The sequence below is a fragment of the Dinoponera quadriceps genome, unplaced genomic scaffold (genome assembly GCF_001313825.1).
Source record: "Dinoponera quadriceps isolate SergipeBrazil2010 unplaced genomic scaffold, ASM131382v1 scaffold1565, whole genome shotgun sequence".
Lineage (NCBI taxonomy): Eukaryota > Metazoa > Arthropoda > Insecta > Hymenoptera > Formicidae > Dinoponera > Dinoponera quadriceps.
In genome coordinates this window covers 1,065,924-1,137,593 of record NW_014556124.1, presented here as the reverse complement: position 1 = coordinate 1,137,593, position 71,670 = coordinate 1,065,924, and the positions used below count along the sequence as shown (strand labels likewise).

The 71,670-nt window shown below is 48.4% G+C and overlaps 3 protein-coding genes across 11 annotated transcripts in view; 1 reads left to right on the top strand and 2 right to left on the bottom strand.

Annotated features, from left to right (window-relative positions):
- The window catches only part of LOC106746697 (transcription factor glial cells missing), a 12,235-nt gene extending 5,434 nt beyond the window's left edge, over positions 1-6,801 (top strand). Inside the window, exons 2-6 of the mRNA XM_014623515.1 lie at positions 1,952-2,054; positions 2,228-2,458; positions 2,937-3,206; positions 3,847-3,937; positions 5,435-6,801. Coding sequence (XP_014479001.1) covers positions 1,952-2,054; positions 2,228-2,458; positions 2,937-3,206; positions 3,847-3,937; positions 5,435-6,801 — 2,062 coding nt within the window. The remainder of the gene's footprint in view (positions 1-1,951; positions 2,055-2,227; positions 2,459-2,936; positions 3,207-3,846; positions 3,938-5,434) is intronic.
- Positions 6,802-11,302: 4,501 nt separating this feature from the next.
- On the bottom strand, positions 11,303-39,635 carry LOC106746793 (RB1-inducible coiled-coil protein 1). 4 transcript variants are annotated; one of them, XM_014623812.1, is made up of 10 exons: positions 37,800-39,635; positions 32,443-32,651; positions 19,940-20,231; positions 18,043-18,991; positions 17,731-17,948; positions 16,811-17,444; positions 15,122-15,862; positions 14,697-14,999; positions 13,768-14,616; positions 11,303-13,638 (listed from the first exon to the last, which is right to left on the bottom strand). In XM_014623812.1, exons 1-10 carry the CDS (start codon positions 37,865-37,867, stop codon positions 13,534-13,536), a joined length of 4,368 nt encoding a protein of 1,455 aa, XP_014479298.1. In that variant the 5' UTR covers positions 37,868-39,635; the 3' UTR covers positions 11,303-13,533. The 4 variants fall into 4 exon arrangements, with proteins under 4 accessions (XP_014479298.1, XP_014479300.1, XP_014479301.1 ...); XM_014623814.1 differs by having other exon boundaries at positions 19,940-20,228; XM_014623815.1 differs by having other exon boundaries at positions 17,321-17,444; positions 37,800-39,634.
- Positions 39,636-51,635: 12,000 nt separating this feature from the next.
- LOC106746732 (junctophilin-1) overlaps positions 51,636-71,670 on the bottom strand; it is a 40,552-nt gene continuing 20,517 nt past the window's right edge. For 5 of the 6 annotated variants that reach the window (XM_014623642.1, XM_014623641.1, XM_014623639.1 and 2 more), the window contains exons 4-12: positions 68,086-68,381; positions 67,840-68,007; positions 66,030-67,082; positions 65,790-65,870; positions 64,944-65,152; positions 64,712-64,849; positions 63,886-64,156; positions 53,193-53,402; positions 51,636-52,357 (exon numbers count right to left, since the gene is read on the bottom strand). In XM_014623642.1, the coding sequence (XP_014479128.1) occupies positions 52,271-52,357; positions 53,193-53,402; positions 63,886-64,156; positions 64,712-64,849; positions 64,944-65,152; positions 65,790-65,870; positions 66,030-67,082; positions 67,840-68,007; positions 68,086-68,381 (2,513 nt within the window). In that variant the 3' untranslated portion in view covers positions 51,636-52,270. Of the gene's footprint in view, positions 52,358-53,192; positions 53,403-55,180; positions 56,051-63,885; positions 64,157-64,711; positions 64,850-64,943; positions 65,153-65,789; positions 65,871-66,029; positions 67,083-67,839; positions 68,008-68,085; positions 68,382-71,670 lie in introns of those variants that run through there. The other variant, XM_014623643.1, reaches the window with a different exon arrangement.

Sequence of the window (71,670 nt, the reverse complement as noted above, 5' to 3'; positions counted from 1 at the left end):
TCGTCCGAATGTCCCGTCGCCGACAAGCACGCGCTCTCAGTCGTGACAAGTAAATCCCGAGCGAGTGAATAAAGGGCCGAGTGTCTGCTTAAATTAGCGGAATCGAGAGAAAGGCCGTTGCCCACCGCGTACTGGCTCTTTCACCGCGCGAGGACGCGATCGGCTGATGATTTCCGCGCGACGTTTCGCGAATCGCGGTGATACCATTTTCACGAGACAACCGGGGGGATTCGCGATCTCGGGAGTCTTAATCCGCGCGAGAATTCGCTCAATCGCTCGGTAATCGCGAGACTCTTCTACCAATTGTGAGGGGGAGTCTGAAAATCCGCCCGCGATGTGATATACGAGGAAGGGTTTAGCTGCACGTTAATTCGGTTAATTCGTCGGCGAGAGATGTCTCTCGCATACCGTAGTGCCGTCACAGACCATAAGCGCGGACTTTAATGTCAACAGCGGAAAGGCAGAAGCCGGTCCGCGAGCTGACGCGAGGAGATACACTTATAGGAGGATTTATGCGCGAGTGTTTCTTGCGCCGACCGCAGCAGCGGGAAAACGTACGCGCGCGCGCGCGCGCTCCGCTCAGACATCAGTCGTATACTCGTTCTTATTAATACGGCGAGGCGTTGCTGGGATGAATTAATCGAACGCCGGCGCTTTCGCACGCTTCGCGTCTGTCATCCCTCGTGGAACGTTGCCGCGTAGCTTGACTTCGTATCCACGAGCGAGAGAAACCGACGTCGGAAAAATATCGCGCGAGTAAAAAATAAAGCAGGAGGGCTCATCTCCATCGAAAGAATTCATTCGAAGCGAAACAAGCCCGGGTCGAGATTTCGCCCCCGTGTCAAACTTTGAATTCTACGGCACAGTAAGAGCTAAGACAACAAATAGGTTCAATTTTTGTGATATAATTTATTCCTACACAGAAAAAGAAATTGTCTTGTATAAATCAATGATAGATATTTTCACATATAAGCAAGAATATTGTAATATTCTTAGAAGATGTTTACGTCTTAAATCACTACAAATCCAATCAAATCAAGATTAGAAATCTTCTAAAAAGATTATAATATTCTTGATTATATGTGAGAATATCTACCATTGATTTAAGACGAATTTTTTTCCCGTATATTTTGACCACGCGATGATGTTTTAAGATCGAGTAGATATTACCAAGTAAAAATTATTGGAGTAATTATTTACTTGAATCTAGAAGCTTCTTTCTGTGTAAAATCGAAGATTCAAGAGAGAAGTTAACAAGTGTGATGTCATCAAAGTGGGTTTTTACTTTGCGGACCATTTAAATAAATGCGAATTATCCATAGGAGCGTGAAAATAGCCTCGAAATTTCAGTTAGGGAAGAGACGCGGCAAATAAAATTCGCCCCCAGCAACCAGCTGTCGATGGAAGTGTAAACGCGCCGATTATTCGCGATTATAATAGATCCGTCCGTCGGGTGCGTCGCGCGCTTAGATTACCGCGCAAATAAGCGTGTGACGCGTCTCGCGGACGCGATGGACCGTCGACAAATCTCGCGAGTAGCTTTATCCCGGCTATCGAAGATCGATCTTCCGCGCCTCGATCGCAATATACGGAACATAAGGATTCCGGAAAGACGCTGAACGTGCTCGGCGTCAGGCCACCCACGGGCTCCCATAAGTATGGCGCGAGGTACAACCGGGCACGTACCATAAATCGGGATTTTATCTCACAGCTGCCGTGCTCGTGGCACGGCCGCAATTGCGTAACACTAAATTAGTCCTCGGATTCGATTCCAACGGGGACAACTCCGCGACTTCAGGGTCTCAAGGTCGGCCCTTCGGCGAAACGCTTCGACTCGCCCGTGTGCGAGCACGGACACACCGATTCGCGCTGATATAAGATTTGCATTGATTAAGGGTTCGGAGAAGTCACGAAGCTTACACCGAAGCGGTAAATCCACTCTCTTTTGCAGGAGTCGCGTGGGGTCGCCGACGATGTCAGCGACTGTCGCCGGCAACCAGCAACAGCAGCATCCTCATCAGGAGTGGGACATAAATGACTCGAACGTTCCGAGAGTAAGTTCCTTCCCGGTGCGCCTCGCGAATCGCGAGATGCGAGGTGTCTCGCGGGAAACGTCGATTTTCGGTTTTTCTTCGCTCCTTCCTCACGCGAGGCGAACGTTTCGCGAGGAATTCGATCGCGTCGCGTCCTTGCCAGCGCCGATCTCGAGGACAGGATTTTGCTTCAGGTAGTGGAATACGATCCCTGGTGCGAATGGGCGGACGGACACGTGAGGAGAGTCTACGGACCGGATTGCGAGGAAGCGAGAAAGCATGCCTCCGGTTGGGCGATGAGGAACACCAACAATCATAACGTGGCGATCCTCAAGAAGAGTTGCCTGGGCGTTCTGGTGTGCTCCCAGGAGTGCATACTACCCGGCGGTGGAAGGGTTCACCTCCGACCGGCGATCTGCGATAAGGTGAGCGAGGCGCATAACGGGACGATAAATATAAATCCCGACCCGATAATAAATGTAAATTGCGCTCGGCGCGATACTCGCGCGCCTGCCCGACATTCTTGCCGCCTGCAATCCGCGACGCGAAATTCCACGTGCGCGAATTGTCGCGTCCACCCGAGTAATGTCGATCAATCCACTCGCCTTAATTCGGGAATCGATAGCCACGCTCGAGTTTACATCTGAATGTCGCGAATACGCGGGATTGTGTGATATTCCTTTCTTAGATTATTATACGTAATCTAAGAACGACCAAAGGCTCTATCGGGCGCCGAAGAATCACTTTTCCTTAGCTCGAGGTAAATCGAATTTCAACCTCCCTCGGATATTTCTTTCCATTTAGACTATTCCACGTAATTAAACATCGATACGTCGGCGATGATGCACCGAACTCAGTGTTCTCGCACCTGAGACGACGTGTTTTGCCCGATTTTGCCCGCAGGCGAGGAAGAAGCAACAGGGTAAACCGTGTCCCAACAGGCAGTGCACCGGTCGCCTCGAGATACTGTCGTGTCGCGGACACTGCGGCTATCCCGTGACGCACTTCTGGCGGCACACAGAGCACGCGATCTTTTTCCAAGCCAAGGGCCAACACGATCATCCACGGCCGGAGGCCAAATCTACGTCGGAGGCGAGAAGGAGCGTGGGTGCCGGCAGAAGGGTCAGAGGACTGGCGGTCCTCTTGACGAGGGAGGCCGCCTTGGGCACTAAAGTAATTCAGAATTTCGCTCATGATAAATAATAACTTCACAATACTCGTGAGAGATTTTGCAAATATCAACCATAATAAACATCTTTAATCTCAAATATCAATCATAATAAAAATCTTTAAGTGTTTCGGCCGGTCGACTGAATAACAATCATCTCGCCTTCGGTCGCTTTTCAATTTGCAACACTCCTACGTACTTATCCTTCGCGAGAAAAGATGGAGTAGCAGGACGTGAATAAAAAGGTGGGATCACGAGTGACCCAAATATATGAATATGCATTCTGTTTGAAGGAAACAAGGAAAGAGCACATCATATGAAATCGTGCGAAGCAACAAGCAGGAATATATTTGTCAAAAATATTATTATAATATTATTAATTAACGTCTCTCTCTTGCTGAGATCATAAATGACCCCTATCTTTTCTTGCGAAGGTTATTGATATCGAAAATATCACAAGACGCATTTTATGATAAACTAAACAATAATAACAAGGTGTAAGGTAAAAAATTCACCGTAACGTAAAGATCCGGCAAATCTGATCTCGTTTCATCTTCGGCTTCACCTCCCGTTTCATTCTTCTGCAACAAATAAAGAAACACGAATTGAACGAACGAATTACAATAAACGAGCGTCTTGTTGTAGTTGATGTCACTGAGAGGAACTAAAAGACCGAGTACGGACGCACTTGAACAGCCGAGAGCAACGCAGCCACCACCGTTGATCTCCGACAAAGGTTAATTTACTTTACATTTTATAATACGTTCGTCAAAAATGCGCCATGTTCTATTTACGAGCACGCGAAACGAATTTGATACATATCGCTCTTCGCTATATCGCAAGATGGCGCCAGCGATCGGTCGCAAAGTCGATCGGAAAAAACATGAAATTTCTTGTCCTTTCCTCAGCACCTCATCGGTAGCTCACGCTAATCTCATCTTTAACCTAACCTTCCGAATTAAACCTTTATTATTAACCTGAATGTCTATTATCGATATATCACAAGAAAAGAAACATCGTCTCTCGTGTTTACTTGAAATCTGATACATCTCTCGACGTGTAATTGCCGTTAATGTGATATTGTAGTAGTTGCTTGACATGCCGTGCATTGTGATATTGTAGTGGTTATTTGATATTTACCAACATCTTTGGTGGGTCAAAAGACTGCGACTCGATGACCGAACCGTTCTAACTCGACAAACACGCGACGTTTCACGCGGCAAAAGAACACGATTAAGACGGAGCGAACGGACGTTCCGCCATTGAATTTTATACTGGAAAGCAGCTCACTGCTTGAGGCCGTGTGCAAAAAGAAAAGAGATAGGTAGCCTCTGCGCGCCATATCTTTCTCTATCTAATGAATCTGAATTGTGATTGGTCAAGAGATTTCTACCACCCTTATTACCAACCTCAGATTTAATGTATTAACAAATTTCATTATAACGCATAGAAATTACTATCCATGTCTTTATATCTGGAGATTGATCATGAGTTTTCTGTTCTCTAACGTAAATATGTGAAAAATGGAAATTTTCCAACTTGAAAGCATTTGAAATGCTCACTTTTCATGAGTTCACATTGGAGGATAAGATTCATAATCGCCTCTCTGTGTCGCTGAATGCAGCTTAATGTTTTTAGCACGAAAAAGATAGGAAGATTGATTTAATTCTCTCTCTCTCTCTCTCTTTTCTTCTATCTGAATGAGCCTCCCGATATAGCATTAATTAGTCTTTACTCGGCGAAACGAACGCTTTGAATTTCGGTAATGATGCATGTTTCTACCATCACGGTCTGAATTTAATTGACGATTAACTCAACGGAGCTGACCAATCGCATTGATCGGTTCAGCTAAAATTGACCAATATGATTGGCCAATTCCATTGAATCAATCGCCGATTGAATTTAAACCATGATAGTTGAAACAGGCGTGAGTGGGAAGAAAACGAAACTAAAGGCTTTTGCACGTAGCGAATTTTTCATCGTAACTATAAATCCGTACAAAAATTGGCCAATTACAGTTGATTATTCTCCTTGCCGTCGAAGAATAGTCGATTATGATCAGTGAATTTTCTTACGGATTTACAGTCACGACTAAAAATGTGTACGTGCAAAGGCCTTACCCCATGAAGACATCAACGTAGAATCGACGTGGAATCCACGTGAGGAAGCCGATCCCACGTCGATTCCACGGATGTCCTCGTGGGGTAACTCTTTTTCTCCATGCTGTTGTTAGGATACTCGTGCTCCTGCCCACCTTTCGAGTGCATGTGCTCGCTGCAGACGAACGTGCCGCCGTATCCGCAGTCCCATCATCACCAGACGACGGTGTACTCTCAACAACTGCCGCCTGCGGATGGACCCTACTGGCTGCAGGACGTACCGCCGCAGGAGAACGTCGCTTATTGCCTGCCGAATCAGATGCCGCAGGAAGCGTCTTACGGCGATTTTCCGCCCTTCGCCAGTGATCTCTTTCAGCCGGAGGAGATCTTCCAGCTGGATCAACCACTGAGGCCGGATTTCCCGGCGAATCCTCAAGACGTGGCTCGTTCGCCGCCGACCTTGCTCGACCTCGGCAGCGGCACCATCAAGTACGAGGTGAAGCAACCGAGTCAAGACCAGGCTTACTGGAATCAATTCCTGAGCGAGGACTCCAGCAGCAGCCACCTGAGCCTGCCTCCTCAGGACGAGAGGCTACAGTTCTCCGGCTTCGAGTCCGAGAAGGACTCCAACGGCCTGCCTTCCAGAAGGACGATGCATCATTACGTCCAGGAGAAGGATCAGAATCAGAGTCACCCTCTGAACGATGCGCTACATTACCAGAGCTACTTCCGGCCGCAGAACCAGAAGGGCTTCGTCGATGGCAACTCGAAGAACGAGCACGAGCAGCAGCCTTACTGGCCGCAGGATCAGCCGGACAATCGACTGCATTTCCCAAACTTCGAGGTGAAAGAGGAGGACCTTCTGCCGTCCCGCAGGGAGGTCGACTGTTACAACAGGATCGGCTGCCAGACTTCCTTGGCCGGTAGAACGGAGTACAATAATCTCTACCAGAGGCCGAAGAGCGAGGATACGCAGGACGCGGTGCGCAGCAGTCGCAGTCCCGAGGACAGGCCGTATCCTTTCGACGGCTATCACCATCAGATGTTCGAACACGGCAACGATAGCAAGAATCAACCGCACGACCGCGTCGTTCACCATCAGAACACCACCAGGATGAACCTGGACGACAGACTGCAGGCTTACGACAGCCACGAGGCCGCGGAGGCCGCGGACAGGCTCTTTCACGGCACGATGGAGACGACGGTTCAGTCGCAGAACAGTCCGGAGCCCTTCTTCTACCCGAACAACGAGCGCTGCCACTACACCTGCGAGATCCTGGACCGTCTGCCGCAGATGATGGGCAACGTTCCAGGGGCGAGCGCTCACGGGACGAACGTCAACAATTACGGGGAGCAGGTAGCCGCCGACCTGGACTTGCCGCCCTTTGTCGATTACACGCTAGTCGGGATGCTGTGCAGTTCCACGGACGAGGAGACAGCGTCGAGCCTGCTGCCGGCGGGATGCCCGCAGGACTCGCACAGCTACGTTCCTCATCATTAGAATACACTTCCACACCGTCGCTACACTCTACTCATTTGTATCATATCATATAAATAAATATAAGATAGTTGCACTCCGTCTCCGAGAGAGTCGACCGGTTCTCTCGTTCATTCTTGTCCGTTGTATCCACTCCTCTTAATCCGCCTGTCGGGACGCGCTACCTGCAAATAAAAGATTGCTTTAGATTTCTCATATAATGCCACGAATGTGTTTAAATTGCAAATAAATCTGTGTGCATTAAAAAACACGTTAGACACGACAATCAAATGATTATCTTTCTTGTTCACGAAAAATGGGAAAAGTTCAATGATCCGTAGTAAACTCCAAGCTTCAAAATATTTCTGGAACCATATTTCGCTGTCTTTACTTTCACTTAAATTACAGCCCATTGAATTTTGCCTATTATTTCATTCAACGGAAAGCGATCAACCATCTGTTGAGTTATATTACTTGAGAAATAGAAGAGTCTGAGACGCGCGTCAAGTTATACTACAACCTCAATTGCTCGGTGAATGCAGTGGCGACTTGTAGCGGACACTTTAGAATTAATAAAAATAACAGATGTAACAGTTGTAAAGTATTGTAAAAGTGACTTATGAAATACGTGGCGCCATCCATTGGTGTCGAGCGGAAACTTGTTTGCCAGTAGGGTTTGAATTTGGTTTGAGTCTCGGCTGAATACGGTGCGAATCCCGAATAATGACGTATTTTACTTCCGAAGTTCCCGCTACGAGCCGCCACCGACATGCTTCTCCAATTCCTTAAGTAGTATGACTCAACGAGTGATCAGCCGCGCGTGTCTCTTATATCGAAGCATAGGTAAAATTCAACGTCGTACATTGATTCGTTCATCTTGTTCGTAAGCAATTAAAGCTGAAATGACGGTTTTTGTTTTAATGTTAAATAACTTCGAGAAAAAAATTCGTATCGCAATCTGTTAATATGCAAATTAAAGCGAAAAATCTACATTTCTAAACCATGTATATTTTATTTATATATAATTTCTTCCACACGCGGTATAACACGAAAACTTCTTAAAATATTTTGCCAATTAACAGATATTAGTTTACGTTTATGTAATATTATAAAAATAAGAGCAATCTTTATATTTATATATTAATATATCTGAAAACTAAACTTCGAATTGTAAAACGCTTCTTGAATCTAACTTTTACAAAGCTTACAGTCTTTCAAATTTTGTCTATTTTTCATAATTGAGATGAGCAAATCTTTAACTTTAGTTTATAGCGTAAACTGTATCTAACATGACTACATTTAGAAATTATGAGATTTTTCTTATATTCCCCGGACATATTTTTCGATTGAGCGGAAATTTCAAGAATAGTTGGGATAAAAGAACACAGTCTCACTCCATGTAGCTGGAAAAAGGTCACATGGTTTATTTGTAATTGATTTATTCGTAACAGATACTCTCACGATCACAATTGTTATGTATATGTTATGCAATATTATTATTATATTATTTTATCATTATGTACATATGCATTACACTTTCTCGATTACACGTGTGCATTATCTTCCTTAACTGTATCTTTTTACGAGTTTCTTTTTTTTATTACTTACGAGTGCGTTCGCGTGCGCTCGTAATAGGACGCACGTACGGAACGGATGCGAAGCTCGTCCGCGCGATCGCAGGCTGGTCAGGATGAAGAACCTGAATGATAATGCGACATCGGGTGAGGGTGTCACCGGGATGATAAGAGAGCGCGCGCGCGCGCACTTATGGGATTTCAATTCTATTCCCTTCGGCGTCGTATCGATTTACTTGCGCGCGAAGGAGAGGATGGTTCTGGAGTCGGAAAACGCGATCAACTGTCGAGCTCATACGTGTAGATTCGCGTTATTTCGCGATTATCGCGCGACCCTTAAAGCGGGATCGCGAACACACGGTATCGTTGCTTCCTTGATCGACACGGCTGACCACGCGCCGTTCTCTCGATTATAAAACACAAGCATCGTCTAACTTGATCGCGCGACACGCATCGTTCGTGCCTTTCTTCTTTTCTTTTTCGTCTCTTTTAATCTAATTTATTTAATCTAATTCGATAGTAGAAATGAATCTCCGTCGAGTCGCTGATCGATTTAAAATCAATCGGGGGATACCGCGGACCATCTCGATCTCGACCACACGTTATCCGTATAATTCGCCTCCGAAGCCAATAGCGCCTACGTATTACAGACTAACTTTAATCGCAAAACACTGATCTTACGAATTTAGTTTATTCAAGAGAGATCTATATCGTAGCCGAATACAAATCGAAGCTCCAATTCTTCCCCTCTCTCTCTCTCTCTCTCTCTCTCTCTCTCTCTCTCTCTTTCTTTCTATCTATCTCTTCTTTTTACAAGCGTACGAGAAAAGCTCGCTAAGTTTTAAGGATCGCTACAAGGGTAAAAACGCGACGTTACAACTCACGTTAATCTAAAAAGTTCGTACTTGAAAAAAGTCGCCAATGCTGGTCCATTTTGTTGGAAAACTTCTCCACTCTCTCTCTTTTTTGTCTCTTTTAATTTACCTTACGTAATTAGCTCCTGCATGGGGTAAAGGTTTAACAACGGTACGAAATTACAGGACACTCACGCGCGATTGTCCTTAATCGTCCTTAATGCGGGGAGCGCCGTTCCAACGAGTATTTCCAGCCGAGAGCAAGATCGATATTGCCTCCCCTCCCTCCCCCCTCGATCGGGCACACGAGCGTTCTAGTGTGTGTTGTGTGTTTGTGTGTGTGTGTGTGTGTGTGTGTGTGAGTAATACACTTATACGATACACAGGCACATTGCTTTGATATTCAGGTTCTCACGATTCATCGAAACCAAAATAACGCTATTACACAGCGTGTCTATCGAAGTCGATTGATAATAACTCAGCGAAGCTTATTACAGCCCGACTAAACGATCTAATCGCAATTACGTACGCGCAAATCTTCCCTCGCCTCTCTCATCGACATATAACAAACATCTCGAGAGCAACAAGACAGTTTCGTTAAAGTATCATCTAGAGGACGAAAAATTGGAGTTGGTTAATCACGAGCTTGTTCGCTTCGTTTGCTTGCTTCAAAGCACCGGCCCCGCTTTCTTTGTCCAAGGTGGCGCGAAAGGATTACACGGTAGTTGCACGTGTTAGATAGGTAAGACTCTCTCGGGGTTCTCGGCGAGGGTGCAGCAGGCTGCAACGTCGAGTGACCGCCCGTCGACGTCGCAGTGGAAACCTCCCCCCGCCGGTTCTCCCGCGAGCCGGGTGCAAATTAATTATTATATCACGTTATCGCATGCGGACACATCTATATACAACACACGTAGTGTGACAAACCCCTCGACTATCTTCCTCTCTTTCTTCCGCTGCGGACTGCGTTGCGACACGAGTATCGGTTACACAGCTCGAGCGCAGCCTGAAGTTTACTCCGACCTCAGCCGACAATAGCTAAGACTCGACTTCCGCGAGTGAAACAATGAAGAGACGCGAATCGTACGCGTGGCGCACACGTTCCGCTCTCATCGTCGTCGTTTCGCGCCGGGGAGGGGGAGGGGGGGGGGGATCGATAAGAGGATCTCCTATTTGTGTCCGGACGTGCGCGATGAAGAGGGTCATTGGCTCTCGCGAACTTATAAACCTCGTCTAGAGAAGAGAGCGCGTTGGGGGTGCGCGACATTGAGTGAAGTTTATCGAGGGGGAAGAAAAGGAAAAGAAAACAGAGAGACATTGCCGCTTCGAAGCAACACGATATCCGGGAGGGAGGGGGGGNGAGGGAGGGGGGGGGGATTTTCCGGCGCGTCGAGTTGTCCCCTTCCGGGCGATCAACAACATGCTATCAAGCTACAACGGGAAGTTCGGCCTGGCAGGAAAAGCGCGGGTGCGCGCGTGAACTGAGCACGGAAGTCGGAGATCGATTCTACGACGATGACTCGGACTTGCGAGACCGAGTTGCGATCTCGCGTCATCGCGGTGGCAGTAAAACGCGTTGCTCGTATTGTCGTCGTTTTTCATCTGGGACGCGGCCGGTCGTGTCACCTCGGCGTAGAGAGGAGCTCGCGCTCGCCTCGCTGCGCGATTTCGCGCACTGAGAAAAGGATTTGGCACTAAGTATGAAAATTTAGCTAAGTATATTTGCCGGCGAATATTTGACCGCTGCAACAAAATAATTTTGTCCCGTAAATAATACACTGTGTATAATATAATATACTGAGGAAAAGTACTTGGAAATTTATTCGTGGGGGATATAAGGTTTATTTCGTTACGGCAAATATTCATCAAATTTTTTCACACTTCTTAACAGATCCTTTTTTTTTTCCAGTGTGCGAACGGGCGAACGACGAATTCGCCGGCGACGGTGAGGGAAGAAACGGTGCTTCCGCGGGAGAAAGAAAATCATCTCGTCCGTCTGTCCGTCCGTCCGTCGGTCTTCGGGGATGCGTAATCGAGAATCCATCGTCCTGCGCGCGTGCGTGCATGCATGCATGCGTTCAAGTCGAAGACAAAAGGGGGTAATTATTATATGCGGCTATCTATTATCGCGAATACGCTCACAGGCGGACGCGTCGCGATTACACCTCGAGAGAGGCTCGAGGCAGCTTAACAGCCTACCGAACGATTTATCTTACGTATCAGCATCATATTTCGCGAACCTGTCTGTTATCGAGGTTCAAGGTTTCTGCACCAATTCGAAATCGTCGGGCGGCCGAACGACGCCTCGCCGCCCTTCGTGCCTCCGCAGGATCAGACTCCCGCTTTTTATTTCTTTCCATTTTCTCTCTCTCTCTCGGGATGCAAGAAAGAAGATACCGCGCGCACCTCCCGGTGGAACACGAAGAAGGGCGCGAGCCGTCGCGCGACACCGCTGGGAATTAAGTTTAATTAACGATTAAGTAGAAGTGAAAACGTCGAAGCTAACGATCACAGCTATTGTACTGTACTATGAGTGTTTAACGTGTCGCGAGAAACAATAGGTAGATAGTGATGCTTAGTGATAGCCACACGTCAATGCTGCAACTGAAGGAGCTCACGACAGAGCGACGCTCCACATGCCGCCCGCATTGCGTACGCGCCGTTGTGCACACCGGCGGCATGAGCATGTACCGGTCAAACGATAGAAAAGGGTATAATATATACATACATATATATATATTTTATATATATGTATATATGTATATATATATATATGTATGTATATATATATATTTGTATATATATATATATATGTATGTGTTTAGGTGTACACGTATATTTATAAAATTCGTTCTACGCGCGGAGGTACGCCTCACGTCGATTCTCCCACTGGGCATCGCTTAAACTAACGCTCGAAAGTCGCGTAAAAGAAGTAAAGGAAAGATTGAAGAGGTGTACACTCCGCAACCTACGTTCCTTCCATATCTCGGAACGACACACACATACACATCGACTTACGCTTACGCGCCTATCTCTCGAGCTCGTTACTACGAAGAGACAGCGGTCGAAAGGAGAAATAAAGAAACGAAAGTGTTCGTCCGCTGGGAAACTAAAAAGAAACAAGAAAGAAAGGAGCGAGGGGGCGATTCGCGACGAAGATTATTAACACGCGAGGCATCATCGAGAGAATCGCGTCGGGAGTAATCGCGCGATCTCTTCGTATAAATAGAGAATCTAATGTCTACTAGGTATGCCTTGCTGCAAAATTGCACAACACCGTTGTGAGACAGTTTCTTTCTCCTTCTTTTTTCCCCCTCCACTTAAAAAAATCTTAGCCCCGTCTTAGGACCTATGAGATTTTCGTACGCAGATATTGCACGCTTCGTGCAACGGTATGTATGTGTATATACACGCACAGAGAGATGCGCGTGTATATTATTATTCAATTGCGATTGTATATGTATGCATATCACATACAAATCGCACATACCCCGGAGGCTTCAGTAAAACGCTTACATTTACCAGGTCAACGATTGCTAATGATTTGTATTTCTAATAAATGTGTTACGCTCTTCTCGAAACTCACCCGGTGGTTCTACGCAATATGTCGATTTTGTAAAACTTACAACTACACTCTTGTGTCTCATATAAGTGCAAAGGTAATCGTCGGGATGCGGGGAGAAGAAAATGTATGTTGCGTCTCAAAGGACACGTGGTCTTCGTCTCTCCGCATCGCGTGCCTACAAGTGTTGAAATGAAACCCAGACATACGCATACATTCTCTCTCTCTCTCTCTCTCTCTCACTCTCTCTCTTTTTTTTTTTTTCATACGCAGCACACATACAATAGTCAACTTGTCGAATCATCGGATGAGAGGAATCGTCTACGACGATTCCTCACGTTCCTTCTGTTTTCATATCTCACGTTTGTGGAAAACAAAAAAAGGGAAAGTCGAAGAGTACAAATGTCGTTACGCTTCACAGCTAACCACAGCATTCGGCAAATATGTTTCACACTCGTTTAAAAATTACTTATATCACAATGAAACGCCGGCGCATCCTTCCGTCTCATTTCCATATTACCCAACTTGCGCATACCTCTTTTCCGTCGAGCGTCATCCTAAAATTCATCGACATCAAGGATGCGTCTAGAGGCTCTGGCAGGTTTTGGCCTAGATCCGAGGTTTCCGGATGGTCGCGGAGACGTAATTTCGGGATTTGCATTCCAGGTCGCCGGTCCGCTGGACGGCCCTCCGACGCAAACCCTCGATCACAGCGCTTGTACTAGGCAAGAATCAAGGGATTCTCGACGCTTATAGTCGGAACGTAAAATTACGGTAGCTGACTCTTCGCCAACGAGCCCGTGTCGTCGGCCACCGGCTTCACGCGCACTCGGTAGAACTTCGTGCCGAGCGGAACGTGATACCGATTCTCCCTCTGAAAATAGAAGAGATCGACGGGAAAATGCATTAGTTTCGCGTTCATACCGCGATATCTCATTGTTACCGTATCGCGAGTGCGACTCGACGCTCGTGACACGGCACCGTCGCGGCTCACCAGCCTCACCTTCCTCGCGTGACAGTACTCCTTATCGATCACCTCGGCGAGGACGCACTTCCGTGAGCCGTTCGAATTCATCCTCACGTCCAACGTGTCCACATAGTCCGAATGGAGGAAATAAAGGGTCGAGGATTCCTGGTACACCGCGTAGTTGCCGTGCGCGGGATCCCAGAACACGAGCACGACGTCGCCCGGATTGCAACTGGTGACGGTGACGACACCGAGCTGGGCGATCTTCGCCATGCCCTCCTCGATCTTCTTGCGCATCTGCGACGAGTGGAAGCACGATTTCGAAGATGACCGTCTGCTCGGCTCCGGGCTGGTGGCCGCGTCTCGGCTCGAGCCCGAACTCGATTCCGAGACGACCGCGACCGACGCGTTCATCTCCTTATCGCGGCTCTCCGACGGCAAGGCTTCGACGCCGAAGATCCTCTTGGTGCGCTCCTTCACCAGCTCGATCTCCAGACGCACCTTGTCCGTCATCAACGACTCCATCTTCGCCTCCGCCGCCATTTTACTCTGATGTATCGTCACCAATTCCGCGGACAGCCTCTTGTTGTCGTTCTCGAGGATCTCGAGACGCCTGGATAGCCGCACGAGTTCGTCGTCGTCGGCCTCCAATCGCACCTTCTTCGACTCCGAGACCTCGACTTCGTACTTATCGCTCTCCGCGCCCTTGAGCACTTCCTCCAGCTCGCTTTGGCTGCTGTCCAATCGCTCGTAGTTGTAATCCTTGTGTACCACCGCGGGCTCCGAGTAGGCGACGCTGTCGCTCTGTTCGAGCATCGCTCGCATCTTCTTCTCCGCGGCAATTTTGTTCTCCAGCCACACTTTGTCCGCCTCGAGATTCTCCACCTACGGCAGGAACGAAAGTTAGAACGCACGACAGCCGACTGGAGACGCAGGTCACGCTTTAAACGCACGGACACCGTTACCTTCTCGTTCATCAACGTTTGCCGCTGCACGCTCTCCGACTTGGTCAGTCGTCGTATCGTGTTCTTATAACGCTGACATTCCTCGGCTAACGCGGCCTCTCTCCTCCTGCACATCTTCAGCTCTCTGTCCTTCTCCTCGACCATTTGGGTCGCCACTCTCAACTCGTTGTCCAACTTCGTCATGCAGTCCGCCCTCTCCTTCTCGATGGCGGTGCGAAGCGCCGCGGCGTTCTCCAGTTTCATGTCTTCCTTCGCCTGCGCCAAGATCGCCTCGTGATTCGCCAGCTCGATTACATCCGTCCGCTGAAACAGATCCCCGGAGTTAACCTTCCCGGTGTCTCCCCTCAATGTTTGATACACCACGCTGCCAAGCGGCAACAGTGGCTGTTTCCTGGAGGAAGATCTGACAAAAAGCGGCCGCTTACCTCGATCTTCTCCAGGCTGCAATCGCTGGGACTCCTTTCCATGGTGGAGGCGGCCATGAGCTTGAAGCGACCTCGGAGCGTTTCCAACTCCGTCTTGTACTCCAACTGGAACTTGTCGGTCGCCTCCTTCACCATTCTCTCCTGGTCGCTGTGAGCGGTGGCCAGATCCTCCTCGAGTTCCTCGATTCGCTTCTGACACTGCGTCAAGGAATTCGTCAACGAGGCGATCTCGAGGAATCTATCGTCGGTCACCTTCTTCACGGCCTCCTCCTTCTCGATGCGCGCCTGCTCCAGCTCGTTCTCGAGCCGCTGGTGCAGACGGGTCTGCAGGTTCCCCAGCTCGATCTGCTCGTCCTCCAGCTTCTGACGCATCGTGGCCGCCAGTCGCTCGTGCTCCGCCAATTCCGTCTCCTTCTCCATGAGATTGCGCTTGATCGTGTCGATCTCCTCCTCGCGATTCTGCATCACCTTCTTGATCTCCGCCAGCTCGAGCTCGTGATCGACCATCAGCTCCTGCTCGCGCTCCTGCAGACGCCGGTCGCATTCCCGCGAGTACAAGGACAATGCCACCCGGACCCGCTCCGTCATCTCGGCGAGGTTGCTCTTGTCCTCGTCGGACTGTTCGCGCAGGATCGTCAGCTCATGCCGAACGGAGCTCAACGCCTCGGACATGACCGCCTTCATCGTCTTCAAAATGGATCGCAATCTCTCCACTTCCTCACGCGTGTTACCGAGGTTCTCCTGAAACGCCCAAAGCGCCAAAAACGTTCCCATGAGCGATCTCGAAATCACATTTCGTGGTACGAATTGTCCTCGATCTCGATCCAGAGAGAGAGACAGTCGAGGAGAATTCGTACGGGGGATGTTAGAGAATCGCCTCAGCTTCTTTCGTAAGTTTTATGTCAGAGACCCACGAACACCCGGATTTCGCGCGATGCGCGCAAAATCTCGACGACCGTTTCCTTCTTTCTTTGTTAGTTTCGTTATTCTCTCATGGTTCATTTAGCACGGATGTCTTTGTGAAAGCGATCGTGTTGGCTGAGTTCAATGGGTCCTGAAGGGACACGTGTGTGGGTTGGAGGATTGGGGGGAAACGAGTGCGACGGCAGCTATCCTGTAAAAATTAAGATGCATATACACACACACGCGCGCCACGCGCGCGCTCGTTCAGGGCGCACGTGTGCCTTTCTATCGCTGGATGCTAATAATGTAATTATGCAAGCGATACGAAAAGTCAGGGCTGCACACAGACTCGATTAGTCGGTAACACAAAACAAGCGACGGATACATACCCATGTTTCACGGGGACTAGTTGCGTACAGTCAGCGCTAAATATGCTCGGTTATAGATACAAATGACAACGATACAACGAAAGTACCTAGAAACTATATAAACAAAAGAAGCGAATGAGCTACAGACGGAATGGAACGACGGATCACACGAACGGAGTACCGAGCGACTCTTTCGACGTCTACCTTGGCGCGAGACAGCAGACAGGATGAGGTGTAGAGACGGGAGAGAGAGAAAGAGAGAGACCGAAGAAAAGAGTAATATCACGTCGTATATCGTTTAGAGGAGGAATGATCTGAGAGCGCAGAGATATCGGTGACGAAAGATATGCGGTAGTGGACACGTTTACGGCTACGACTACGAGAGGTCTTGTTAGCGAGCTGTAAATCGTCCAAGTACCTGAAGGAGGGACACGATAGCCTGATGTTGCCCGTCGACGGGATGCTCGCTGAGGCTGCTCGGCAGGGATTCGTCCATGTAAAACTCGGTACCCATGAAGTCGGTGGCGCCCACGCCGACCGAGGGACTGCTACCGCCGCTGCCGGACAGCGGATGCTGCAGCTGCTGACCGTCGCACATCACAGAGGACCGTGGCAGGGAAGGGGGATTCGGGCTGAGGGAATTCGTCTCCTCGAGCGGCAGGCCGTCGCGATATTTCGATAGGCCACTGCTCACGTCATGGTGAAGCAAGCAGCCGGCGGAGTCGACGGCGCCGTTCTCCACACACTCGGTCAGCGGGCTCAGCTGCGCCGGACGCTCGCTCGCGACGGACAGGCTGGGGAATTGGAAGGAGCCGGGTTCGCTTGACGTGGACGAACGCGTCGTCGTTAGATCCGCGACTTTCGAGTTTAGCGGGGAGACGTTAGTCGAGGTTGAGGAAGCGGGGGACACGCTTCGAGAGGCACCAACCTCCAATTGCTTCTGCCGCTTCTGCTTCGCCCCGTCGAACACGCTGGGTTTCGTCGCCTCGGCCACGCCAGCTTGGCCGATCTTCTCGAACTCCTCCGTGTCCGTTTCGGATTCGAAGCCGCCCCTGAAAATCCCGTCACCGGTTTGTGTAAACGTTATATTGCCTTGTGTTATCGTACCCGAGAGAAAAAGGAAGAGAGAAAGGAAGTCACTATGGGTGTCTTCCAATGAGCAAACACTGAGAGAGACACGCATAATTGAACACGGGTGCTCGGTGGGACACCTTAATACGTGCGTGTAAGAATTGGCGCGTTTGACAAAACATGAAGGCCTGTTGAGTCTATTCTTCAGCTTCGTCGCACGTGTCTTTCGTTGGAAGGCACCCTATTGTAACGATGCAGCCAACTCACCTGTCCGAGAGTAACGGTGCTCTGGTGCGTTCCTGTTCCTTCACGGGGATATTGGTGCCGACGGACGTAGCGTTCTTGTCCTTGTTACCGTCGGTGCTGCCTTCGATGAGGCTCTTGGACAAGAAGAACTGCGTGATGCCGTTCAGATCCGGCGTAGAGATCGAGCGCGCCAAATCCGGGAGCTGCGACCTCAACGATTCCATGTCGTCCGCGGTCAGCTGTTCGAACATTCAGAGAATCATTTCACAACGTTCACTTTCAAGAGCGTGCGTTGTTGAATCGTGTATGTCTCCGTGAAACAATAAGCTGTACCTTCGGTAGCCCGTTGTCGAAAACAGAAGGCGCCTGGGTCGCAAAAGGCGGCGGCGTGTCCTCGAGCCCAGGGAAAAGCGTGTTCAGGAAGTGTCCGTCGAATTTGTTCTGAAACTCGCGTCTGCGTGCCAGTTCCTCGCTGTGGACCGTCAACAGTTGGCACGCCAGGTTGCTGGCCCAGACGAGGAAAGCCTGCGAGAAAGTGCGCCGTCGGACCACTTCGGCCACCGCGCTCATGTACATCTGCGGGGCCAAGTGGATCTGTTGTAGCACCTCCAGGTGCCTCCTGAGTCGCTTCAGGCTCTCGTTGTACATGACCAGCTTGCTGTCCACTTCCATCATCTTGTTCTCGACGTACATGATCCACTTGAGGCGATGATAGATGTTCACCGAGAGCTCCTCCTTCGCTTTCGTGCATCTACGCCGGATGTCGCGCACGTGGTTGTGGTTCTGCAGCATTACAAGCAACTGCCGCCTATGAGAATTGCAGAGGTCCGGCAAAACGCTGGCGTCGCCAAGGTTGCTCGCGCGATCGCGATTCTGCACGAAACCCTGCGCCAGTTCGCTTTGCTCGTGGACAAGCCTCTTGGTCTGCACCATCAGCTGTTCCAGCGCGAACAGCCGCTCACCCAGACCCTTGATCTCCTTCATATCCTGCTTGTTGGCGTTGTCGATCGCCGCGTTCACCTCGGCCTTGAGGCTCTGCATCACCCGCTCGTCGAACTGCTCCAAGCCGCGCGAACATTGATCCGCCACTTGCTCCAGGCTGCTCTGATTGTCCTTCGCCGAGATCCATCGGAGCAGGCTCAGTACTTCTTCCGTGCCTTCGGACAACGCCGGCTCGGAGGACTCACTCGGTTGATCGTCCGGATTCAAGAAGCCCTCAGCGTGGACCCTCAAGGCCGGCAAGATCGGGATTTTCGCCAGCGTACCGAGATCAGTACTGAAGCTGTGAACATCGTTGACGTTTTCTTTCCTCTCTCGCTGATACCAATTATTCCTCGTCGTTTAATAACAGAAAAATCAAAGAAACGAGAATCCGGATTGAACCATTTTTACAAGTGTTTTTACGCGTTTCGTGAATATTGCGATAAACTTGAACGCGCGTATTAAATTACGAAGGCCCGATCATTTAGATGCTCATTAGTAGTATAACCAATGATAATTGAAGCAGTGGCGATTAAATATGGTAATCCGAGCTATAATAATGAAAGAGCGAATTCATCGGTAATTATATACCAATGTAATGGAAATAATTATTAAGGGAACCCTGTCACGCCATGCGTTCTTATGATAATGGATCGGCCTGTAATTCATTGAGAAATATTCTCGCAATAACCCGCGATATGTTCGTACTTTCCATTCTAGGTTTTATTCAGCTTTAGATTGATCGCTGTAAAATAGGTTAAAGGGGGAAAAAAAGGAAAACCGATCTTGGGTGCATCAATTAAAACGTCGTATCGTCCAATAAACAACAGTATCGATTAAGTTACCAGGATCTCGTCAATTTCTCGACGACTCACAACAAATTGCGCGAACGATACGTCGTTTTCGTCCCGATTAGAGGGGAAAAAATTCACGATAGACGACGCGGATTTTTCGTGCTACAGTTTGATTATTAGTATCTCGATAACTTCGCCGCTGCACGCTTCACGAATATTCGGCGAACACCAGAGATTCATATTTACGAACGAAAGAATTCAAGAAAAAATTCCAATCTATATTTTCGACTTACTTTTGCACAAGGAATCATTTCTTTTTATTGTGATCACGACTCTTCTATACGGCGCACAATGCGAAACAGACATGTGCATATATCGTGAAATTTCACGACGCAATCTTCTCCCCTAATATTTATTTCCGCGCATTTATATCCGAGATAAAAAAAGATCGTTACTTGTCGAGCAGTTCCATGTGTTGCTGCCTCTCGGCGAGGTAGAGGGCGAAGCTATGCTGAAATTGATCGGCTCGAGATTGGAACATTTGCGTGATGTCTTCAAGGTTCGCAACCACCGCGGCCCATCCTTGCTGCTGAAGGTGTTGATCGTGGACTAGCCTTTCGCAGATTTTCGTCTGCTCTCGCGCCAAGGCGCAACATTGTTGAGCCAAGTTGGCGCGGGAGACAAGAGTTTGATAAGCGGCCGGCATCGACAGCGAATTCTCGATCTGACTGTGAAGGTCGACATCTGCTGAACAAAAGATGAAGGTCGGCTGTTTAGTTCCTTGTTTCTTATCGATATCTATGTTTTTAAGTTGTACACGGAAACTCGATTTTATATTGTTTTGAGACCAGATGAAAAATCGATTGTAGGAACAGAAGGATTTTTGCGGGAGATTTTTATCCAATCAATTATTCTCAGTTACCTTAACCGAGGTTTTAACGCAACGGTGTTTCCGGCGTCGTGACGACAGAAATATCGTTTCTCGTAATCGAGTTTTCGTCCGGTCTCACCATTCTTCTACGCGAACCGAGATTTTATTTTCCGTGCAAGAAAGAGTAATGTAAAAGTTGAACAGTATGTTTCGTTTCGCTGAAGTTTGCGACAATTGTCGCAAAAACTGAGTGGTAATTCGTGCAACACAGAAATATAACGTTCCGTTGTTATAAGTTTTTCAATATACATCGTTCCTTTTTAAATATAATGCTTCCACCTGTGTTCTTCCTTTCTGCTCAAGATGAAAGCAGAAAAAGCCGACCGAGCCAGGGAGTTAATAGTAGACTTCATAAAAATAATAAGAGGCGCGTACATTATATAGAAAATCCGTTATTTTTCGCTTCCAAATTGCGGGTCATGTAAATTACACGTAAATTACAGGCGCGATATCCGCGAGAGAGGAGTAAGGAACAATATATTTCCCCTCGACGCGCGGAATGCGGATCGGAGAAAGTTACGTTTATCCAATGCGTAACCTCGATTTTAACTTTAGTAACGAGTTCTCCTCTATTTTTTTTTCTACTTCCTTGAGAGGCGCAGCTCTACGCGCGGACGGGAATTGACGCGCGCGCGCGCGATCGCTGCCTTTTACGGCTGTCAGCTGGCCCGAAGCGCGTGCAACTTCGCGGATGTAAACCCGTGGAAACGGGAGGCTGCGCTTCACCACCTCGGTTCATAAAACGAACTGAGACGCGAACGGCGATCGTAAGGTGCGTGGACGACCGCGAGATTGGAGTTGTAACTCACGCGACTCGCCGCGCTTCGTCGTGTAACGACGATCCTCGTAGGCAACTATCGGGGAAACTATTGTCTCTCAACGCAGATAGTGGTGACGTGTCGAAACGCACCGAGTTAACGAGTCTGGTTGTCGCCGGTTGTTGCAATTACCGGACACACGGGTCGAATCGAGCAACCGAGCAGCAGGTGTATAATTGATCGACGAAGCTAGAGCCAGAGAGCATAATCTTGGCACGCGATGAAAATTCAAGGACGACGCGACACACATCGCATCGCGACGACGACCTTACGTCACACTCTACATCCAAGAAGCGAATTGCGCGTCAGCTTCGTCCGAGACTAGATAATTAATTTGTGTGTGCGTGCACGCGTGCGACGCACGCGCGTACAGGAAGTCGCCGGGAGGGAGAATTAAAACGTGTTATCAGTGTCTGGACGATATCTTTATACATTCTATACAAATGCGCGAAAACGTATGTATAAGCTCCGACAGTCGTAGATAATGCATGCGTGATCGATCGGGGTCGATCTTATAGATGATCGCGTCCGAGTGTCCCCACTGATTTGCAAGTCCACAAAAAAAATTATCGTTATGATGCACAGCTGAGCAATCAACAATAATTACGGCGACGACGCAATACGCCGTTAAGCTTGACAATCGAATGATCGTGAACGGAAAAAGTCGTTGAAAAGAAGATAATAAGATTCCAGATGTGATTATTGCGTCGTTTATCTGCGTGACATCTTGCAATCCGCGACGCGTTTTACTTTGTAGATCGATATATGCGCGCAATATACACGGGTCAATAAACGGGAAACCTCTGGAAATCGAATCTGAAAGTCACGATCTGTGCGATAACCCTCTCTGACAGTTATCCCTGACACCGTTTTTGTTTTTTTGTCTTTTTTTGCCGCGAAATTTACGACTTTTTAAGGCGATTAGAAAAGAAACACTTAATACTTTTTATCCTCGCATAGTAAAACTTTTTTTGTTAAGATAAGAATATGCATCGTCAAAGCGTTCTCGATAGAAGTGATGCAAACTAAGTAAAATCCTAAGTAAAGTCGTAAGGGGACTTTCCTGAGATCAAAGGATCTTTTAACCGTGCACGGTAAAAAATGGGTTAAAAACGGTCCACTGAGATTTTGTGTTATTTTAATATTGGAAAATGTGTTAAAAACTACAAAAATATAATGTTAAATTAACATATTTACTTTGTCATATTAAATGTAGTTAATTAATTAAGAAGAGTGTGTTAAATTACATTAACATTATATTTGTGTAATCTTTAATACATATTCGTATACATTTTAACACATTCCCCATATCAAAATAATATAAAATCTTTCACTGTGTATAGTTTAAAGATCTTTTGACCTCGGGAAAGTTTCCTTAAGACTTTACTCGGTCGGTTTGCATCATTTCTATCGAGGACGCTCCGACGGCGAATATTCGTTTTTCTTTGAAGTATACAACGTGTATAAATACTAAATGTTTATATGTTATATTTTGATTCTGCCCTTCGCTAAGTGTGATACGTTTAACAGAGGCATATAAAGTATATTCGTTTTTCTACCTAGCAAGCACAGCATTTGTCGTGAAACTTTTTATCTCAATATTTCGTCTCGTTCGACGTACAAATCTTAAATCGATAAGCAAAGGAAAAGTTCGACGCAAGTTTCTCAGAATCGAATGCCTCGTATGCACAAAAACATATTTTTCCTTACTGCAATCTACCGAGTATACGATCGCGAATAAAGTACGTAGCGGTGCCTCACCGAGGCGTTCCTTCAACTTTCACAGAGCAGATAATCGACCCGCGAGAGATTACCCGCGACAATAAGCATCATTGTGAAAAAAGCGCAGAGAAACGATATCGGGTTTGGAGTAAATCAACGCCGGTTGTTGAACCGGCGATCTTGATCGTTTCACGTACGGAAGATTTTACTCCACTCGGCGCACTGCTTCTATTCTCACCTGCTGTGAAAATCGTTAAGAAAATGAGGATCCGTTCAATCTGAAACGTCGGCAAAGATGTGACACAAAGATTGGACGATTTGCAAGTTTGCGTATTCACGCTGCAAATCCACCTGTTTCGCCAATCGTATTTTTTATAGAACGCGTTTCGAGATGCATATAATCAACTTTTCGTATAAAATCCCGTCTATATACCTCACAGAAGACGCAGGTCGCAAATGCAGACGAAGATGACATATTAAGCTCACGCAAGGAGCCCCACCGATCCTCCGAGGGTCAACGACAGAGAGAGAGAGAGAGAGAGAAACGAAACTGAAAATCTGCCGAGACGCGGAATAACGTGTCGCACACTTAATACCGGCTGTACCTCCCGTACTCCCCGTAATCTCTTGGGAGAGTATCGAACACGTATACACTACATACCAACGTAGAGCCAACGGAGTCGATGCACCGGCGAGAGCAAGCATCGGAAATTGCCAAAGCTAAGTCGCGACCTTACCGTTCGCACGTTAATTGCACGCGCGACCGGAGCGCGGCGGCGCGGATACGCCGAAAAAAGAAAAATCAAGCGCGATGACTCGTGACGAGAGGCGGTAAACGCCAGTAGAAATGAAGCGGAGAAATCGCGTCGAAAAAACAGCGCGCGTTAGATAAACCGGCCGTCGCCGAGGTCCGATTTCGATACGCGGAGTCGTTCGGACACGTGTCTCCCCCGATGCGCCTTACGTTCGGTAGATATTTTCCACGCGTTTCAACATCGTGAAATAGGTGAAAGCCGTATCGTTATCAGGTATTCCAGCATGTCAACCAGCATATCTCTAACGTTAGCCTTATTCGTTTGGCGGGGAGTATCGGCGAGTGTTCGAAGAAGCATCGACACGTTCGCTGATACTCTCGGAATTTTACGATAGAGTATTCGGGACGAGGCTAGATAAACGACCGGCCGGGCGGCATAGAGCAAAGCGCGTGTAATGCCCCTTCGAGGAAACGAAATATGCATTAATGTTGCTCCACTTTCTCACCAGAGGCGATCTGTTTCCCTCACGTACCGCGAAAAGTTTCACGGAACGAACTAGGGATGGGCGATACGGTAGAAAATACCGATATTTCGTATCGATTCGTGTCGCAAATAAAAATATATTGATTCGCTAGAAATATCAGACGGGATGTATCGTTGATATTTCTATCATCAGCTACATTCGAATTAAATACAGAAAGTTCCTTAATAACCAGCCATATATCAGGAGTTTCGAGATTCCGCGAATGCTTCTTTGTTTTTGTTCAGGTAAAAAAAGTTCACACAAACACGTGTCCTAAACACGTGTTCTAAACATGTATCTTAATCCGCAGTCCAACGCTGGTTTTACGGACCGTACCGGAAGTTCGATATTCCTGTTCGGATATCGAGGTACATGCTAATATCGCAAGATAAAATATCTACGCAAAACATCGATATCAAAGCCCCAGAAATGTCGATATTTGAAATATCGATACTGCATAACCCATCCCCGGTACGAATTGTGACACGATTGTGTGACAGAGACGCGGCTCTCCTCGAGAGCAATTTCCTCTGCGAGAGGAATTTTTTACCCTTCCCTCTTCTTCTCTTCCCGTCTCTCTCTCTCTCTCTCTCTCTCTCTTTGTTTTGCACTGAATCCCCCGTTTCGTCACGACACCTTTCGCGAGATCTCGGCTCCGCCGTCGGATTCTTTAACGAAGCGGATCCGATGGGGCTCTCGCGCATTATAGGAGAACCTACCGCGCGCGCATTCGCGGAATCTCGAAAGAGCAGCCATTAAAGTACGAAACAAAGCCATCGGCGAGGCTCGGCCTCGTTCACACGATAATTGCAGGCTACTCGGCTCTGGCCGAGCGATACATAGAAAATCGCATGGCTGCACCGTTCGCACTCGCGCCGCCCGTTCCCGAGAATAAAACAAGCCCGAGACTACGAAGAGACTACCACCCTGAGACTGGGCGCACAGTTAAGAACCGTAAGAAAGTCCATTCTGATCTTCTTCGATCCCGTCCGAACGATCTTGAACTTTCGCTCGCGCGCGCTCCGGCGTGCCGCGAGAGACGGTATGAACGATCCTTCTTCATCTCGGAAGCGACTTTTCCTCAATCAACGAGATGACGTTCGTCATTATAGCCGACAGCTCGAACCTTGAGGCGTAATGAAACGGAACGGGCGCGACGAGTCGCGCTCCGTGCAAGATGCATATCATCATCAGCTGATCGCGAACGTCATCCGCACGGCCCGCGTAATTCATCTCCGGCCGCAGCTCGGCACTTAGCCGGGTCGAGAGCACGGGGGAAGCGTGCTTATCAAACTATTACAATAATGATTATATCACGCGATCCGGAGACATCAAAGGACTCGCCGCGGTGTTACGTGGAAAGCCTCGGTGAGCGAGCGAGCGCGCGTAGGTAGGCAACGTCTGTCGCAACACCGCGGGAAATAAGAACCACTACAATATAGCGTGGCGCGCGCGCGCACGCACGCACACACGCACCCACACCGGGATCCACAAGTGATTACGACACGCGGTCGTACACACAGAAATAACGAGGTACCTACTTGCTGCGAGGCAGCACTTATCAAGCGGAGTCGTTCGCTTGCCGCGGTGAGTATGGCCGCCACCCGGATCGAGCGGTCGAATTGTGGTCATCTCCGAACAGCAACGTGCGCATTTTAATTGTATACAGACCGCGCACACCGGAGATGTTTGACTCGGAGAGCGTTCAGAGGGAAATTCAGCTTACCTCAGCTCTTACCTCACCGGCGATTTGGCGCAAGGCAATTCCGTTGGGCGGTAAAAAAAAAAAAGAGAGAGAGGTAAAAAACGATCGGAACAGTGTAAAAATTCGATTTCGCGACATCACCAATCTCGCGTAATTGGACGAGAGATATGAGCGTTAAGCTCTCTCCGCAACGATCCACCGCGAAATATCGCAACAGAGACGCAAATCCAACGTTCGCGCGCAGTTACCAAATATTTACCCGCCATTATATCCATGTCGTGCAAATTCGGTCAACGTGGAACACGACGAACTAAAGCAGTGCCAGGCGTTTCGAGGACGAACGGATGGACGGACGGATGGGTGGTGGTACGAAGAGCCTTCTGGAACTCCCGAGGAACAATGTCAGCCTTGTGCATACATACGCGCTCGCGTAATTACATCCGTGCGCGGTGACGGTCTCTCGCGAAACGCGAGTACACGTTATCAATAACAGTGTTTGTGTTCTGTGCAGCGCACCGCCGGACGTCCGCGATCGACCGTAGAAAATTAAGACGAGTGGTCGCGGCAGAGACATCTAAGTTTACCACTTACTGAGAAAAGTACTTTCCTATAACACTAACTATGTAAATAATCATGTTAATTTCCGACGTATCTTAAGAATCTTCAAAGTACAGCATTGTAAATTCTCTATTATACAGACGTGCAGAACGAGACACGCGCCGGTCGTGAGACACCGAAATCTTTATTCATCATTCCATCGTTCCTCCTTAACAGTAGGCATTTTTTAATATACACACGTGGCATCGATAACGATGCTAAAACACCGATAAGTAACAAAGGCCACTTCATTTGTATTTACGGACTAGCCATCGCCTTCATTAAAAACCGCGATATCGTTCCCGCCGTCGGTGGCCGATGCATGCGCGCGCACACACGCGTACATAGGTCGCCGCGATATCTTCGGTAGGGTTCACAAGCAGTAATACTATTTATGCACTCGTGCGAGCAAGTACGCGCGCGGCCGACCGCTGATGTTTTCGCATGTCGAGTTGCAGCTCGACGCGGCAGCAACGTACGAGCGATTACGGTAATACCCGGCGTGCTAGCGAGTTCGCACGCGCGTGCACACGCACAAAGGCACACGCGCGCGCGCATTATCGCGTGTATTATTATTATTCGCCCGGTGGAATATCATTGTTCGCGATCCCGCCCGAGGTCTCGGAAGTTTTCATCGGCTCGTGTCATTCGGCCGCGTAAAACCGACGACGCGGAAATGCGTTCAGAGACGACGAACAGTCCTACGTCGGGCCGCGACCAATTCCCGGATATTACCTCCGAGAACAACAGTTTCACCATTAAAGCCTCGAGGCACTCCGCACGCGATTTCTTTGCGACGTTAACGATCGGCGTTAGCGATGCGGTCTGTACTGGCGTGTATAATTACGCGCGCATATGCACACACAAGACGACCGGAGTTTAAAGATTGTTGCGTTACTACGATCGCGAAAAGGAGAAAGACGATCCGACGCGGACGATCCGTGTATTCCGCGCGCAACATTGAATATAGGCGCGCGTGTGGCACGTGCCAGCGTGCCCGCGGTTTTATTCGCCGGCGATTACAGCGGGACGAAGAGCGATTTCAGGGTTAATCGCCGCGGATGCAAAAACTCGCCGCTGGATCGAAGATGGGCGTTGAACGCGTTGCAACATTTCACGGTGGATGTTCGGACGTGCGGGGTAGGATTATGACGAACCGTGGCGTGTTTACGCCGCACGAGCCGCTTGAAATAATTAGTCGAGAGGTTTTCCTTTTCGCGAAGCCCTCGAAACCAGAGACGACGTTGCGTGGTTGGCGCGACGCACCCGACGTACGCCGAGAGGCGAGGAATGGAAAATCACCCCGCGTGCTAACTCAACGAACCCCTAGCTACAGTATCGACTTTATAATGCACATGCACTTGGCACACGCTGCGCGTGTACAGAGTGAGTCACAGAAAGTGTGGAGGCAATTTCCTGCGAAAATATTGATGACGTTAGCGTATCGCTCCCATTCTTATACTCAAGAAGCGAGAAAAACTCGCTCGCAACTAATATACGAAATTTAATTCGATATCGGATTTCTCGGGCGAGGCCGAGAAGATATCCGATATCTCTTTCTCTCTCTCTTTCTCACTCTGGCTTATCGATTATCAGCGGGATACCTTCGGGAATTAATCGTCGATGGGTGATTAATAACGGCAAATATCGGCAATATTGACTCGTTACATGATAAATATTGGGCATGCCAGTTTACGATCGCTACGTGGTTCTCTCTTTGCGCGATCGACGATCGCGAATCTCATTATATTTTATTTCGTCGTCCGTTAAGGTGGCGATTAACGGCCGTGATGAAGCGCTACGGCGGTTGCGTCGGCTCTAAATTAAAGCTATCGCCGAGCGTTGGTTCTGTTTTCGTGTTGGCTCAGCGCAAATGAATCTTACAGCGCGATAGCGGCGGTGCAATCTTTGTAACGACGTGATATTACGTATCACGGGTGGGAGACTGTGTGTCGTACGGTTTGCTCAAAAGGTACTTATCGCGTCACGGGAGGATAATTACAATGCGTGTATCTTTAGAAACGTATTTATGGACACGCCAGGGAAAATACGCGTTCCAATAATGTCGGCAGCGTCAACGTAAACGCGACTAATAACGCGTTCAGGGATGCGCCAGTTTTAATCGTTTACAATCATTACAACTTTCAGTCCTTCGTTTATCCACCTGACTGTATCTCGATGTAAATATTATTCGCCTTCGGGCGTATTTTTAATCCAGTTTCACCCGTCCGTCTGTCCGTTCGTTCGTTCATGGAGATACCGTTCGATCACGCGAATTCGCGAATGAGTATTTTCTCTCGCAGCGTGGAAATTCGAGAGCGAGAGGCACGAATGATCGTACCGTCGTTCGAGAAATAAACTCCGATCGAGGGAAAAAGCCACGAACCGCGGATAATGACGGGATAACGGCGTCTTCTTCTCGCGAGATATCGAATTCTCGCGGTGTCAAAGGTGTCGTCTCGCGGTGAAGAGCGCGATTTCGCACGCGCGCCTCGTGCCGCGAACGAGAATCAACCGACCGAATCGGAGCCAATTGAAATCAATGGTCGGGAAAAGGCGCCGCTCGGGCTGCGCTAAATCCGGGGCTACGCTATAAAATTGATGCGCCAACGAGGAGGCAGCTCCCCTACGGACATTTCTACTGGATAATCGAAGCGCTGAGAGAATAAGCGAACGGAGCGACGGGCCGGATGAGTAAAAAGAAAAAGCCCGTCTTTTTCACCGGTTTAGCATGGGTCGAGAATCGATGATTCGTCGTCGAAGGGGACGGGCGGGCGACGAAGGTACCGCGTTGCGGAATATCCAGCGGTAAACAGCGGTACTTCCGTCACGTTTCGCGTTCCTCGCGATCGATGCAGGCATCCTCTCGTGAGGTCTCTAAGTCTCGTCAGCTGACGATTCCAACGTCACGTCGGTGTCTTCGATTCTCGATAAACCGTCCCGTTTCTATTCGCGGTGTCTACCGCCGCGCGGGTTCGCGCGTACGTTCACGGCCGCGATGTTTCGCGACGACCGATCGAACGTCGTCTTATTTCCGGAACACGAAAGGGAATTCCGAATTCAATTTGATCCTGACCGAAATTCGACGCCGGGACTTCCCACACGGTAAATCTGCAACGAATCGCCTCGTGCCGGCGCACAGCGCCGCCTAATTACACGTTCGCGGACAAAATCTCGTGTAACTTTTTTTATTGTTATAAAAAAAAATATAAATGTAATGTGATAAGATTAAAGTGCGAAAATACCTATTTTCGTCCACAATTCAATACCAAGAGGTGAAAAAATGACTACTGTTTATCAATTAATTAAAATAGAACTTTTACGCTTAATTTAAAAGTTTGTTATTTAAAAAACGAGAAAACGAAGAGGTAATCCTTCATCATTTTATCTACTTGTCCGGGATTCGTCGGAAGATTCGCCCTCGCACAAATCGATAAGTCGTTGAGAACCGAGTGCGGCGTCAGTGGAAGCTCGCCACCGTTACCGAATCTCTAGCTCGTAAACAAGTAACGCGAGTAAACGTCCACGCGAGTTGGCAGGCCGCCTCGTACGTACACGTCGTAATTCAATCGGCCGTTACATACGACGTCCACCATAATTCAATAGACGTCTCGTCTCCGCTTCTCGCGCGAACGAGAGAAAAATGAGAGCCGGCGCGCGAGCGAGAGACGAGCGCCACGGTGTAACTCGGAGAACTTCCGGAGCGACCGCGCGATCAACGGAATTAAGGCCGCCCTCGCGGCCGTTTTCCCGACGGCTCGACTTCGGAAAGTATCATCGACTCTATTTTTGCGACTCCCGGAAAAGCGTCACACCACCCGACGCGACCTACTTTCGCGTTCTATGCAACGGGAACTCGACGCGTCGCTTTCGATGTCACGTCGCCGATGCAATTACTCACGCGCGGCCAGAACGGAGACAGAGAGAGCCAGATGGTTATCCCATGGATAACAGAATCAGGCCGAACGGTTGATCACGAGGCTCGTTAATAGCCCGGGTCAAAGTCTCGTGGCGACGACGATGTCTGCGAACCCGGCAGACGGTCGTCGTCGTCGGCGTTTTCGCGACAACCGAGATTCTATCGGACGAAGAACGCGGCCCCCGTTGTTCCACATTCTAATACCAATTAGCGGTATATAACGAGCAGATAATTAAATCCTCCCCCATCCGTTAGCTCGCGTTCACTTGTGAGAGCGTTGCGCGTTGAGCGCGATAAGCCACGTCAAATAAAAAAGAAAAGAATGTTAGACGCCCGAGTTTGTAATTAACTGGAATAAATCTAGCACCTTTCGCGTAATTATCGCAACCGCCGCCGTAAGGAGGCAAGAAAGCGATTTACCGCAGGAAGTGTAGGAACGGCTGTAATCAACAAAACGGACATTCACTAAGTCGCGTTTACAACAACCAGACGTTTACTTCAACCTCCATATGCTATTATACGCTTTTTGTCCTCGTCCGACACGGGCGTTGATGCAGCGCGAGTATGGAATGAACGTGAATCTCACAATCGACGATTCTCCGAACGATGCGAACGTATCGATCGGCTCGCGCGTGATTCACGAGAGAGAGAGAGAAGATCACCGATACGAAGATTCACGCCGTTCTCACGTGGAAGAAAAGTCGCGATCGCGACCCGGAGTCGATTCGATCGTTGGATCGTTCCTGTCGGCCGCGCGCGTATTGGCCTCTCGCAATGGGTGTGATTTGCGGTCGAATCACGAGCGGTCTAGAAACGCGGCTCACCGCAAGTAGTATGCGTGTCGCTAAATCATAGCTCGCGCCTCGTGATCGTAGGTACGTACATGCGTGTGATCGCAGGGAGCGGACAGAAAGAAAAAAAGAGGGGGCACAGTAATAAAGCGAGTTGCGGACACGCGGTAACCTAACGGTACAAAACAAAGAAGTGAATAAAAGAAAGTATAAAATAGGACGACACCGCGCGTATATTACCAAGCCCAACTAAAGTTGAGAAATTAAGGATAACGGAACGGGAACAGACGCAGAGGCGCGTTTCTCTCTCTCTCTCTATCTCTTTCGAAGCAGAAGAGGAGGAGCATCGCGTGCAGGTCGTCACCTTATAATCTTCTCTCCATTACAACGGAGATATGTGCAAGGTGTTTACAAAAACAAACATTGCGCCTCGATGTTAACAAAAGTTAACGAGCCGGTTATGTTTCAGACGGCCGACAATTGTTTGCAGTTCCGATACGCCCCCGACATTGATATCACCTATCGCCTCTTCTCGATTAAGCTATCTCATTTCTTCTGGCGCTTCGAAGAGTTCCGCGAATTCGCGCCGATAAGGATCGTTACATTAGCCTTCGTCCTTTCGACAACGGCTCTCGGTTAACGAGCTCCACGACGTTCAAAGAGTCGTAGCTCGCGGAATATTCCGTGTCTAAAGCTCGACCTCGAAATTGATCGGTCTGCGTTCACGGTAACGTCGAAACGAAGTCGTGAGAATCGAACGATCGATACCGCGTCATCGGGCCACCTCGAATTAATCAGCATCGCGAGAAGAACCGGTTCGCGCCGCGAGACAAACGCTGGTTTAGATACCGCTGTACGCGCGAGCGAGGACGTTCATTAATTTTCTAACAAGCGACGTTATTAAAACGCGATCTATCGTGTTGCTACTAACAACATCCTTCTCTCACCGGTTTCCTTGCGGGGCAATACGCAGACAACCGAATCCAACGCGTTCGTGAAAAAGTCGAATGTTCGGATAGCGAAATCCGAAGCAACGTATTATCGGCGATTATCATCGTTATTATTGAATTGCTTTCTACGTCAGCGCCTGGCGTTTAAACGCGAACAATCACGCGAACCGCCGACGTTCGCGCATGAATTCGCGCGATTTCGTACGATAAAAGTCACGGGTGAAGAGAAAGAGGTTTCGCTACTTACCAGAACCGTAATCTATACTCGGCGTGGGCGGCAGGGGGCTCTCAATAGCGCTCTTGCTGAACAGATAGATCGGATTCGTATCGGTTCCGGCCGAGTAAGAGCACACACGCGCGTTCGGTTCCAGGCTCTCGCCTCCGCTCATCAGTAGCACCTGCTGCGCCGCCACCACCCCGCAGTCCCTCTCGATCGCCTCCTTCAGTTGGGCGACACTGCACACAAAAAGCACATTGCGTATAAATAATTGATATATAGCAAAAAGTCGATCGGTGACGTATCGTATACGGAGAAAAAGACTTCTTCGGATATACAATTAAATGTCTTTAGTCAAAAGAAATTTGTCGGAATGGAGCAAACGAATGTTTGACTCAGCAAAGAAACCTCCTTCTCTCTGTGTACGTGCGTGTACATACGATAACTAACTATTAGTTAATTATTAATTTCCGTTCGCGTTTTTAGCGGAGTTGAAGAGAGAAGACGGCGAGGCTAGACTCCGTCCAGAACGTTTCCCCTGACCCCGGTCTCTGGTAAACATCGATCGAACCTCATAGGTCAACACGCATCCTCCGGGAAAAACGTGAAACGCGCGATGCATTCACTCGATCCATCGAAACACGGAGAGTCTCTCTTCCGCTAGAATAAATCAAGGGCGATATCGCGCCTTTAGGCAAGAAAGAAGCGTCGCTCATCAGTTCGATGACGGTTAGGCGATACGACCTGGTTTCCGTAAGGAGTTCATACCGCGTAATTACCGGACGACGCGTTCCCATCGCCGGATGTGCAACGGCGACGAGATAACGAGGGGAAGAAAAAGCGATCGAGGGCGCATTAAGATATTGCTCGTATCGTACGCGCGCGCGCGCTTTAACGTGATAGATTCGGGATCGTCGTAATATCATGCGAGATAAGTGCCGTCGCGGTTGCATAAGGAAAATCATTGAAGCGCCATTCGATGTTCTGATGCAACGAGGTCGGCGATTATTGTCAATTCTTGAAACAGTCGAGTTCTGCCAACCGGTTTAGTTTCAAGAAGCGCACGTGTGCAAAAATTCTGCACGCGAATAATTAAACTGCCACCACTCCATCAAGTAAATACAGGCCGAGCGCATCGGTGCGAGAGGCGTCGAGAGGTCGATGCAAAAAATGAAGGAAAAAAGAAAACGAGAAAGAGAGATGAGATGAGGACTTACGTAGCATATAGAGGGCCTTGCGTAATCGTATACAGCGTTCGGATTTTTTTTTAACTCCTGAAATCCTTTCTTGTCATGCCCAACCGACCGTTCATTTGCTCGTTCGCGATCATTCAACGAGCCGCGATCCGCGTTTTTTCCACTTTACGACACTTTAAGAAATTTAAGCCTCGCACGGCGGTCGTAAATGACGCTCGAAAGGAACCGTAACGGTACACGCCGGGCGGCATCGTTAACACCCTGCGCAAAGTTAACCGACAGTTAAGGAGCGCTCTTTGTTTGGAGTGGAAAGCAGACGAGATGCACGGGGCATTAATTATGGAGAGAAGGACGATTACGCCGTCAACGTAGATAAAATCGCAATATATTTCGCTCGTAAATACAACAGCGTCGATCACGCGCATCTGTCGAGAGCTCGAGTCGCGGCGGTAATTCGTGTCTCCGAATAGAGATCAACCGAGAGAAATTGACGTCACCTCTCGCTTCGGACTCGACGATTTTTCCTCCGCGCGAACCGCGCTCGACGTGTCATTAGCGGGCGATTTAGCGCCGAGATTGCGAATCTCGGGTCGAGCTTAGGCGGCGGTGATCGAAAGCGTTTCGCGTCGCTGGCTGCGGAAAAACGCGTCTCGCGCGCATCACGCGAAATATCGCCAGTCACTCGTGCTCGGATTACAGCTGACTACACAAGCTCAGCTGTGCGAGCGCCGCATCGCGAGACTGCGTGTCGTCGGTTGCGCGCGTCACGGCTCGTATTTCACGCGTGCACGCCACGACTACGCTGCAATCTCGCGGTTTCGTTCAAATCTATCGATGTCCCACTCCTTTTTACACGCTTCCCGAGATCGGCTGTTAGTCGCCTTGGCCGTTGTTCACTGGAAAACGGGACGTATTAATGCGTAAAATGTGTTATCGGTATGTTCCGCGTCGGAAACCTATCGATATGTTAAGTATTGATGATAATTTTATGCGACTCGCCGCCCGTGTGAGTCACCACCGGTGAACCCACGTGCCGTTGTATTAAAAGACAAATTTTACTCGTCGTGTAACACGCGTTTGATAATTAATATCATAATATTTCATACAGTAGAAAACGTGTTCAATTTAACACGTTAATCGATATCGTGGACAACGATAAGGATAAACAATCTTGTTGCGCAATAGATAAATCGGACGAACAAGGATATTTCAAGCGCGTAGATACAGAGAGAGAGAGAGAGAATTTTACGACGGTTTTCCACACACGCGCACGCAATGCGTTTACGCCGTACGTCTGAAAACGAGTATGTTGCATCGATTCGAACGATCGTAACAAGCTGTTGGCTCGCGCGATTTTTACTGACTAACGCGTAGATATTTCTTATCGAGCACGTAAACTGAACGAAGGTAACCGAGCGAAATATACGCAGCCGGAATTATTGCAGACACACTTACGACATACAACGATCTCAACGCCTTTAATCGTGACGCTGCAATTAGACCGGCGCGTATTTACACGTTCACGCTTAACCGCGCAGCCGCGATTACTAAGCAGGCGCGGATAATAAAAGCAAATCGGAGCGGGGGCGCCCTCGCAAATTGACACAGATCGTTAATTGCTGCGGCGAACGGGGCCGATGACCGCCTCTATCGCCGGTCGCTATCTTAATCCGCAAATATCGATGCGCCCGAGAGAACGAGGAGCTCCGATATACGCGACCGTACGCGAGAATAACGATGCCAGATCGCGCGAAAACGCGTCTTGCAATCAACGTAAAATGACAGATGAACGCTCCACGCGGAGAGACACCTTTCAAATCGGCAAATTCATCGGCCGATTTCAGGTAGTTTCCGTCCGAGGTGAAACTGTCCTCTAAATTGAGTAAAAGCGGCTTTGGCTTCGGCGCGAATTACGGAGATCGCATTGTACGCCGTAATTACAGAATCTGCTTCGTCCGTCTTCAAACATTGTCGGCTATTTTTTGCTCAATTGACCCTTGACGTCACGTCGCTCGAATACGAGGAGGAACCTCGGCGGCACCGTCACAGAGCGGTCCCTTAGAACCGCTGCGCATTAAAAGCTCGGCCGAGCTTGGCGTCGTACGACGGCGGGCGATTCGGCACGCGTGGTATAATATAGAGAGCGACGATGCGCGCCGCCGGCCAAACGATATATTTTCAGTGCACGCGTCACTCGCAGCGTCGTGTCGTCCGTTTCTTGAAAGCGCATAATCGCGTCCGGAAAGTATTGCGCGCGTGTGAGACGCAAAATGCGCCTCTCTACACGTTTAATGCGCTGGAGACGACCGCACTCTGCCCATGCGGAAGCCGTTTATCATATGCCGATGCGCACAAATTACTATTCTCCCGGACTCACGTCCACGTTAATCGACTACGACACGTCTCACGGACGTGAAGTTTCAAAACGAGAAAGAAAATGGAGGAAAGAACATGAATGAAACAACGCGAGATCGCTTAGTCACCAACACTTTGTCGATATCAGTCGAGCGTTGATTATCTGTGACAGATGGTACCGCCAAGATCAATAATTTTGTACGCGAAGGTGAAATGGGATTGAACGCAGAGAGAACGCAGGAAAGTTTGTCTGAAACTGCCGGCAAGTAAAAGGAAAAGTTACAACATGCAGCGCTTGTTATTTCCAAAACTAAACAATGTTACAAGTTAATAACGAAAACTTCCGATCGATTATTCATTTCGAGTTTTATTCGCGTTTATTTTGTAAATATCTCAATCCCAGTTGCCATGTACGTTCTCGCACACACAACTTGGGACTTGAAAATTTACAGAGATGGAAACATTTATATCGCGCGCCCCGCGTGAACAAACTTCTCGCGTGAGCGTTACCCCGTGACGAAAATGTCGAGGATAATCGCCGTTTCAACCGCAAATTCCCGGTTACCATTATTGCACATTTTCGCCCGGCCGGGGGTGAAAATTAAAATTTAATTTCACGGTGAAGCACGCTACGTCCGAAATTGCGCGGAGAAATACGCTTTCGGCGGCGATCCGCTTGTCGATTGAACAAGCCGATCCTCTGTAGGTACGACATGCTCGTAACTAAGGGGATAAAGAGACGGACGCGCGCTCTCAATCGGAGCGTCGTCGGGAGTACCGAAAGAGCGGCCCGTTCGTTTGCATCACGCGCGTGACGTGTACACGCATTAGGAGAGCTTGGCCGAGTTTACCGTCGGGTCAGACTCGTGCGCGACACGAGCCAACCCACACCCACGTGCGCGCCGCGTCGATCTCTTCTTCTCGCTGTACATTATTTTCGGAGTTGCGAGCGCGTAGCAACGCGCGCCGCCGTCCCACAAGTTTCCACGCGCACTTCCCGAAAAACTCTCTCTCTCTTTTTTTCTCCCGAGGCGCGGCGCACTTCGACACAACGCAACGCCTACGTCCGAGACGCGGCTGTTCTCTTCGCCATTCGTTAACCTTCGACGGAACCTTGGATCGCCGCTAAACGCCGCGCTAATGACACTACGCGCGCGATCGGCACCGTTATTATTATCCCCGGCTATCAGCGTAATTAAGTTTCGTCGACGCAAAGCAATTACAGAACTCGCGTAATTTGTGGCCGCTACATGAATGATCACGCTCCACGTGAAATTCCGATATCACCGGATTGTAAACTTTAATTAACTCAATAATGCGACACTTTCGAAGTAACAAAGCGTGACGGACAAGAGGACTCGAGATTAATTAATAGCCGGAGCCGAAGTTCGTCGAGAGACGCGGGGGATTGAAGTTTCCTCGAATCCGATGTACTTCGAGATCACGCGTGCTAACTCATCACCCGGCCTCGAAGGCGAGCGAAAATTACTCACGTAAACGATAAAAAAAAAAAAAGACGCGAGTCGTAAGCGCGTATACACCGGTGTAAATAAAAAAGAAAACGTTACAATGCAATCTTCGCTCGTGCCTGAACAAAGCGCGAATGTACGCGTGCTTCTTCGGGTTATCCGCTCGATTATTTTCGCCCCGTCCCGCCGTTACTGTACCCCCCTCCGTGTAATATTGTTCCATTACGCGTGCACACACAATGTTCGCGCTCGAGAAGATTTTTCCCGCGGTAGCGAACAACGCTCTCTCGCCTATCCACCTATCTACGACGAAAAAGAAAAAAGTAAATAAAAATACGCACGTGTAGCATAATCAATAAGGACTTACCTCTGCAGGGCCAGCTTGATGTCGAAGGTGATGGTGGTGCCGGTGTCAACGTGGAATATATACAACATCTCGTTGCCGGTGGTGCGCCCGGGGCGCCGACGACGACAAAACTGCTACAACGGCCCCGGCATCCGCCGTCACGGGTCCCTCCCTTCGCCGAGGGCCCCGACAGCAGCGACAACGGGCCCTCGCCTCGGCGTTTCCCCTAGCAGTCAGCTCGATCGGGGCCGTACCCCACGTTCCCGGTCGCTCGCGAGTACGGCCCCCTCGGGTCTATGCCGCATCGATCAACGCGATCCCCCGACGTCGGTCCTCGCGACGGAAACGGCGCTCCGCTACGTGAGAGACACGTCACAAAGTTGCATCCGGATCTCCTTCTTTGTTGCTGAGAATGCTGACCGCGCGTCGGGGGGACGGAGAGACCCTCACCACTGGTGTAGCACTGTCGACCGCTCTCGGACCGTCGAGAGGGAAACTGGAACGTCCACCGTCTTTCCCCGCGCTCGCTCCTTCGACTCGTTTTCTTTGTTCCACGAAAGGATCGATCCGTGATCCAGCGGACGAACAACGGAACGTCGTCGGGTCGTTCACGGCCGCGTTCCGTCTCTCTCTTCTGCTCGAAGTGGTCGATCGTGTGCCTTATGTCATAACGCGGCTCTCCACGCAACGCGAGCCCCGGTGCACACTCTCATATACACACACATTCACACACGCACCAAGTTTGCGTCACCGAGCTCACTCCGCTGAACGTGACCGAATACCAACGGAGGAAGTTTCAAGCTTGTCGCTGGCCCGTCGTCTCCCTTCCGAGGCCTCCTCGTGAATCCTCCCCTAGAAGGACTCTCCGAAGCGAAGCTCCTCCCGATCCCCGCCGGATGATTATTCGCGATTGCTGCAATCGATCGCGCGACCGAGTCTCGACGTTCTCACGTTGGACTTGACGGAAATACCTCTGACAACGGGGAGAGTCATCGATCGATTCGCGGCGATGCGGCCAGCTGCTCGCGTGTGTTTTCACGTCACGAACCAATCGGCCGGCGGCCGACACAATGACGTTTCAGGGCGCCTCGTGCAGGGCTCTACCCCCGCGATATTTCGGAAGCCGCGCGTGAGAACGTGGTCGAACTCGCGTTACGCCGAGAGATAACGCCGACGCGTCCACCGTCGCTCGGATCAGCTGCTCGGCAAAACAAAGCACTGGCGCGCCGCGCGCGTTACGCCACCGTCACGTTCGTCGCGCTCTCTCGCTCCACCTCTCTCTTTCTCGCGTGTCTCTGTCTCGGCTGTCCCGAGAAAAACGGCACCGCGTACACCGCCTCTCGTGTTGTGTCGCACGATGCCGTGCGCCGGACTCGCGCGACTTCCTCGCGGCAACTTCCGCGCGCGCACCGTCGGACAATGCACCACGGCCAGTGCTCTCGAATGCCCGGACGACGAGCCACCGAAACCGACCGAGGCGCGATGCAACACAAACAATGCTGCGCCGCGCGCGCTACCAGCTATGCGCAGAACCGCCGCCGTGCGGAACAAAGAGACTCCTCCGCTTTCCCCGCGGCTTTTCCACGACGTCGGCGTGCACCACCTCTATGCACCACCGCTCTCCGCTGCAGTTGGGCTACACCGGCCGAGTGTCGCTCGGCTCCGTCCACGCCCGAATTCACGACAATAATGCGCCGCAGAGCCCGACCGAGCAGCAGCCGAGTGCGCGTCGCGTCTCGTTGGGTGTCGGACGACCGAAGGAAGGGAAAGGGGGAATAGGCGAGCGGTTCGCGCAGTCCCGTTCGACGTTTGCTTCCGACGCAGAGCGCCGCCAGCTGTTTACTGCCAAGCGCTGAACCGAGCGCGACCGCGCACGGCGGACAGAACGTCCGGGACGAGGAGAGGAGGGGGACGGAGAATGATTTCAGTCGTCGCCGCACGGCGCTCTATGGCGCTTCGCGTCGGCTAGTTCAGTGATGGATGCGAGTTTGAATTCTCGAGTCGTCTAGAGTCTTTCTCTCTCTCTCTCTCCGCGAAACTTGAGACGTCGATCGCGTCCCGGCGGGATCAGAAGTTCCCGAAAATTGATGATGATTCCAGGACGGGTTTCGGCTGGACGCAAAGGTACGTACCGATCGCCGACGATCGCTCGACCGTCCAACGGCACACGGGGACGGCGGAGGGAGCGAAACTGCCGTTAGCGCGTTTAAGATGGCTACCCTAATGTAAGATTCACGAGTCACGTAAATCGTGGCACCGCGCGTAAACCCCGTCGACGGCCCTGCGACGCCGACGATCACGCTAGCGGCATAGAACGAGCGCATGCGTTACTTTCCTGTTGCGACGCTATGTTTATTGTCGAGTGTACACCGACGCTGCTAGTTGACCCAACGTCGTAGCTCTCGCATCAGATAACCAAAGATAATCTGAGCGAGCGCATATTTTCCATGTACGATATCGCAAACTCGAAACTCCCGACGCTCGAGAGAGACACGATGGCGTCATGCGCCGATTTACACTTCTTGCGCGACGTCATCCTCGAGAAAGACGCCGTATTCTTCGCGGGGACAGCGGGGCGGTTTGTTTCTTGCGCATAATTTGGCGTCGATTTTCAACGGATTTGGATCCCAAAAGCGCGCTCGTCCCGATGGCGCTGCTACTACAGCTGTTCGATCGTTTCGTCGCGCTTGCGTGACCTCGGTTGATCACGGCCCCCATGTCGTTCCCCCCGTGTACTTCGACGAATACGGGCGTACCTCGAGACGCTCGATGAATAGGAAATATCGACGACAGTGAACCCGAGCTCGTTTCCCGGCGCGAAGACGCGGTCGCGAGGAAGCGTCGAGCGTTCGCTCTTCGTGAACGCGATCGATAATCGCGCAATTCCCCGCGTGTTCCCGACGTCGAACGTCCAAGGAACCGGGCTTCGAGCGCGATACAGAGCCCACAGTGGATACACCTCGATCCGAAAATATCGTTACTTCCGAAAATAACGCTTCTGCCGACTACCGCGTGCGTAATTGGTCGCGCGGATTGCGTCAAGTTCGACGACTTCTCCGGAGTCCGGAGGCTGTGCGAAACGAGAGGAGGAATTGCATCAAGTATCGCGACATCTCTTTCCGAGTTGGTAGGAGAAGAGCGTAAATGCGGCCAACGAGACGACGCGTATTATATCGGGTTACTCATACAGCCGGAGTTTTTATATTTAATTCTCCCGAATTTTGAAATATCGAGGACGCGATAACACTGGTCAATACGAAAATTGTATCCCGGTTAAAATTGAATTTAAACCGTCAATTCTAGTTAATTTTGTAGCGTTAATCACGAATACAGCAATTAAAATCGAAGCTTAGCTTGAATTTTTACCATATAGTGGACAACAATCAGAAGAGAGTTTGATATTTGAGGCTTTCGTGATTCGGAGGAAAGCGAATGTCAAAACCATCTCTTTTGTAAAGTTAATTTTTTACTTTGAAGTGATATGTATAGCAGACCTGTAAAAGTTTATGAATAAGATATACGTTTTAATTTTCTGTGGGAGGATAAAGACTATTTCCATTCTTTCGTTGTAATGTTCTTTATTTATTTTAAATCATTAAAAGACATTTAATAATATAACATTTAAAAAGGATTTTAATTTTTCTGATAGTATGAAACGCAAAGAGAAGAAATTATCGTAAAAATATGTCGTGTACTTTTATTTTCATATCTTATATATTAATTTACAAAAATTCAAATATGACTTATATATTTCTTGAACTCTAGCTGAATAGTTTGTGTTATTGTCACTTTCTGTTTACACATATAAGCATAAATAGACAAAAAACAAATTCGAAAAGGATGTCATTTATAATACGAGTTTTTTTTTTTTCACCAATGTAATGTAAACGAGATGGCCAATTTTCCTGTGTAATTTTCCCGCGAACGCTTAATAAGACTTGGAGTATCTTTCCAATTGTCTAAATAAATTTTGGAGCAGTTTATCTCGAGAATCCGTATTTTCTTATCAAAATATAAAGAGACAACAATGCAAACGTCTACGTAAAGCCGAATAAAATCGAGTCGACCGGCTTGTTCCGCTTTTTTCGCCGTACACGAATAAGCGGAACGACTACGGACTGAAAACAAAAGTGAGTCGTCTGGCGGAACACCGTTAAGTCCGTTAGACTCAACGAATTTTGGTGATCGCGCGCGCTACGACGCTTTCACGCACTTGATATTGCGAGCGGTCCGAGCGATTAGAATACAATGACGAGTCTGGCTAAGCACATTGAATTTGAATTCGAATGCATAAGAGTGGCTTATTGCGTCGCGAATAGTTTCAACGCAGTTAAAGGCCAATCTCGGCGTCGTAATTACACGTACACGTGCGTGCTGCTGATAAGGACGTCACAACTCGTGCTAAACGTTGAGGTGCGGGGGAAGGTTACATGTATATAATATATACGCGTGATCGTGTAATCGCTACACGACAGATGTCAAAAATGTTTCCTGCATCGATAAGGTTTTTTTCGACACGCAAGATCTTTGAATGCCGAGAACTATGTTGAAACGCACAAGCGTGGTTCGAAAGAGGCTTCGTTCATTCTCGAACGCGGATAAATCGATCGTTGTCAGATAGCTAATATTTCCGACAGGGCCTTTAGAAGGTATCAAACTTTCTCCGTTACCGGATACTCTACGGAACGTTCAAGCCTATTAATTGCACGTGTATTTTAGCTAATGGAAGATTTGACGTCACCGGTTCTTTAATATGTCGCATAATGTGCTCCAAACTGTTTTAATTAATCTGTTTAAATGATACTGCGTCTTTTTTTTTTTACTTTATATTCCCTTGCGATTCAAAAAGTGTAAACAAGTGTATTCGTTAATTTATCTGTATTTTGTATCCAGTGGAAGTTTCTATTCTCTCGTTTATCTAATAATAATAATAATAATAATAAAGATGTAAAAAGGTGCGTTTCAAACGGTCTAACGCACCGCACGCGGATTTGCACGCGAAAGACGCGCAATTCGCGATGATTCATTATCGATGACGCAACTACGCTTCTCGACGAAGGTTCGCCGACATACTTCGTATTTCGATAAAAAGTCGTGAGTCAAGCATCAGGTGTACTCACACCGACGCGCTTCTTATAAAATGTCACCGATCGCGCGATCACCGGCGAGGTCGCGCAGCGACAACGTTGTTATTGTATCCTTCGAAATGCGTGTCAATACGTTATCCTCGCACGGTATCTCGCCATTTACATCGAAACTGATAAGCGCGGCCGTGGCGGAGTCGTGAATTTAATTCGATTTGGCCGTAAATGAATGAAATGAAGATCAGGCCCCCCCAGGGCCGTAGCAATTTCAGCCAATTCGCCGTCGAGCGAGGTGACCGCGCCGGTCATCTCGTCGATCATCAACGATTATTTCCCCCTTGTAGAAATGCACTCGCGGAAGCGAAGCTCTCGCCGCCGCTCGCGTCGATTACGCGCGGTATACCCCCTCTGGAAAATTAATTAGACGAATACAAAAGTTTTCGTTTCATTTCCCCCTTTCCGACACTGGTCGCTTTTGTCAGCGGTTCTTTCGCATCTTCTTTCCCTTGTGTTTCGTATTACAAATCGGAAATCACTTCCTCGACTCTCTCGTTTCCACCGTCTTTCGAAGTTTGAGAGTAACGCGTGGATCGTTGCATCGTCGATCTATCCGCTCGAACGCAACGAACTACCCGTGTTTCGTCATCCTTGACGAAATTCCTGCTGATCACACGGTCGACACGCTCTAAGCGTGGTTCTACGACTAAGGCGTACAGCAAATATTAGGATTTCTAATCTAACCAAACGTCCTGTTCGAGTGAGAGATATATGGATGGATGAAAGAGAGATAACTGCACTGCGCCCCGAAATTCAACGTTTCTCCTAAATGTCAAACAAAGTGTAAATCATAGGGCGACGTTTGCGCATAACGTTAACGTATAAAGTAAAATATTTCAAGGATATAAAAAAAATACCGAATCGGGAAACAGGTTTACTCACGAGCCGTGCGAGATTGCTTCTCCCCTCCGCCCATCAATGAGAAAGCGCAATTTTGACTATCACCATGTCTGGTCGTTTCGCATCGTTACGCGATCTTTCGCAATCGACTTGCAACATTCACCGGCGACCAACATCATCATTATCAACGAGGAAAACAAGAGCGACTACGCGTGAAATTTAAAATTAGTCCTCCTCCCCCGAGAAATCCGCATCGAGAACTGCGTATTTAATCATAATCAAGTGACGCAAGCACAATCAAGCGAACGCAAAAGAGAACGTTGTGCCATCAAATCGGGTACTGTTATGCGGTCACCGAAACAGATATCAGTAATTAGAACGTTAGCGCTCAATGGAGGGAGGGTAGACAACTTCAATTCTTAGAATAGCCAAAGTTGTTTTGCCTGATAAGACCGGATACTGAAGATAGACGCGATAATCTTCGGACATCTTTTGTCCCGTTCGCGAAAGTCGCCTCGCGGACGAGATTACGGGACGCCAAAAGTAGCAGGAAATCCCCGAGCGTGCGAAACGCGTGGGAATCGTGCGCGATTAATCCACTCATCGAGAGAAAGGAAGATCGAGAGTAAAGCGGCGCCGATAAGAAGGAGGACGGGGAGGAGAGAGCGTGCGCGCGTGTTGTGTTTCTACGCTTCTCTCGTTTCTGCGCGCTCGTGGAAACGAAAGCAGCTTGCGGGAACGGCGCGAGAAAGATGCGATCGCGTGTTACGCACGGCACGCGCGTGGAGAAGTTCCCTCCGCGCGCCTCCCGGCTCCTGTTCTGTTCTCTGTGTTCCTCTCTGGCTTAGCCGCATGTAGCACGCCAGGGAAGCATGCGGGAGGTGCGTGGACAGAGCGAGGTCAGCTCACGCACGTGCACGTGCTGTGTGCTCTCGTATTATTCGTATATTATATATACATGTGTGTACACACACGCGCGCGCGTCACATGCATATAACTCGCGGATCGGTTTCATCATTGGCGTACGCGTTAATCGCGTCGTAGATGCGATCGCGCTCGTTATCTCCGAATTTTAATACGTTAGAATGCACGAAAACTTACGCGACGAACCGGCCGATCGATCGCAGTCGTCGTGAATAATCGGGGACCTAATACTGCGATTTTTGATGTACCTGTTCGCGATCGGACGATTTGATTTACGTTCATTTACGTTACTGTATGCGTTATCGGCTTTACTTGCAGCTTATAATTCAACGTATCGCGTTTCGCTTCGGAAATAGGCCGGGTTAGATCAGGTTACTACTCTTTCTCTTTCTATGTTCTACGTTGTAAACGCATTCGATGAATGCTCGAGATTCACGTGGCATTTCCTCTAGGCGGAGCACTCTTGCGAAAACGACCGATGTCTCAGCTGGTGATCCGGGAACACCGGATTATTTTACAATGTCGTGCGTTGTTGCACGGCGCGCAAAACGACATAAATCTCGCGTATCGACGGACGAGCGCGGGTAATGTCTTTATCGCGCAACGATGAGATTGGGAGGGAGAGAACGATCGGATTTTCCAGCGCCTCTACCTTTTCGTTCTCCGCGTTCCCGTTAGCGGATGTACCATCTCTCTACCTCCCCCTTCCCCCCTCCTTCATTCTTTTTTTTTTTGTTATCAACCTCTCTCCCCTGTTCCACCATAATTTCTTTGTTACGCCACTGCCCCGTAGCGTTACGATCGCGGTTCTATTCTCGCTTGGGTTATCGGCCGCGTCTTTTATCGTTCATTCGCGCGGTGTCGATGGGTGCGCGGGCTCAACAGCGACAACGATACAGTAGCGGAAAAAAAATCGGGGGAGATAAGAGATAAAGGAGCGGTAACATGTCGTACGTATGGCGTGCGACGTCACGCGAAGAGTAAGTACGTGTTTCGTTCGATTTCACTCACGCGGGAAACTAATCTCGTCGATTCCGAGGCAGACAAATCCTCGCCGGCACTTAGGCAATTTCACGCTACTCTTCGCGTCAAATATCCGAGAAGCTTGACGAAAAGTAGAGACATGATTCCGTATGAAAATTGATATTACAAGAAATGTGAGACACCGTCTTTTCGCAACACGAATTCCATATTCCCTGTACATGGTCTTAGAAATTGTCATCTCCAGCTGGAATTCGAAGTAAAATGGTACAAGGCAGAATGCTAGCCGACAAAGGCGACGAAACCTATACGCTAGGTATAATATTACCGTCTCGGACAATCTCAGGTCTTAAATGGTCCTGGCGGCAAAGCTTTTCGAAAATTCACGTTCATATTCAGCCAGACTGAACACAAAACACTCAACAGCAAAATAATTTAGAATCAAGAAGTGACAAAGGTTATCTATTTGACATGCGCGAATTTTAGATTGTACACTTGGAAAAAAACTCGATTCGTATGATTGATTTTCTTCTGTCTGCCTAGTAAAAAATATTTTGTACTCATGTTAAAATCGGTCCTTGTTAAAATTTGTGTGTTACATTTTTAACACACGTATTTTAACATAACCGTGTATTAATTTAATTTTATGTTAAATTAATATTCAGCACATACAAGTATTAAAATAACACTTGTAAATGTTCAAATAACGATTTAACATATTATGAATATCTATAATTTTGCGTTAATTTTTTACATAATATTTGTTTTACTTTTCAACATATTCATCTTGTGTTAAATTAACATAAAAATTGTGTTTAGGATATGTGAAATGTGTTACTGTGTGGGGAATCAGATGAAAACTCGATTGTAGAGACAAAAAAATTCCTGTGGTAGACTTCTCAGACTATTCTTTCCAGTTATCTCAATCGAGTTTAAACGCAGCCGAATATTTCGAATAACTGTTTTCGGCCTCGATAAGATAAGTTTCTCGTCCCCGAGTTTTTGTTTGACCCCATTCTACTACACGAACTGAGATTTTTTCCCGTGCAGGTTCTAGTAAGTCATAGCCAAACAACGGTACACATTGCGCGCGGGTGTATTTCTGTAAGTTCGGCGAGATCGCCTAAAATTAGAAACCGCTCGCCGTCGCGTAGGCTGAGACCCAGCTGAAACGATGTCAAGTGTTAACGACGTAGCTGGGAACCGATCGGAGCCGGTCTCCTCCAGCTGTGTCCCGTCACAGTCGTTGCACTCTGTCGGCGATGACGAATCCAGCACCTGCTTCGTCCGCCGCGCTGGTTCGACGTTCAAAGTTCAAGCTTGCTCTTATTTCGTCGCGCTATATTATCACCTGTTCGCCGATCACGTCGCGATAATACGGCCGATCTGTCAAACGAGCGATTTCTCGAACCGGAGGCACGAGTCGCAGATACCGTTCGAGGTCATTCCTTTGTTGGCGGTACCACGACGCGCTGGCCGCGCGTGGTCAGTATGCAGCTTCTCAAACAACGGATAACGTTTACCTGCGACTCGCTTCTGAGTCGTCTGTTTGTATATTTTAATGCGAGACGAGTTCTTGCAACCGTTTCCTTTTTCTTAACTTTATAGTTCACGTCGGGGCTTCGCTCTGCACTTGAATAAGTATCTGGCCCCTACAAACATTGCTATATCTGTCTCTCTATCTTTATATATTGTCAGTCGAGTCCCGTCATAGAAAAGGAAACGACGAAGTTGAAAGAATCGAGAGCCGAATACGTATCACCGTTACGATAATATTGTGAACTTTCGATGAAATCTTAATTCAACAATTTAGACGTCTAGATAAAATATATACCATCCGCTCAAATGTATTCGAGGAGTTTCCTCGATTAAATTATCATTATATACGCAGCTGTTGAGTCACCTTGCCACGTTTATCGATAACGTTCCGCAGCCAACATTGATATTTCTTCGTTGGAACCGTTTTTCCACGCGAATACACACGCGCACGCGTTTGGACGCTCGCACGCGATGTTATTATCGCTCGCAATATAGTCGACCGACCGCGCGAGCATTTCGCTTGACATTCACCGCTCGAATGACGTTGATACCGGTAATAGACGCGGTGTGCATCTCTCACAGTCGCGGTCTCGTAGTTTATTCGTGACGCAACGGCCCTACCGCGCGAAAAACTACACGTGCGCTCGCCGCTGCGCTTTCCGATTTACTTGCGAATTTGTCATAATCAATCTTGACTCGACATATACGCTCGAGCGCTACGAATTGGCGACAGATTCGAGATTTTTAAGTGACGGGGAAAGTTTCCGCCCTCGAAGAGATTCGTCCTTAGAGACTCCTCGACATTCCAGCGACACGCGTTGCGAATTTGCTTCACAATCCTCCGGAAGTTTCGTCCGTCCGATTTATCTTATCATCATCTCGTCATTTATCTCGCCTCTGATGCGTTTATGTTGTGATAATGATGATAACACTATAAGATACTCTCGAGTTAAAACTGCTTATGTACGATGTATTGGACTGACCTCGGCAACTACGCAGGTTAGTCTCTCAGGTAGTAGTAAACACACGCCAGACTCGCAGGAAGAAATATTTGCCTCGATAAACGCGTAATCAGTACGCTTTGTTTGTTTGAGACGCAAATCGCCGCATGACTTCGCACGGTGACACGATTTTCCTCTATACATCTCTCGGAAAGAAAAGCGGCACGTGTGTGTGCGCATAGAAATTATGGAAAGTACCACACATAGTTCTCCGTCTCTATCTCTCTCTCTTTCTCTTGTCCCTTCGACATGATAACAAATCGTTGCGTCATTACGCGCAATTAATAATGATCGTTGACTTAGTACGCGTCATTCTTCCCTCGCAATGTAGGCCCCTCGTTCCGACGAACGTGATGCGACAAAACGTCACGTCAATAACAAAGTCGTTCATCAGTTATGATACAAGTTTATTTAATCACCGCTTGCGCAAATTAATAGTGACAGTGGGCCCTCCGGTCTTAGCGTCGTGATCGCATATTTTGCAAAATACCAAAATTTCTCCCACGTCCGTCTTTCGTTCCAAGTATTTGCATAACCGTCGATATGATGATGATATGGCGATAATAATAATAATAATAGTAACGATGATAATAATAATAATCCAAATAATTAACGATAATAATTATAGTGGTAACGATGACGATGATATAATAGTAATAATAATAATATACAATAATAACGAGATATGTGTGTGCTAACTGCGATAATAGTCAAGAGATAACAGGTAAAATATACATATGACCGTATATACGCATATATGTATATACACATTATGATATAGCGCGCGCAAATCGCGAAACAAATTTCGTAAGTTTCCTTTGATTAGTGATATGGCTTTGGTGACAGAAATGATGCCTGTCTCTCTCTCTCTCTCTCTCTCTCTTTGTCCTTTGCCTCAATCTCTTCCCTCGTAGATATTCCGCCCCGATGATATTCGATATCAAATTTCCTATAGTTGCTCTCTCGCACTAACTAACTCAATTTTATATGTATATACAATACGTAATCTCACAACGGCGAATGTGCGTGCGGTAATAGGTATAGTAGTATTTACGCGGATACGCCTCGTGAGACAAAAAGTCGATCCTCTTTGCTAACGCGAAAAATTTGACGTACTTTGTGCCTATGCGTTTCTCCTTCAGTTTTCTCTTCCAAGTAATCCTGTCCCCCTTAAAGCAACGAGGACGTTCACGTCTGCTCTTGGTTCGATTGGGCGTACGTTTGACATTTCTACCTGACACCTTCCTTCGCTACTCTACCGGCATCCTTTCGTTAGTATTCCAACGGACATTCTGCCAAGTTTGAATTAAATGAATTGTCAGATACAAGTGTCACAGAGTGAATGCCACACGTAGACCTAACACACGCTGAATTTGGTGATCCTGTAAACGAGTTCGCGTCCGACATGCTCGGAGAAATGGCTCAGTGACGGACGTGAATCGTTTCACCCTCTTGTGCGGTCTTAACGCGAACAACGTGGAAAATATCGTTATCCGCGGCAATCTCTCTATTCGCTTCGTCTCATATCTCCGAGTCGCTTTGCGTCGCGTGCTCGCGCTCGAATCAGAATTCCTTCGCGTCTGAAGCGGCGTGATCGAATGCGGATACATTGCCGGCTGGTAGTAGCCTCAATCGAATTCACCCTCGCGGAAGTATAGTGGCTACGTCATTGGCACTGTCAAAGCGGCATAGGAAGCTTAGTTTCGTTATGGGGNGGGGGGGGGAACGAAAGAAAGAAAAGAAAAGCGAGTCCCTTCGACGGAGTCCAAAAATGATCCCGATTCGATCAAACTCGCATCGGGAGCGCGAGAACGGTGTCGCGTAGCAGTGGGCGAACTCGACGTTCACATTTGATTATTTACAAATTTACCTAGAGATACACAAGCTATGGCCAAGACTAGAAAAAAATGCGATCGCTCGAGCGCAGGAAGGCCGATCATTGAACCATCGCGAGTTCGCGGGAGAATAAACGCGACTTCGCGTCTTCACAAAGTCACGAGATAAACGTGATCTCAGACGTGCGTGGACCGCAAAGAGCCTCTAGTTTCCAATATCAGTTGTATTTTATTCCTCGCGAACTATATATAATCGCGTCTCTTTCTTCTCGCCGAAATGGCCGCATCATCTCGTTCGAAACGAGGTCGAATTCAATTCGTCTCCGGTTTCGACACTTCGGAACGTTTCTACAAGAGTTCCTCTTTATAAATACAAAGATCGCGATTTTGTATCTCGATGAATGACGTTATCGCGCTGGTGCGTCTCGATTATCGCGCTATGCGTCATCCGCATTTCAACGCAGGGGAATATGCTTCGCGGACGTAGAACGCGAAGCGTTGGGAAAAACAATGTCGACTTCTACATCGGCGATTAGAAATGCTTGACCTTCGGTCTCTCGCCGAAAACGAAGTCGTATTCAGTATGCGAAGACGTTTGCCCGGGATTTAACGTCACGCTGACATACTTTACTACCCAGCCCATCATAGAGATACGTAAATCGAGGAACGATACGGCGGAGGATTCGATCCATCTTCGCCGATGTAATCCAACGATAGTAATTGTAACTATAATTCCGCGTGAGGCTCGTACATGTTAGAAGACTACGAACTCTCTATGTTTCCTCGTTATAATTTACATCTTACAGCTTACAAACTCGCGATTAGCGTCTTAACAGTCGCGATACGCTATAAATGCTCGCATGCGCGTCTTTTTTTTTCTCTTTTTTCTTTTTTTACAAATCTATATCGCGTCGGTATCACGGCTACAATTACGATCATTGCTAAATTATAATCGCTACGTTCACGGGGACAGCCAAAAGTACGATTCCCGTTACACTCGACTTTGAAAAGCTGCTTCGAAATGAGAACAGGTAATATACTTCCCGGGAAACGAGGAGCGCATCGGCATCCTCGTCGGCAAGTGGCCGACTTTCCCGGAACGGAAAGATAAGGAGAAATAAAAAATAGAAATCGATCGAGAACAATTCGATCGCCACTGTTACCGCGCTCGAGCCGACCGTTGGAAAGAAAAAGGAAGAATTATTACTAAAGAAGAGGGATACGTGTGCGCGTACCGCATCGGGCACGATCGATCGGCGGCCCGCCCGAGAGCTCGACCTACTCTGACACACACACACACACACACATGCAGATCCACATACTCGCAAGTAGCATTATTAAAGTATTCCGTGTAAAAATAGGTATGGTACACAGGCGTGGTGGTACGCAATGCGCCCTCCATTTCCAAAAAGGACACGCCGATGTCTGCTCCCTCCCTCCCTCCCTCCCCTTTCTCCGTGCGCGAACGACGAAATTGCGCGACGGAGATTTTCCTTCTTCTTTTTTCTTAAGTTTTTTTTTTTGGGTTTTTCTCAAACAACCTCACAAGTCATCGAGTACTGATACATGCCGATTAAGAAGAATCCAAGCGCCAAATTTTTCGAATCGCAGACAACTTTATTAAAGGCGGCTTGTTACATCCTATTATTCCCGGACATAGATATATATATGTATATATCCGTCGGGAGTCGTCGTTTTCAGACCCGACATCGAGTCACGTCGCTCGGAATACTCGTTTCTCTCGACGCTTAAATCCTTTTTAATTAACAGCATCCAAAGGGCCAAAAGTGGGCCTATTTTAGATCCCCGCGCTATCTCAGAAGGACGTGCTTCTGTCTCGGTGAATGCCTCCCTCCGATTGCCGTCCGTCATTTAGTATCCACGCGATCCTTCGTAATCCTGGATATCGTTCGGAACTCGATCACGATCGTTTGCGTCGCGTGACAAAATCCTCGCCCGAGGTTGATCCTCTTCGTCTAGTCCTCTCTCTGTCTCTTTCTCTTCGCGTCGGTCCCCAATTCGGGTATTCTCCCGCGCGAAGTCCTCGCGACGCGCGAGACCGAGCGAATCGCTCGCCAAAGTCGTTTCCAGTGGTTTTCAGTGCGGCCGCACTCTCCGTCGTTGCCTCCGTCGAAATTCTGCTTCGGCGACGACCCAAGGCGTCGTCGCGACGCCGCCAGGTCTCAGGTCACGTCCACCACGAGTCCGTGAACCCGATCGTCGGCTGGCTGCTACGTCAGCAGCTTGAAGAACATCAAGGCTAGGGATATGTTGATAAAGAGCACCAGCATCACGAGCTGCTGCCGGGAGAACCAGTCCTGGAAGTAAACGGGACATCGTGTTAAAAGAGTTTTTCCTCGATCGTGCGTCGCGTCGTTCAGTCGCGCCGCTCGGACAGCCAAGAATTCGATGAGGATGCGCATGATTCATATCGACAAAATTATTTTCGGCCGCGTAACGTGACGTTATAACAGCGTATTTGTTTTCCTCTTTCCTTTCCCTCCTTCGTTTCCCTTCCTCCCTGCGTTATTTCTTTATGTTTTATTTTTCTTTATGTTATGTATGTTTAGTTTATTCTCTGCATTACTTGTAAATGCGTGTGTATCAGCCGACGATTGTTTTCCTTTTTTATCGCTTATTTTTTCTATCCACTTTTTGTCGTATTTAAAAGTATCACCACGTTACGTGAAATTGACTAGCAATCGTATATTGCATTTTCACTATGGTATGTTCGATTTTTATCTCCCCTCCCCCTTCCTCTCGAATTGAATAAACTCTAACTCTGTCTTTCTCTCTTTCGTTCGTGAGTATCCAGTTCTTATCGTCGAGCACATGAAAACGAAACTTTCCGTACTCGGTTGCTCGACAATAAGAAGTGGAACGAACGGATGTCGATTCCTCGAGGCCTCGCGTGAGAACATATTATCGTGACAGCGGATATATATATAATATTTCCTGTATGACTCGTTTGAAGTTTCGCATCGATCCCAAGAGAACGCAGGATTTCCGAACCGAAAAAAAGCCGCAACACGCTGTGTTGCGGCCAAATGCCGTTCCATTCTTCAGTTTTTTTGTTTTCTCGAGCGGCGCGTCATTGTCAATAACCAGCGATTCCAGTCGCCGCCAGGTAGAAACGGAGCGCAAGGTACTCACCTTAACCTGAGGACTGACCAGGTACAAAAGCGGATTGGCCCTGAGTCTCTCGTGCTCGTTGATCTGCCTGCGTATCTCCTCTCTCCTCAGGCTACTCAGGACACTGACTTCCTCCCTTGACAATGGCGCCGTGGCTGTTAGCTGGATCGGCTGCGCCACGTCCGGCAGTGACTTCTTTCGTTGAAGTGGCATTGCCGCCGCCGGTATCGCCTGCACGAAGGAAAGAAACGAGAAACAAAGAGAGAGAGGTGGGCCTCGTGCGACGTGCGCGATGTACTTATCGACGTGTAGATATCGATATTACGCTTAGCATAATCGGACAGCGGATGTATACGTATATAATATCAAACGGGTACACAGCGGAAAGAGAAAAAACGGTGCTATCGCCAGGCAGTTAACAATATACTTCGAGCTTGTACCTTTTTCACAGGACGAAAATAGTTAGTTTGACCGGGCGGAGGTAGGTAAGTTTGGTTAATTCGATCGAACGTCCGTTTTCGAGAGACTCCAGCGTTCAGAGATCGGTTTCGTGAAGTGTGCGTTGTGAAACTTAACGACATATTTCCGCCAAGTTAAGATCGTCTCATTCCCTTGTGGGACTAATTTCGAAGTATGTTAAACATATCCCGAGTTGAAATTTTAATCCTACATTAGGCCTACATTAAGCCTACTTATTCTACACATTAAGTCTTAAAATGGAAAATAATATCCCATTTGTAGTATTAAAGGAGCATTAATAGTAATAATCCTTTGTTGTTACAAAGGGAATTTAAACCTCCCGGAGAGTATTTTAAATTCTGCATTAAGTCTTCAAGTGGAGAAAACGGAAATAACTTTTTATTTGTAGCATCAAAAGGAGCAATAGAAGATCTTTCGAGACTTAATGTAAAACTGAAATTTCGACTCGAGATCATATCGGTAGTCAATCGCTATGACTACCCAGACAACCAAGTATCCTTCATTTGATCTCCTAATTAAATCGAAAGAAGGATTACCCCAAATAATACAACCAGTCCGTGGCAAGATTAAGCTTAATCTTAGCTTCGAATTGTATAATCCTTTAGCAGAGTTCTTCACAAAACCGATCCGTGTTAATAAAGCGTTGAACTCCTACGGGATTACGTGTTTCTCTAATTCCGGCCTCTCGTATGAGTGCAACGGATGATGGGGGGAAAAGATAGAATACGAGCGGAAGGCAGGAACTGGAGAGTGTCTTTGGAACCGTTCCAAACCCAAGAGCCGACATTCCGAATCCCGTGACCTACGGTGCAAGGTTCTGAAAGCTCTCGAATCGATTGGTCATATCGTTCTCTTTCCGTTCCACAAACAAACCAACTCTTCGAGATTCGTAGCGCGATGAAAAAAGTTAGTCCGTGTTCTTCTCTACCCACGAATTCGTGAGATCAATGAAAAGAAAAATCATTTCATACAGTTGAAAATGATCTTTCGCCTCTTCTCGAGAAAATTTTATACGCATTCCCGCAATTGTTGTACCGGTGAACTTGCCAAGGATTGCATAATCGCAATATGTTTCATCTCTCGTCGCGGCAATATACGATACGTGCGAATAAGTGTCGCATAAATCAAACTGTGCTGTTGCGTCGAGGACTTTCCGATTCGCGCCGGACATTTTCGTGCGTCGTTCTCTACAAGGACAACAGTTAACGAACGGCGCGACGCAGGTGCATCACACAGCGCCTTCACAGCGATTTCACACGTTTCACTTATAAACCCCTCATTCGACATTATTCCGAGCGTACTGTATCGCCTCAAACGCGGTGGGTCCTGAATTATTAATTCCTAAAGATCGCGATAGTTCAAATAACATCTTTCTTTGTCCATTCATTGATCATCGCGCCGCTTCTTCCCCGTTCTTGTCGTGCTTCCGTGAGAAAAAACGATCTCCCGCTTCTCTTTGCTTTCCGCACGATTCCGGTTATTTTGCTCAAGATTGTCGTTAGGAAAAAAAACAGTTCTTCTTCGTGTACCTCCACGGGAGGTGCGACGATCCAGGACTCCGAGGCCCGTCGGGCCATTAAAGCAGGGCTGCATAGCAGCGCCTCCTCTTCTTCGTCGGACTCGATCCAAAACATGTTTGTTGTCGTGGGAATTTCCAATCAAATCAATTTTTTAGGAAATCTGTGTCTCCGGCCACGTTGAGAGAAATGACTGCTTGCGTCGCGTAAATATTTTCGATTTGTCGCGCTTCGATTCAAATTCTTCTCTCGTCCCGAGTTCTTTTCCCTTTCGAAATCGTAGAGTTCTTCTTTCTCCACCGACTACACCGAGCGGCCCGAAAAAATGTCCCCTGCACCCAGTTTACGATTCACATCACCGAATTGCATCACTCGACGCTTACGGCGGTACGATCGATTCTCTTCGATCACTATCGCGGCCGATTCCGATGACCGAGCATCGCTTTGCGGGCGATTAACTTCGTTGCACTGTGGTCGAGTCTCGCGATTATAATCGTGAAACCGTGCGATCGCATCCGACTCGAGTCGCGAATATCACTCGCGAAGCGCACATCGGCCTGCGAAACCGAACGGAAATATCGGCATGATAATAACGTAACACTGTTCTCCTCTAATCCACGTTAAATCCCGGATTACGTCGGAAGCGATAACTTCGCGGCCAGCTAACTCTCTCCTTTACATCTGGTCCGATCGGGAGCGCCTTTCGAGTTATGCGTTCTCATTCGAAGCTGCTCGTTCGTGCTTTCTCTCTCTTTCTCTCGCGATTATCTCTCGTGCATTTTTCGACGATCGATCGAATAACAGTGCGAAGTACAGATCCGCGGCCTCCTGATGGGGAAGCCGGGCCGCAGACTGAACGGCCCTGGCTAGCACGACCGAAATAGAGCGTCGCCCCACTATCATCGAAATAACTTCGCCAAACGTCGCGACGCTCGCGGAGATCCGCATAGAAACGTTTGTCTCTTTGCCAGGACCCTGTCGATTCCTCACGGTTCTGTAATTTACAGTGCCGAAATCTGTCGTGGTGTGAAAGAAGACGGCGGGACCGTCGAGAACTCGGCGGCTTTCGGCTCGCCGACTCCGAAATGCTGCGAGTTATTCGGGAACGCGAGATATTCGTCCCAGAATTTCTTTCTTCCTTCTCCTCACCTCTTCTTCTTCTTCTTCTTTCCTCTTTCCTTGATTTTTCCTGTTTGATCAAGATATCGATACGTCGAGGAGAGTTGCCCTCGAAACAGTTTTTTTACCGTCGCGGCGGAGATAACCTGGGCGCGAATGAAGTCGAAGCACCAACTCGGGCTATCTGACTCATGCGTTTGGCACGCGAATAAATCCGTCGAGGATTTCGAAGATTTTCTCGCGCCAAGAGGTGCTTCGGCTGCCGTTTATTCGTAATTTCTTTGTCATTTCACGCGTTGCGCAGCGGGGACCGCTCATCGCCGCGGTTAGTCGCGCCCGGTCGACGAAGCAATTCGACTGACATGGCGCAACGCTTAATTAGCTTCTCTAATCGAAGCCCAATTACCACGAGACTATTTTCTTTTCATGCACCGGACGTTTAACCCGATTTAATCGATGCGTCACGCAATCGTCGTAACGTATCACCACTTCGTCGAGCGATTATCATATTCACTCCGGTGGAATTAACTCTCGGATCAACGTAAAAATAAACGATGAGCAACGATAAAACATTTGTCGTGCGTATTCGCGAAAAGAACGTCGTGTCGAAAATCTTCAACGTTTTCATTGTATATTTCCACGAAGAACGCGCGCACGCGTAGATCTCGTTTCGCAAATGTTACCATTACGTTACCAACGAGACGTGACGAATTGCAAGAATCAATAATGAGGCAATCAATGTTAATACCGACATTACCATAGCCTTGCTTACGAATCACGGACACGATCTTTATTTTTTATTTCTCTATTTTTTGTATGATTTCTATTTGAATATTGCATATGTGCACCGTGGAACATTAACATCTCATTACATGAGACAAGCATATTTTAGCGACCATTAATCGCGCTTTCCGCAATCGATTCCTATTGAGACTTTCAGACAACTTGTAATCTTGGAGATTGCGAACACCCATCATTATCTCTATTAGAAAAAAAAAAATTGCGGTGAACGAAGACAACTAGAAATCCGGTTTACGCGATGTTCTTTAATCTGTTCTTAGTAACAGTTTATACATCGTATACATAAATACATTCAGTACATCGAGTCAACGTTTGCAGTATCGTTGCTTTTCTTTTTGTGAACGGAAATCGGTGTAACTCCTACGTTTAAAATCGACGTCTTTCTCTTCTCCGGGAATATAATGAGGATTTACGAGGTATGTACACATCGTCTATTCGCGTCTTTGTTCGACCTCCTACACCTATGCGACTACGTATTCACAAAGGAATTGTGCATCGCGCGCTAAGTGTCAGGTAAAAACATGATTATTCTCTAATCGTTGGGATCTATCTAGGAAAGCTCTCTCGTAATGTCAAAGAAAACGACACTCTTCGCAAGATTGGCACTCGATTGTGCGGGATTAGGAAAAGTACTATTTTCGCGTTTCAACGTTTGACGAAATGTCACTTCCCTCGCTCGTACTCCGTTCTTCCTCTCACTTTTTTTTCTCTCTCGTTTTCCGAACAATCGAACGGTGCGATGCTAGTCGAGACTCATCTTAAGCGAGTGACTTGAACACACGGGTAGATTAACGACTTAAGTCAAAATTCAACCGTTTGTGGGAATGTTGCGCTTCTAAAATCGCGGTTCGCGTGTGAATTCTATATTTTCTCTCTCGCAGCACTCTCTCTTTCTCTCTCTCTCTCTCTCTCTCTCTCTCCACTCGTAACAACTCGTCGTCCTTCTCGAAACTACGATTTGTGATTTAAGATGTTAACGTATGTGTATTAAAAATCGTTAAATCGGCCCTGTACGAAAATATAGTGTGAATATTCTTTTATAGTTTAATTAATTCTCGAAATAGAGAGTGTCTCTTGTCGCGTTTGTTTACGCGACTTTCCTCCGTATTTGTCGATTAAAATCTGCTCTCGTATTGTGATCGTATATAGACCGTTTGTAAGAATTAGGCTCGCAGTTGCAGGTATCGTCGGCAAGACCCACCATTGCTCCTTATTCTTATTATCGTACATAACTTCATTATATTATCCGCACGTAATTGCGTCTGAATATTAGCCTTACTTACACGGAATGTACACGGTATCGTAACCTGGACGTTTTTTCGCGTATAAAGAATAGACGGCATACAAATATATTTAACACAGGCGGTAGTAAAATCCACGTCCCCCACCGTATTTCCCCCCTCCTTCTCGCCCCTGTACAAAATAAGCTTTCATACTCTCGGCGCGTATCTTTCTCCTCGAGTTAATTGCGGTGTGGGCGGCAAATTATTCTACGCGATGGCTCTCGTACGTGTATGTGTGTGCGCGACCAGCGTGAAACAAGTAACATACTGCACAATGTAACGCACACTATCGAACTGACGACGGCTAAAAGTATCGTAGTGTTAATTAGGACTGTGCACGCTTAAGGCTCACTTCATATCGAACGTCTCTCTCGGCGATTACTTTCATCTTAACGAGTATCCTTCGCGCATGACGCCGATACATAGGACTCAGATTCGCCACATCGTACAAGCATGCGTTGAGAAAAAAGAAACAACGTCTCCGACCAGAAAACAAGAAAAAGAAGCGGCGTGGAGGTGGTGGAGATATATAAAGAGAGTCTCTCGAGTAAAACGCATCCGAACGCTTATGGTCTGAACGTTTCCTTAACACGCATTGATAAGTAAGAGTGTCCGTTAATAAAGCGATAATAAGTTATCCGTAATCAATCGCAGATATCAATCGCCCGATGACGTCGGGGATTTGAACACAGATGGGCGAGACTGAACTAGCGATAACTAGCGAGAGTATACAGATCGAGCGGTATCGATCGAGTAATTTAGGAGGGGTGACTAGCGACAACGGGTTCGGAAGTAGGGTCGAAAGAGGCGTAAAATATGATTAAAGAGGGTTAAAATAGAGAATCGAAGAGCAAAAAACTGGTCCCCGCCTCCACGCCGCGCATTAAGCTTACCTTCCGTTAATTAGTGCGATCTTAATGGGCGGTGCGCTGCTTCTTAACTCGGTTCTCAGCGCGCGTGTGTATGCGTGTGTGTGTGTGTGTACGTGTTTATTTATTCGCACACTTGCGTGTGCGTGCACATGCAATCAACGTTAAGTCTAATTGTCAAGCCGCGGTCGGCCGTTCTCTCTCTCTCTCTCTCTCTCTCGCAGGAAACGGAATGTCTCGTGTAATGTAGAGAAGCAGCGAGCGGGGGATTCACTCCTTAGCCGCGTACAAAGTGGAGGAGCCAATTCGCGTGTCGCTCCACTTTGGCGTACAGTCGCTATTCCGTGCGCGGATATCTATACATATTACAGATGCATATACATTTACATATATATCGTACATATACACAGACATGTCCGTTTATACTCGTAAATATAGCCGCGCTCACGCGCATGTCCGCTGCTATGTTAATCGTCTCGTTTTGACTAACATATAACGCACGGAAAGAAAGAAAGAAAGAAAGGAAGAAACGACGAAGCCGGGGAGGAGCTCTCAATCGCTTCTTCTCCCGCCGAAAGGAACTATATACAGTGTTGTTTGTAGCGTTTATTGTTCGTTGACTGGTCCGTCGGTGATCTCGCATTATTGCCCAACGAGCGTTTATAGATCGCGTTTCGAGTTGATACAANATACAATGGGGGGGGGGGGGGGCAACGAGTCCGCTGCCAATCTACATTTTCACAAGCGTACATTGCGAAATCCGCAAATTGCTCTCGCGTGTAATTCCGTTTCTCTTTAGCGTGCGCCGGCGCGCGACGGTCAACTCGACTCCATCTCGAAAACTAAGACGAAACGCAATCTAATATACCTCGAGATCGTTGAAGGCTCTATACCATTTCTTCCTTTGCTCTCTATGTTTCGATCATTGTTCATTTAATCCTGGAATGGAAAAATTCGCGCTCCTTATCTCGCAGCCGGCGATATCTCCGTCGCGATGAATTAAGCGGAATATCCGTTGTCTCTCGCATTTCGGGGAAAGTTTTGCGCCACCGGCAAATATTTGCATTAGTCACGCGTTATCGTCCAATCGAAACCTCGACGGCAATTAACGGACCATTCCAAGATTAATATCGATGATCGGTGACTCCGGATCGCTCGCACGAATATACTGGACGAATCGGAAAGTTACGGTGATCTTCCGCTGGAAAGATTAATCGGTTCGTTCGCGACTCGAAGAGACTGATTAATGCAGTGAAATAATTTTCCTGCTTTCTGACGATTCTTTGCCAACGTTTCGGCGGCGAACGTACGTCTCGATCGGAAAAGACGACTGGTTTGTCGGAGAACAAAGAAACGTAGTTTTCTCTCTCTCTCTCTCTCTTAGTGGCACATGTGGCACTTCAACGTGGGTCTTCGGATTCAAGTTTCCTGAAAATGGCCATATGAGTTTTCGCAGACGCTGCATTCATTGTTTTTCGGCTCTCTTCCGCACCAAAATTCGTGAATTGCGAATGTTGTCCGCCACTTCCATAAATCTTCCGGAACATGTTTCTTCGTTGAAATGTTTTATATAAATCGTCTTTCACGCGTCTGAATAGATACAGCGCTCCGTATGTTACGCGAATGTTTTTTTTTTATCTCTTTACGGCGATTGGAAACATTTGAAACATCCTTGTGATTCTCATATTCCGCGAGAGGCCGAAAATATGCTTTTTCCCACTGCGCTCGTTTGATCCGAACTATTTTAAAGTAAGCTTCGTCAATGAAATTCAACTAGACGCTTAAAACGCATCCAGGGACTCGACTTTTCCGATACTATGTAATTCAGTGACATTTGAAACATCGTTGCCACACTTTGGCACTCGTAATGCAGTCCATCGAAACACCGACGCGGCTTTTTGACTCGTCCAATATAACAATCCGTGTCGCTCTCTCGCGGAGTCTCTCTTTCTCCCTCTCTCTCTTTCTCTTTCTCTCTCTCTCTCTCTCTCTCTATAGAAAAATAAGTTTATTCTCCAGAAATACGCATTGTTCGTCTCGAATGCGCTGCACTCGACCGCGGCTTCTTTATCGACGAAAGGGTTTTTATTGTTCGACGACGCGGCGAAGTTAGCGACTAATAGCGATCTACCCAGGTACAAGTATCTCCTCCATCAAGCGTCTTGTTACGTAGAAACAATGGCTGCGGAACGAAGCACTTAACAAATGACTAGTGGCTGCGGTTCCGGAGAAGGAAACGCTTAGTAAGCGATTAGTGATCAACACTGTAGATCCGATTAGTGTTTATATCTTTAGATCTTCGTAGGATTCGAAAGTACGCGCCAATCGGATCCTCGAATTACTTGTCCGTCCGGCTTACTGAGCGTTCCGTTCTGCTGAACGCATGAACATGAATCATGAACCTAATTGATGCTATATTTTTGAGATCCACACGAGATACAAATGTATACACCAGCCAGATCCACTAAATTACTAACCTCTTACTAAACGCCTCGTGCGTAAACCGAACGCGGCTAGTGAATCTCCACGAAGAATGATCGTTGTTAGTAAATCTTTCCGGCTTTCTCGCCTAAGGCCCTGGCTCTGGAAAGCTGGCTCGCGTTTTCATCGTACGCCGAATAAACGCGCATAAATTGCGAACCAGTCGATTCTACATGCGCACGCCCGCATCAACAGCTGCGTTATCGGTAACCGTAATTAACCGTTCGGATGTTCGAGCTGACCGCGCGTTTCTCCCCGATTAAGGCGACGTCGGACGTTGCGGAGGGCTCGTAAATTCGTAGAAAAATATCGTCCCTGCGCGCGAGACGCGCTGGATAACATCTTCGTTATCGGAATTTCAGGGGTTTTCCGAAAGCACTCGACGAGTGAGAGATCCTGTCGGGCGGAAGCGGCGACCGAGATCGCGCCGCGATTTTCAACCGATTTTCGACTCGAAGGACGACGCGACGCGAACGAGCCTTTCGGAAGCTGCGCCTCCCCTCTCGCCAACCGCTATAAATATATATCTCATCGCTCTGTATACATATTATATACTTATACTCATAGGGTTGCGCGGCCCTTTGACGTTGCGGCGAAGGCGGGGACCGTCCGGCCTGCGTCCTGGGATGGCATGCACAGAACACAGCACAAAACGCCACACAATTACACAGACAGACAAATCGAGACAGAGAAAAAAAGATTTACAGAGATAGATAAGGTAGGCTAATAGATAAAAAAGAGAGAAAGAGAAAGAGAGAGAGAAAGAAAAAAGAGAGAGAGAGAGAGAGAGAGGCAAGTGGTAAGAAAAATCCGAACGAGAGAAAACGAGGGAGTAAATGAGGGTGAGAGGAGGAGGAGTTGGTGCGTCGAGAACGCAGGCGAGGTGCAAGAAATATATCTCAAGTAAAAAGATGTAGAAAATACGGGCGGGGTGATCGTACTCGAGTTACAAGGACGATTGCGGAATATCGTTTGCCCGTGTCAGCAGCAGAGTGAACGAAATCGACGCGATTGATATTTCGCGTGTGCCATTATATGCAAATCTAAAATAATTCGGAGACTGTATATAATTATCGGATGCTACGGATAATCGCCCGTATTATTATTCATAATCAGTCCGGTTAATTATTCATGATCTCCGGCGATTATGCGTAATCGCCCGTTAATCGAAATACCCGTAAATAATAGCGATAGAAAAAGAGACATTCGGATGTTTGACCTTTGACTGAAATATCGCGCGAACGAAAAAAAAGGAAAAAAAAAGAGTCGCGCAAAATACTCGCGATGACGACATTCCGTCGTTAATTTCGCACGAAAAAAACCCGTCGTTCGCGTCTGCTGCGAGCGAATAAACTCATTCGTTATCGTTCGACGTGTACGCGAGGAAATTCCTCTCGGGAATTATCGGAAAATAGCAGTAACGCCGAACGATTGTTATCTTGTTTAACGCGCAACGACCGTCCAAGTTATTTCCGACGTCGGTCCTGGAAAGGCGTCTCGTTTCGTTTCTCGGCAGGTTCCTCGCAGGAAATCGCTTCGGCGAATTGCATTATTTTTCGCCGATCCGATTCCGCGATTCGCCGTAAATCGACCCGGAGGAACTCGAGATCCGTTTGAAGAAAGAAGGGAACATCGCGCGCTTGATTCGCGATTCCGACAACGGATAAACAGCGAGAAACAGTCTCGAAAAGGGAGGCCGCGATTTTCTTTCGCGAAACTATGCAAAGCGGTGCGCGCGCTCGCTCGCGCACCGCTTGAATAAAATAAGTAACAACATTCGCCCGAGATAAATATAGCCCCGGCGAAACGCGACGGGATTGACGTCAATATGCGGAATGTCAAAATCCTCCCGGTCGATCTTTTGTGGCACACCCGCTTATCTCGCACGGATAATCAATGTATTTGTAGAACCGCCGGGAAACGAATCGTGGCCGCAATTTGGTAAAACGCAGATTCCGCGGAAATTCGAGGGAACGATCCGTGCGGCGCACACGCGCGACTCCTTTATCGAGGCGAATGACGCAAGTGCCAGGACGTCGTCGGTACGGTGAGACGGGTTGGTACGGCTGCACGCGGCGCCTATTATACACACACACGTATGTGTCGTACGTATATGTGTATAATACGTAGCGAAGAAAGCAAACATGAGGAAGTAAGGACTCACCTTCGGCATGACACCTCCGCCACCTCCACCACCTCCGCCGCCACCGCCGCCGCCGGGCGGTCCGCGAGACTGAGCCACGTAGAGGCTTTCGGTGCGCTTAGGCTGTCCAGGACTCGGCAGGATGTCCTGCCCAAGGCCTCGGTTCTTTATGAGGGCTCCTTCGAATTGGCTAGGAGTTGGCGCCGTATACGTCGGCGTCGCGGCGCCGCTGCCTACCACGGAGCCGTTCAGCGGCGTTCCCGCCCGGATCGCGCTCGGAGCTCTCGTCGATCTGTCAATCGCACAGAACGGTCGGGGGTAATAGATGGAGAACGAGTCATGAGAATTTCCAGCGAGGAATGAGTAGACGGATAAGGACATTAACTCCTTGACTACCGATGACGAGGATTCTCGTCATTGTGGTCGTTCGCGTTCGTTGCCGTGGCAATGCGTTTTCTCTCGTCATGGAATATTCTGTCAGAGCCTATAATAAGGATTTTATCACTACAAACTTTCATCGGTTTACGAGAATCTTCTGTTTTCGGCGATTTTACGACCGGTCGAAGAAAGCGGCGTGGCAGATTGATCTTTACTTCGACGTACCTTGGATCACATACTTGACGAGATACAACATTTTCTCGTGTTGCAAAGAATCAAACGCTCAAAGGCACAATGACAACAGTGGGGCGCGATGCAAAAATCGGCGCACAGGCGAAACCGATAAATTGGAAAGAAACGGAGAGAAAGGCAGAAAGAATCGGTGATACGTAAAACGGCATGATGTACGCTCGCGGGTAATAAATTGATTCGTTGTAAAAATATACCGCTCGCGCGCCACGTCACTCACCTGTCGAGCATGTCCGTGGGTGGATTCGGTATGGTTTTGTCGACGGACGGTTGTCTCGATCCGGTCAGTCGGGAATGCGCTCTCGCGTAACGATCCACGGAACTGTCGCGACTAGGTGGCCTCTTATAATGATCCAGCCTGCGAAACGTAACGCGATTGATTACTCGCCAACTCATCAGCGTGACGTTTGAAATTCCGCGTGTCGCGGAAAAGAAGGTAATACGTAAAGGACCTGTCGTTTAACGTTTGGCCGATAGTGCCCGGTCGATCCTGAGGACTCAGCACTCGGCTGTTCCTTCGTAAGCTCGTAGAACTCGGCGGTCTCGTTCCGTCCGCGATCGCACCGTCGGGCTGATACTGCTGCGACGGTTGCTGCGTATACATCGGCTGCGAATTGTACTGATTCATCTGGCCGGGCCCGTACTGGTTCGGTACTGCCGTCTGAAATCGATTTCACGTTGCTCTAGCGGCTGCCAGTTGACTCGAATCGCGAGAACAAATACACTGGTCGGCTACTTCGCACATCGTGAGCCGACTCTTTGCGTTTCTCTTTCCCGAGCTACAAATCTGCGGTGACTAGAAACTAGGAATTACTAGGAACTCTCGTATACCCGGCGCTATCTGACTCTGTCATCGAAATCTATTTCAGCAGCTGACGGCGCCGTATTATCTAGATCTATCGAGGCATCCTGTATTTGTCCTGTCACTTGTGCGATGCGCGTCGTTAGGGACTACCAAAATTCTGCAGGCTCATCGGGTAACGCGGGTGCAGCCGCGCGCAATCGTGCGTAGTTTGTTCAAGAGAAAGACGGGATGGGGTCAGTTGGGATCGTCGAATCCAATAGCAGTTTTGAGGTGCACGAAGGTGTTCCAACTCGAGATATGTGCGTCACTCAAAAAATGACGTGGGGGGGTGAGAAAAGAAAAACGTTGGTTATACGGACGGGGCTCGGTTAACGATTGACCATTAGTAACAATCGCTGATGCTGGGTTAAGTGCGAAGTATATTGCTCGCAGGCGAAACCAAACCGCAGAAGGGGAGGTGAGGGGAGGAGAGAGATCGTTGGGGGTTGCTTACACCGTAAAGCTGCGCTCCAAATTGATTCATTTGGGCGAGTGTCGTCGGATCGTACGTAACTGGCGGTTGCGGACTCAACATCTAGAAAGAAAGAAAGAGAGACACGGCATTGGCGTGGGGCGTTCGTAGATCATGACGACGCGCTAGATAAACGCGAGACAGGAAAGCTGCGCGCGCGAATCATCGGCGAGAGGAGAAGCGGCAACGAGAAGTCGCGCGGAACACCGCGTGCGAAATCACCTGCTGCTGACTGGGATAAGCCTGCAAATTTTGGAAGCCGATCGGTTGTTGCTGCTGCTGATAACCGGGGTACTGATCGACCTGTGGCGGATTAGTCGGCTGATACTGCGTCTGGTACGGACTGCCCTGGCCGTACTGGTGCTGTTGGACGTACTGGTTCGGCTGATACTGGTTCGGTATGCTGTTGGGGTACTGACTCGTCGGCACCGGGTTCTGCGAGTACTGCTGGTACGGATTCAGCGTGGTCTGCGCGTTCAGCTGGTTCATCGGCACCTGGTTCGCCAGCGGCACCTGGTTCGGTATCTGGTTCTGCATCGGCGGCAGCTGACTCGGCGGCTTCATGCTGGCCCTGCGTATCGCTTGCATCACGCTGCTGGCGGTGGTGCTCGCCGCCGCGACGGTCACGGCCGGCGTCGCGTTCGCCGTCGTGCTTGTCGGCGCCGTCGTCGCGGAGTCGACGGTCGACGAGGCGCTCTTCATCGGCGTGGCCCCCGGCTGATCGACATTCGCTGTCTTGTGGAGGATACTCTTCCCCGGCACGGTGTCCTGCGGCGGCGGCACGTACTTGGGTATCTCCCGGTTCCGCAATCTCTCCAGGCCGGGTTGTCGGAAGTCCGGCGCGAATTGCTTCGCCGTCTGCTGCGCCAGCTCGGAGTCCTCCCGAGCGTGCTCGGCGGCGATGTCGGCCAGCTCGGCCTTGCCTCGCGCCGTCGCCGTCCTGGAGATCGCGATGTCCGCCTTCTGCAGGGCGATTTTGCTCGCCCTCTGGGCGGCGTTCACCGCCGCCTCTATCCTCTCGCGGAACTTCGCCGACCTGATCAGGAATAGGTGCTTCTTCTTCTGACTGGTGATCAGCACGTTGTTCTTGTACTTGCCCTCCTCCTTGCTGCCGTCGCGGAACGTAGTCACGCCGTATCCGTACTTTCGGTTGTTGAACCACTCGCCCTCGTACCGCAGCCCGTCGCTCCTCTCGGATATGCCGAAACCGGTCCTCTTATCGTTCTTCCATTCGCCCAGGTACGTCTCGGTCACCGACGCGTCCATCTGTTCGTCCTGCGAATCGACGTCGCTTTGGTTAGTCGGCCACCTTCGAATTGTGCAGTCGTGAAAGTTCCTCCCGTTTTTCCACCCTTTCACTACCACGCGTCGCTACGGCAGCTTCCCTCTGAATATATGCACAGGGTGTTGCATCGACGTATTGAACAGTATGCCGGGTTGACGCTGCGAAAGCGCGTACGAGAGAGTGAGAATGCGCCGCGCAGACTCGGGGCCGGCTGCACGCGCACTCTCACTCTCTCACACGTGCCTTTACAACGGCAACCCGGCGTATTGCTCAATATATTGCCGCAACACCCTGTATACATCACATATGCACTCAATCGCCTATCATATTTCACCTAATTCGTATGGTAATAGACTCAAGAGCTAGAACTTTCGAGTTTTTTCCCATCAGGAACAACGCGTTTTTCCTAATGCGATATTAATGCAACGCTATAAATTAATCGTAACGTAATTTAACGTAAAACTGAGAATGCTTCGGGTACAATCGCCGAGCGCGATTTACAAATATCGAAATATCGAATCGCGTTCCGCTGCGCGTACAGCGGGGCTTTTGCCGTCAAAGGGCAATATTTCTTCGATTCCATTTGTATTCAAAGCACGATCAACCGGGTGATCAGCCGTATAGCCGAGATCGTTTACAGGCGGATTAAACGTGCTGGGAAATTTTTTATGGAGGAAACGACATTCAAATCCGCTTGGAATCCCGAATCGAGTCGCCGGGAGAGAAAGAAGTGGCGTGAACTCCTACCTCGATGACGAAGGACGCGTTACTGTCTGTGTGGACCGACGCCGACGCTTGGCTCTGCGAGCTCTCCGTCGACATCCACGACGCCGAGCTGGCGTTACTCCTAATACTGCCGCCGGTACCGCGCTTCTCCAGGTCGCCCGTGCTCCTTTGCTTTCGTATCTTGAGGCCCTGCACCGAGAAGGACACTTCGGTTACTTCGACAACGGCGAACGACTTTCCGTTGATCACCGCGAGAGATCATCTTACCGAGAGGATACCCTTCTTCAGGGACTTCTCCGTCAGGCTCTTTCTCCGAGCGGGTGGGTCGTCGCTCCTGGCCTTCAGGACGAAGCCCCCTCGGCTGTCGTCCACGCGACGGTCCCTCCTGTCGGTAGGCTCCGGCGTCGGTGCGACCACCGGCCCTCCGTCCGCGCTCCTCAACGACGTCAGGGACGCTCTCACCTGCTTCGGCGGCTTGTAGTGACTCGCCAAGCCGAACGGCGCGCTCGCCCTCACGCCGTACCCGTGCCGCATACCGCGGAGCCATTGACCTTGATAAGTCCCTGCGATAGATCATTGATATAACGTAATTAACGGACGTGAAAACGGAAATGGAAGTAGAAATGGAGATGGAACGTTCCATCGGCGAATCGCACGCCACCCCATGTCCATTAAGGTTGATGAAGTAGTTTCTATGGGATTAAGGCGTGCGAGTCTCTCTCTCTCTGCCTCTCTTCTCCTTCTCTCCACGTGGATTAATATACGTTAACTGCGAAGTGGCACCGCAGACCGCCGAGATAAAGTCGCGATAGTTCGGCAGTAGCGACGAAAAACACGCGAAGATTAAGGAATGCCGTACTTGAAAGTTCCGTCGACAGAACGTTGATTTTTCTGCAACGTTTACGTCTTATCGGCTCCCCGGTAGAAATGTATGCAGGTTTCCTAGACACCCGCCCAGTTGCTGTCTAGTGGTAATGCATTTTCATTATACTAAGTGGCCAAAACGATTTATTGAGAATGATTGCCGTTCGTCGGATTATTTTGCTGGATCTACAAATTACTTTTCTATAAGAACAAATTAGTAAATGTAGGAAAACGATATTTTGTTCTAACAGCGAATTAACGTGTCCTAAGGACGAAATTCATTCAGCGGAATCTTTTCTGTCCCGTCAGCAGAACCGTTTCTGCTCTAATTATGAACAATTCGCTAATTCGATTGTGCCAATTAAATTTCATTTCTGCCGCTATGAATGTGCAATAGCAACGATAATTTCGCTACGATAATAAAATTATTTTTCCCACGTGCATTTATATCGCACCTTATATTTACGTAAGATCTATGCATGAACGAAAAATACAAAAAGCGTAAGCGTGATCGTGCGTGTTTATGTAACATCACATTTTGAGGATCGTCTCTGCGTTGTCAAGTTCGGCTTCGGCATTTTCAGAAGAGCCGAGCGGGAGAGCGCGGAATGCACGCGGGAAAGATTCGTCGCGTGTATCGAAAGTCGCGCGCGTCAGTCGATTACGACGAATGCCCGGGGGTTGCCTGCACTCGGTAATAAGGCGTATTTGTTTTTGCCAAAACGTGACCGTGTTTCAAAATGTCTCGCGTGAGTCACGGCGTACGAGGCGGACGGTTGCGCGTGCCCCGCTCAGGGATGTGGAATGCATTCGCGTGCGCGTGTGGGCGCGCGTGCTTTTTCGCAGAACGTGCGAATTCCAAATCGATGAAAAACTACCGGAACGGATGCGCAGGACGCGTATCTCTTGCCGCGGCAAAAAATTGCCGCACGGTAACGCGGAAAAAGTAACCTTTCCCGTTTCCGAGCTCGGAACAAATTTATTACGCGTCGTTACGCAGCGGCGTTTTATACACACACACGTGAGTTTTATTCTGTATTTTTAACGGATATGTCAATGTTTAATATATTACGTTTAATATATCATCGTCCGCGTAGCGCAATCGAGAAAGAGAGAGAGAAACGCGTATAGAGAATCCTGATTTTTAATTCATCGTGCGCGGGGATGTCGCGAAGAGCGGCCAGCCGCTCGATGCGTGTTCTACTTTGCATATGGAGAGAAAGAAAGAGCATAAGCTACATTCTTCCGAAAAAAAAAAAAAAAAAAAAACATGCCATTCCGCGTTCCGAGCAGCCAGCGTATCCCTGGACACAGTATCGCGATCGCAGCGAAAAGTTTCGGCCGGCGTTTATTGGCATGCTAAACAAGTCCGTGATCGCTCGAATGCACCGCGACGCGTCGACGTTCGGTGCGCCGCTGTATGCAACGAGCTTTTCTTCTCTCCGGCACGGTCGAGAGGCAGGCGCGTTTCGAGCGCGTGCACACGGTGTGACGAGGAAATACGCAATATTGAAGCGGGCCCGCTCGTCATTAATGCCGACGGAATTAGTATCGGGATTAATCCCGGTGATCGGGAAGCCTTTTCGCGAGCAAACGCCGCCTCTTCCTCCGACGTCGTGCCATCGCCCGGAGCGGCTCGCAAATTCGATTCGCGCCGAGAGGAATCTGTCATTAACAGGCATGACGGTGTCGACGGGATACCCTATACACGGCGACGCCCGGCGTCTCCCCTCTTCTCGCGACGTCGGAATATTATTTCGCCAGCGTTTAAGCAAGTGGGTCACGCCGGCGGTTCCCGGCGCTCGCAAGACGCCAATGTATACGAATCCTCGAAATTGCCACCGCGGCGACTACGGTCTGAATGCACACCGTGCGCTTTCAATTAATTTTTAGGCACGGCCGCGAGCACGACGACGCCGTGAAAAGAGCGCGAGTATGTGTGCGGCTGAGTGTGAACGTTCGCGAGCGTTCAAACATTACGTTCCCCTCGAGCATTCGAAGGCGAAGCGTTTCTGCCAGCTGTGTGTGTGTGTGTGTGAACTAGCTGCCGGATCGACGGGGTAACGAGTTTTCGCTCGGCGATTTTTCGCCAAAGCTCGCAAGCGCGCCTGTTACTGCGCCGCGTGCAATTGGCTCTCCGCGCGCGAAACACCGTCGACTCCTTCCGCGAGAGAAAGAGCTCTCAGAAGCGGTAACTTAATTCTTATTACAGAAGCGTTACACACACACACACACACACATACGCACGTGCGAAAGTAGACCAATTATATCGGATCATAGTAAACGGAGCGATCGATTTTCTCGCTTTAAAATGTACTCTCTGAAACAACGACCTGGCACTTTTACCTATACTTTTTCTCACCGCATCGTTTATGTGTGTGTGTGTGTGTGTGTATGTGCCTGTGTGTGCAATTTTTTATTCTATCGCACACAGAGAAAGAAATGCTAAGATCAAGTGAACGTAATTGTTTGTTTTCCAGCCTCTTAAATTATGTAAGATTTTGATCAATTTAAATCTATTAGCTCGTAATGAATATTTACTTGAACGCGATACTAATTTATAAATGAATCACCGAATGTCAGTGTGAAATTTCCAATATTTAAGAGAATGTTTACTAGAATTATGAAATACTTTCTTTTTCCCATTGAATAAGCCGAGTGGTTTTAAATTACGATTTTTTTGTCCAGTAAATATTACCTAAAAATAAATTCTGTTATCCGCAATATTACGAATTTAATATTTGTTGCGATTGTTTCAACAAGTTAATATCCACTTATTCGAAGGAAATATCATATTGTACACGGAGAACATAATTTATCCAACCATATATCATATTATTCGTACCAGAAAAATAATTGAAATTATAATGCGTATTTTGTGACCGTTAGTGATGTGCTCCATCGTGTATCATCATTAAAGATCACAGCACAGATAATAATTTCAGTCATAAATCCGATATGATCCAACATTACGAAATTCTGTCTCAG

Excerpts from the sequence above, each read along its gene's own strand:
- LOC106746793 (XM_014623812.1), bottom strand. The coding sequence starts at position 37,867 with ATGTTGTATATATTCCACGTTGACACCGGCACCACCATCACCTTCGAC. Across the intron at positions 32,652-37,799 it reads ATCAAGCTGGCCCTGCAGAG|TGTCGCCCAACTGAAGGAGG; the intron begins GTAAGTCCTTAT and ends TTTTGTGTGCAG. Across the intron at positions 15,863-16,810 it reads CTATCGTGTCCCTCCTTCAG|GAGAACCTCGGTAACACGCG; the intron begins GTACTTGGACGA and ends TGGGCGTTTCAG.